A 72,089-nucleotide genomic window follows, 5' to 3' on the forward strand; every position below is an offset into this window, starting at 1 on the left:
TGTTGCTCTCACCACTACCCACCCCAACTCTAAAAAGGTTCAAAGAGCTTGTGGAGATAAAACCAATTGCCAGGCATTTGCTCACAGCTCAAATTTCACAGCATAAATGTCTCAAAAGATCATAATTATGCTGAACAGAAACCCTAGTGACAACAATGATCCCAAGTGGCTCAGCTGTACAGCAAGACAGCAGGAAAATTGGGAAAGCAACAGCAACTGCAAATTCTGTATTTAGGAGAAGTAAAGACATTTCTGCAGCAGCCAAAAATTCAGGATGGTATGTTGGTTCACTGATACCAGGGTAAAGGACTTCTTAGCTAGAGACAAAAAAAACTGCAGATGCTAGGATCCAAGGTAGATAAACAAGAGACAAATATCACAGCAGGCCAGACAGCAACTGGAGGAAAGGAGCAGTTCATGTTTTGGGTATTCCCCTTTTTAGGACATAGAAAGGCTGCTGTACACTAAAGGCGAGGAAGAAGTGGTGGGGTGGTGAACAGGAGCGCTTAAGGTAACCACAGCTTAGACAGAAGGAAGTTTGGGATCCTGCAGACAGATTTTAAGCAGCTGGCAGTGTATTCTATGTTTATTTACAACATTACTAAAGTCTGAATGACCCCTAGTATCACATGCTAGGAAGCAGAAAAGTAGGATGACAGAGTAAATCAATACATGTTTTCAGACATCATGCAACAGGGAGGGCTTTTTGATTCTTGGGACATTACAGCCATTTCAAGGCATGGTGAAGCCAGTTCAAGACAGGGTTTAAACTAACTTAATGGGGGGGGGGGAGGGTGGTGGTGGAAACAAGGGTGTAACATTGAGCAAAGCCAGGTGTACAATGAATTGGAAGAAACAAATAGAACATAGAACATAGAACAATACAGCGCAGAACAGGCCCTTTGGCCCTCGATGTTGTAAGTCATGTTAAGATATTATAAGAAAGGGAAATGCAAAATGATCTGGATTAGATTTACAGTGCATGAATACAGAGTGCAGTGACTAAGGCTGCTGAGTTGCAACCATGGGTACTCAGCTGGGAATATGTTGTGGCAATAATGCAATCCTGGTTCAAAAAAAAGACTGAAGACTATCAAATATACCCAAACAAAATGTTCAACAAAGATTGGGTGACAGAGCTATAACAGTTGTTTCTGAAGAGCTGATTCAGGTACAGTTGAGTTACATTCCCAAGAGGGAGAAAGATAGGACAAACAAAGCCAGAGGTCCCCATATGACAAGTGGGAGAGATAGTAAAGCAACACAGAAAAGAAAGGTTGCATTCAACAGACACCAAGTCAATAGGGTTCTAGACAGTGAATAGGGAGAAACTGCTCCCACTAGCAGGTGGCTGAAGGATACCAATTTGAGGTAAATGGCAAAAGAATTAAAGACTACACAAGGGGAAAAAATTTTACACACCAAACGATCAAAATCTGCCATTAACATGGAGGAACCAGTTTCAAATGGTAGCCTTCAAACAAAATGGGAATATTTCCACACTTTTGGTGAAAAGGCAGGGGAATGGGATTTGCTCTGAGAGCCAGTACATCTACTAAATGACCCCCTCTGTGCACATAACCATTCCTATGAATCTATAGGGAACATGGCAGTCACAATTTTCAAAAATATTCTTTTTCATTAACTTTCACAGTTAACACTATTATTTCTATACCATCGCAGGTACAACTTTCAGTTTATATTGCAACATAGTTCATGTTTTGCAAACAAACTAATCCACCTTCTGTTTCAAAACATTTACAACTGGACATCAGGTCTACAAATCCTAACAAATCTAGCAGAGCACATTTGCACATGGATCTTGGAAAAAGAACATAAAACTTATCACAAAAGACATGCAACTTACATGCATGCCAACACCACAAGTTTAGAATTGATATTTACATGTAATACTCATTCATGCCATGCTCATTTTATGTAAGCTATTCAGTTAACAAACATATACTTGAGATAACACAGCGTACAGCTGGATGAACACAGCAGGTCAAGCAGCATCAGAGCAGCAGCAGGGGTGTCTTTTCCATGTTCCTCTGATGCTGCCTGGCCTACTGTGTTCATCCAGCTCTACACCGTGTTATCTCAGATTCTCCTGGATTGGCAGTTCCTGCTATCTCTGCAACATATTATATATACACACTTGGGACGTCCATTTCTCAGTTTAATCGTTATCTTTATTCAAAGTCTTCAAGCCACCATACCATCACAATCTCTCTTCTACCCACCTACTTGTTTTTGATTTGAATTTCAGCAGGGGTCAAAGAGTGAAACAATGTCTGACTGCCAACAGCTTCAGCAATAACCAGGAAAGAAAACAACAATTCAGGGTATAACAACTTTGGCTTATGGAAATGATAATGGTATAAAGACCTGGATGATTCTTTTTGCTCACCCTGCGCCGGGAGCATGACGACCAACTACACCAGTTACCTCCAGAGAAGTTAAACAACAAAAGGCTTAATTGGGAAACTTCCATGATTAAAAACATGTTTGAAAAACAAAGTGATTGCTAAAACTTGAAAAAAAACCGTTTCGAGTTTTAGGTGTAGACCCATCGCCCAAAATCTTAACATCTGAGACGCTGAGGGAAACTTATCCTTTTGATAATGGACATAATCTCAATGGACTAGCCAGGCCATGTTGTAAACCAGCATTTTCTGTTTGGAACTAATCTGCATTTTCTGGTTTTGCCCCAGATTCCCGTTTAACATAGCACCTCCTGTGGAGAGGACAGCAAGAAGGGAGGGAGACACCCATCAGCAACCCCCCCACTTTGTCCGTTAAATAAGACGCTGATGATTAAAGCCATAATGAGGGGTGTACAAATTAAAAGCACCCCCCACCCCAGGCCCCCACAGTTACTGACACTGACTCGGAGTGACCCTGTCTGGGCCTGACCCTCCGCCGCCCCAACACCAACCGGGTGCACACAACTCGAAAGGCCGCTCTCGGCCGTTACTCACCGGCAAGGGGGCCAGCTGACCACTCACTCCGGTAGCAAACTACTCACTCGGCCAAAGGATAAAGATTTTGGGGGATAACTGGTAGGCGGGAATTTGAAGTCGGGGAAGGAATAGCTTCACTGAAGCGCAAAAGAAAATAAATGGGGGAAGCAGAGAGAGGAAAAAAAAACTCAAACACAACCTAACCTGGTGAAAGACACGCGCCCTATTGCCTTTTCCTACTGGTTGTTCCAAGTGATTGACCGACAGCGAGATCTGCCGATTGGATAAGCGCCACGTCAATCCATCCCAGAGTAACCGCCCTCAGCGGAGGTGCTTCCGCTTATCAGGCTTGGTTGCAAAGCGCAGAGCCTACGTGAGAAAAGCGGTCCCAGCGCAGCTGACATACCATTCCGCGCTGCGAAAGTAGCACCGCAATTTTGCCCTCAAGGTGTGCTCAAACGCCTGCAAAAACCTCGAGCGAGGAACCCTTGTTTTAACTAGGGAATTTCCATAGTTTCCTTGTTTGTGTTCCTGGAAAATGCGTCCTCGTTGTCACATTTGGCAAAGGAGCAGCCCTTGCACTGTGGCAAAATATTATTTCGCCAAGATGAGTAAAGCCCCTCACCCCAGCTGCTGCCATTGGTGGAGGAGAGGCATTGGCAACATTGGGGATGGTTGTTGTTGGCAAGGGAAAGGTAATTGAAACTTTTTTGCAGCCACCATGCAAATCTAGCGCCACATCTTCTGGTGTTGACAGGTTCAAGGAGTGGTGGGAGGCAGCTTGTAGGACGACACACATACAGCTCCCATCATTAATGATGTGCTAGAAGTATCGCCTTCTATTCCATATGCTTAACATTCCATGTGCGTTAAATGTGCCTCATCATCTCTTGCTAAAGGGTTAATAGCATACCTATGCAAAAAGTTCCATCTGCAGGGATAACTGGATAAAGAAAACATTCCAAATGAAAATTATCCTAAACTTACAATTGTTTTGCATTCAGGCTTATGAGAGGCTATTGAAGTTTCCTGAACAAATAATAGCACAGACAGTATGGAAAGGATCAAGAATCTAACTTCAGGCACTAACAATAAGGGTGCAACTATCAGAACAAGAGATGATCACTGCTGAACTGAGGGTGTATTTAAATAACATTAGCGTCACAGCTGTGATAGCAAAGATCAGGGCCCAAAACCAAATATCCAAGGCTACATGAGAAATGAATTTAAATCAATAGTAAGAAGCGATATTGGGTAGAATGCATAGAAGTGGCGTGGGGAGAGTTGAGGTCCAAGCAAAGGGGGAAAAAACACAAAACTATGTATAAACTGCTGAAAAAGCTCAGCAGGTCTGGCAGCATCTGTGGAGAGAAATCAGAGTTAATATTTTGGGTCTAGTGAGCCTCAGAATACTGAGATTCTGAGTGCTGTTTTTGTTTCTGATTTACAGTTCCTACAGTTCTTATGGTTTTTAAAGGGAAAATCCCTGTTGGGAGTTATATCCAAGCCTCTGAGCAGTCATCAGGATTTGCAGCAGAAAATAAATCAGGATATACAAAAAGCATGTAAGAAAGACACTAGGACAATAATTAAAGGGGGACTTTAATATGCAGACTGACTAAAAAAATCAAGTTGGTAGTGGATCCCAAGAAAACAAATTTGTGGAATATCAACGAAATGGTTTTTTGGTAGAGGTCATTGAGGAACAGGCAATTCTGGATTTGGTACAAGGACCTGAAGGTAAAGAAACCCCTAGGGCACAGTGAGCATAGAATTCACCCTTCTGTAAGAGTGAATTGAATAAAGGCAACCACAAAGGCACGAGGGAGGAACTGGCCAGAGTTGATTTGAAGGGGAGCCTAGCAGAGAAGACAGTGGAGCAGCAATGGCAGGAATTTCTGGAGTCAATTCAGCAGCAACAGTAGAAATTCATCCCAAGGAAGAAGAAACAAAGAGGAAGACAAAGCATAGCTGACAAAGGATGTCAGGGACAATATTAAAGCAAAAGGAAAAGCAAATAATGTGGTGAAGATGAGCAGGAAGCCAGAAGATTGAGAAGCCTTTAAAAACCAGCAGAGGACTAAAAAAAAATTCAGAGAAGATGAAGTATGAGATTAAGCTAGCAAGTTTTTTTTAAAAAAGATCTATAAAAGTTGAGAGGTGCTAGAGTGAACATTGGACCACTGGAAAATGAGGCTAAAAATTAAATTTTAAAAAAGGTGGTGGAACTGAGTGGGGGCTTTGCATCTGTCTTCACTGTGGAAGACATCAGTAACATACCAGAACTTCAAGAGAGTCAAGGATCAGTGAGGAGTTTAGTGGCCATAATTAAGGAGAAGCAGCTGGGGAAGCTGAAAAGTCTATAGGACCAGATGGACTGTACCTTATCTTCTGAAGGAAATGGCTGAGGAGATTGTGGAGGCAATAGTGGTGATCCTTCAGGAATTGCTGGAGTCAGGGAGATTCCCAGAGGACTGAAAAATGGCTAATATACACCCCTTTTAAGGAAGGAGGGAGGCAGGAGATGGGAAATTATAGGACTGTTGGCCTTGCCTCAGACATTGTGTAAGTATTTTCACTGTTAAATTCTTACCAAAAGATTGCAGAGTACTTGAAATAGAGCTGAGTCAGCATAGCTTTGTCAAGGAGGAGTCTTGCCTGATAAACCTGCTTGTATTCTTTAAATAGGTAATGAAAAAGTTAGACAAGGGAGACTCAATGGATGTGATCCATTTGAACTTCCAGAAAGTCATGACAAGATCTCACACAGTAGGCTGCTGAATAGATTAAGAGCTCATGGTGTTAGGGGTAAAGTACCAGCATGAACAGAGAAGTGGCTGATTGGCAAAAGTCAGACAGTGGGGATAAAGGGATCTATTTTTTGGGATATCAGCCAGTAATTTGTGGAGTTCCACAGTGGTCAGTATTGGGACCACATCTATTCACATAGTATTATAACAATCTGGTCGAAGAAATTGCAGGCATTGAGGCTAAGTTTGCCAATGACACAAAGATCGATGGAGGGACAGGTAGTTGGGACAGGCTGGGAGAGGGGGCAAAGAAGTGGCAGGTAGAATACAATATCAGAAAGTGTAAGTTATGCACTTCGGAAGGAAGAGTAGAAGCATTGACGATTTTCTAAATAGGGAAAAGCTTCAGAAATCTGAAGCACAAAGGGTCTTGGGTATCCTAGTTCAGGATTCTCTTAAGATTAACACACATATTGTCAGCAGTTAAAAAGTCAAATGCAATGTTAACATTCATTTTGAGGGGGCTAGTTTACAAGAGCAGGGATATACAGCTGAAGTTGTATAAAGCTTTAGTCAGACTACATTTGGAATATTGTGAGCAGTTTTAGGTCCCATATCAAAGGAATAATGTGCTGGCCTTGAAGGGGGTCCAAAGAAAGTTCACAAGAATAATGCGAGCTTGTCATATGAGGAGCGATTGAGGACTTTGAGCTGAGTCAGTACTTATTGAATTTAGGATTCTGAGAAGAGTGAGAGGACTGGATAGAGTGAATGTAGGGGAAGATATTTCCACTAGTACAGCAAGGCTGAATTAGACTGAAGGCTGTTTCTATGCAGTATGACTCTGTGACTCTAGTAGGAGAGACTAGAACCGGAGGGCACAGCCTCCGAGTGAAGAATGACCTTATACAACTGAGATAGGGAGGAATTTCTGCAGCCAGAGGGTGATGAATCTGTAAAACCCATTGCCGCAGAGGACTTGGAGGCCAAGATACGCTCTTGATTAATCTTGATCAGGGATTACAGGGAGAAGGCAGGAGAATGTTGCTGAAAAACACACCAGTCATGATCCAATGGCAGAATATACTCTTATGAGCCAAATCAACTAATTCTGCTCCTATACCTTATGGTCTTATTCTGAGCAACAAATAGGAATATAACAGGAACAGAGATATGCCATTCTGCCTGAGTCTGCTCCATCTATCACCATAATCCTTTGTAGATCAAAAGCCTACCTAATTCATGTTTTCAATGTATTTAATGACCAGCCTCCACCAATGTGAGTTTGAGAATCCTACAGATTGAGATCATTAGTGTAGGACTTCTGTATCAATCTTATGTGGAGGATCCTTGCGATGTGCAGTAGCAAGACTCTCCTAGTTTATATTCCATCCTCTTGAAATAAAAGCCAACGTTCAATTTATCTTCCTATATTCTCACAGAGCCTGCATGCTAACATTGATGAATCTACAATGATACCTTGGTTCATTTCTACAACATTCTGTAACAGCTTTCCTTATAAATAATCTGTTCTTCCATGAAAATGGGGGATTTCAATATGCATGTGGACTGGGAAAATCATGTTGGTAGTGGATTGCAAGCAAAGGAGTTTGTAGAATGTCTATGAGATGGCTTTTTGGAGCAACTCATGGTGGAGCCCACAAACTTAATAAGGGACCTTAAGGTGAAGGAACCCTGAGGAGGCAGTAATGGCCGACTAAGGAAGTCAGGATAGCATAAAAGAGAATCCAAATAATGTGGCAAAGGGCAGTGGGAAACCAGAGGATTGGGAAGCTTACAAAGACCAACAAAAAAAAGGAAGAAGATTAAATAAGGGTAAGCTAACCAGTAATATAAATGAAGGCTGTAAGAGTTTCTTTAGTTAGATATATAGAGCAAAAGTGGGCATTGGACCTCTGGAAAATGACGGTGGAGAGATAGTAGTGGGGAACAAGGAAATAGCTGAGGAACTGAATAATTACTTCACGTCAGTCTTCACGGTGGAAGACATGAGGTAATATCCTAAAACTTCGAGAGAGTCGGGGGCAGAGCTGAGTGTCGTAGCCATCACCAAGGAAAAGGTCCTAGTAAAACTGATTGGCCTTAAGGTGGACAAATTACCTGGACCACATGGACTACTCCCAGAGTTCTAATGGAGACAGCTAAAAAGATGGTGGAAGCGTTAGTGGTGATCTTTCAGGAATCGCTAGAGTCACAAAGGGTCCCAGAGGACTGGAAATTCATTAACATGACACCCCTGTTCAAAAAGGGAGTAAGGCAAAAGACGGAAAATTACTAGCTGATTAGCCTAAACTCAGTTGTGGGTAAGATTTTGTAGTCCATTGTAAAGGATGAGATTTCTGAATATTTGCAAGTTTATGGTATAATAGGGCAAAGTAATCAAAGGAAGGTCATGCCTGACAAATCTACTTCCTTAAAGAATTCTAGCAATGAGCAGGATAGACCAAGGACAGCCAATGGATGTTATCTGCCTGGACTTCAAGAAGGCATTTGATAAGGTGCCGCACAGGAGGCTGCTAAGATAAGGGCCCATGGCATTAGCAGCAAGGTACAAGTGTGGATAGAAGATTGGCTGTCTGGCAGAAAGCAAAGAATGGGGATAAAAGAGTCTTTCGCAGGATGACAGCCAGTGACAAGTAGCGTTCTGCAAGGGTTAGTGTTGGGACCACAACTTTTGACTACATTAATGATCTAGATGAAGGAACTGCGGGCAGTTTGCAGATGATACAATGATAGGTGGAGGGACAGGTAGTATTGAGGTGGTGGGGAGGCTGCAGGAGGACTTGGACAGGTTAGGAGAGTGGGTAAAGAAGTGTCAGGTGGAGTACAACGTGGGTAAGTGTGAGGTCGTGCAGTTTGATAAGAATAAAAGCATGGACTATTTTCTAAATGGAGAAAATTCAGAAGTCGGAAGTGCAAAGATACATGGGAGTTCTAGTCCAGGATTCTCTGAAGGTAAACTTGCAGGTTGAGTCAATAGTCAGGAAAGCAAATGCAGTGTTGGCATTTTTTTTGAGAGGACTTGAATGTAAAAGCAGGGATGTACTACTGAGGCTTTATAAGGCCCTAGTCAGGCCACATTTGGAGTACTGTGTGCAGTTTTGGGCCCCATATCTCAGGAGAATGGACTGGCCTTGGAGCAGGTTCAGAGGAGGTTCATGAGAATGTCCCAGGAATGAAAAGCTTAACACGTGAGGACCGTTTGAGGACTCTGGGACTAGATGAGGGGGGAATCTAATCGAAACTTACAGAATACTGAATGGCCTGGACAGAGTGGACGTTAGGAAGATGCTCCATTGGTTGGAGAGACGAGGACCCAAGGGCACAGCCTTAGAGTAACGGGAAGACCTTTGGAGAACAGAGATAAGGGAAAAACTTCTTTAGCCAGAGGGTGGTGAATCTATGGAATTCACTGCCACAGAAGGCTGTGGAGGCCAGGTCATAGAATACATTTAAGACTGATATAGATAGGTTCTTCATTACCAAGGCGATCAACAGTTTCAGGGAGAAAGTGGGAGAATGGTATTGAGGAACTTTTCAGCCATGATTGAGAGGCAGAGCAAATTCGAGCAGAATGGCCTAATTTCTGCTCCTGATTTATGGTCTTAACATATCCAACGTGGGTTTCCAAACATTAGAATTAAGGTTAGAAACATGTGAACTCTGCTGGAATCATACTTTCCTAAACAGCTTTGAGGGAAATTATGTCTCACAAACAGAGTTTTTGAGGAAGCAGCCAAATAGATTGAGGACAGAGCAGTAGACATTGTCTACATAGACTTTAGTAAAGCTTTTGACAAGATTCCATATAGTAAAGTTAGATCACATGGAATTCCAGATCTTGCCAATTGGATACAAAATTGGCTTAACATCAGGAGATACAGGGGTGTGGAGGAGTATTATTTGGATTGGAAGCCTGTGACCAGTGGTCCACTTTTGTCTGTCACCTATATAAATGATTTAATGAGAATTTAGAATGGGAGAGGAAGTAAACGGACAAGTGTTATACCTTCAGAGATAATGGGAACTGCAGATGCTGGAGAATTCCAAGATAACAAAATGTGAGGCTGGATGAACACAGCAGGCCAAGCAGCATCTCAGGAGCACAAAAGCTGACGTTCTGGGCCTACGGTTGCAGGGGAAGTGATGGAGGAGTGGACCAGCGTGTCCTAGAGGATACGGTCTCTGCAGAATGCTGACAAGAGGGGGGAGGGGAATATGCATGTGCTGATTGCATTGTGCTGGAGGTAGTGGAAATGGTAGCTAATGATCCTCTGGATGTGGATGCTGATGGGCTGGTAGGTAAAGACAAGAAGGGACACCATCACCGTTGCAGGAGGGAAGAGAGGAGGTGAGGGCCAAATTGCGGCAGATGTGCTGGAACAGCCTGAGGGCCCTGTCAACAAAGGTGCTGGAGAATCCTCAGTTAAAGAAGCGGGTGGACATTTGGAGGCTCCGTTGTCAAAGTTGGCCTCATCTCAACATATGTGATGGTAACAGCAGGGTGGAAATTGATAGCAAAATCGATAACTTTTTCAATTTAAGGTGAGAAGAAAGTAGCACCGATGGTATTATCAATATACCAGAGAAATAATGGGTGGGGGCCAGAATAGGACTGAAACAAGAAATGTTCCATATACCCTGCAGACATTGAAGCATGACTGGGACCCCTGTGGATACCTATGGAGACCACCCTCACCTGAAGAAAATGAGAAGAGTTGAAAGAAACGTTGTTCAGGGTGAAGACAAGCTTGGCCAGGTTGAGGCTGGTGGTGGATGGGGACGATTCAGGCCCTTGTTCCAGTAAGAAGCAGAGCCCTGAGATCATCCTGACATGGGATGGATGTATGAAGTGATTGCTCATCCGTGGTAAAGAGGAAGTGGCCAGAGTCCACAAACTGGAAATTCTGAAACTGGTGTAAAGCATCAGAGAAATGACAACGTAAGTGGGTAGGGACTGGGGAGAAAAGACGAGTCAAGGTAGGAAGAGATGAATTTGTGCAGCAGAAGCAGTTTGAAACAATGGGTCTGCTTGGGCATTCTTGTTTCTGGATTTTAGCAAGGAGGTAGAAGCGAGCTATGCGTGGTTGGGGGACTATCAACTTGGAGGCAGGAGGATGGAGTGTCACCAAATGACATGAGGGCACTGACTAATTGACACAATAGTCTGATGTTCCATAGTGGAGATCATGGTCCAGGAGGAGCTAGGAGGTATCTGAGAGCTCATGCTCAGCCTCTGCAATGTACAGATCAGTGTACCCGACTACAACAGTAGCACCCTTATCAGCAGGCTTAATTACAAAGTCAGGATTGATCTAACAGCATGGAGTGGAGTTAGTTTCCAGGAGGATCAGTTGGAATGGATATGGGAGCAGAGAAATTGAGACAACCTATGTCACATCAAGAGTTCTCAAAGAACAGATTGAGGTCAGGTAAAAGGCCAGAGGGAGGGGGTCCAGGTGGGAAGGGATTGGGGAGGAGCGTTAGAGGTGGGCAAAGGGGTCTTGGGGACAGAGAGAGGACTCTTGTCCAAAGAAATGAAACAGTGGTGAAGGAAGAAAAATTCAATGTCACATTGTGCCCAAAATCTATTGAAGTGGGGACACAGCGGGATGAAAGAGACCTTTGCCAAGTACAAAACATTCAGCTTCAGAGAGCAGAACGTCAGGAGGAGTAGTGAACCTCACAGGAGGTGGGGGTGGGGGAAGGGATAGAATCAGAGGGAAGGCGAGGGGAAGAAGTTTCCAGCGGGCCATGGGGCATCTAAGTTGTTGCATCTTGTGTGTCTTGGTGCCTGAAGGGAAATAAAAAGTTCCTTATTAGCTCGTCAAATGTGCTACAGAATGAGGTGGAACTGGAGAATGGTGCAGCCCTGAGCCAGCATGATGCAATGCTGTTGAATAGAGAGGTCAAGAATGTGTATATGACAATGCATGGCACAGCACGGAGTGTGGATCTCAGAATGCAGCAACAGCAGTTGTCTGTGGAATGTTGAACATCGCAACAATACCTATGATCCTGGGTGGATGCAAAGCACAAAGGATGAAACTTGGGTTGAAATCCTGGTAGGGTAAGCCTAAGCTGGAGGTAGTCACTGAAGAAAGTGTTGGGGCTGTGGAAATGAGTTTTAGCAAATACATCAAACACTAGGAGCAACAGGGAAATTAATGATGGTGGACAAGAAAAGAAGTTTGGAATGGAAATCCTGTCCAAGAGAACAGCAGAATGTCTTCAAGGTGGGCATGCCAGAAGAGAAGTGGCAGTGAGTTAAATACTAAAAAACCAAAAGAACTGCAGAGCTGTAAATCAGAAACAAAAACAGAAACTGCTGGCAAAGCTGAGCATGTCTGGCAGCACCTGTGGAGGGAAATCAAAGTTAACATTTCGGGTTGAGTGATACTGCCTCAAAACTCTAACAATAATAACCCATTTAATGCTAACATAAGTTACCACCACCCTGCTTTTGAGAAGACAACTTATCAGACTATGTGCATTAAAGGTCAGTCTAATGAAGTGTATGCATTGGTATGGCGCTCTGTCTATATTTCATCACAAGAGATCATTTGTAGAGGTGAAAATACTGAAGATGTGTCCCTAAAGTTTAGTACAAGGCTGGCTAGGAAAAAAAATCATGACTGCAGACTACAGACAAAATGACAGGTTCAAGTACTATCGAGAAACTATTGATGCATCAATTTAACAGTTACTAGAGTAAAAGCCCACCAATGTCAGTGTACTTAACATCTAAAAATGAATTCTGCTATATATTGCCAAAGTACAAATTTGCAATTTGGTTATGTTGATCATTGCATTATCCTCGCATGAAATCAGAAAAGGCTGATTTGTGGTCTCTTCAATGATGATGAATCCAGCAGAAATTGGTACAGTAATTACATTCACACTAAACTCCAAGAGATCTTTAGGCACAGTTCTCGTGCAACTTTAGGAATCACAACAAGCTCAAGCCTATCCCCTTAATGCTCCAAATGAAATGGGCTCACCAGGACCTGATGAAATGGCAAATTTGAAGATTCAAACCTCAAAACAAAAAATCAAATATGAAATATTCACCATCTGTACATGCAAAAAACTGTTTGATCCAAAGTAGAACTCTTAACCTATTTGGTGCTTCTCAGATGATGAAAGCAGCTGTTTGATCGTACTGTACATTTTGTTTTCCCAAACTTATCAGTTGATGTGACAGTTCAGCAGGAGGTAATTTTTTAACAATCCAGTCTATAGTACTTTCCAACAAATGCAGAAAAGATCGTACGTGCTTAACAATGGATCAGTGAGTTCGCTCTGCCTTGGTGAGGAAACCACCTGCCATATTCTGATACCAAACCTTACACAGCCCAATATCATTAGTCTCAAGCCAGTATCAACTGGGCACAAGTTAGATTCTGAACAATGAAGGAATGGTGCAGAAAATGGTGGAACGTTTGCTGCCTCACAGTCAGCAATGAAGCTAACATCAGATTAGGTACCTTTCAAAGTCAAGTATATTCACAACTGACATGTAGTCTCAATTTAAGCTCAAAAAATGTAATTTTGCTATCAGGTAACAGGAGGCTGGAAGTAGTGAAAAAGGCAGTTGGAAGCAAGTTACTGCCGAGCTGAAACAAGTACTACCATATTTCCTTTCAAACTTTTAAAGAAAGAAATGGAAATGGAGGACTGCTTGATATCTTATAAGAAACAGTGCACATTGGCACTAAACTTATATACTGTGGGACAAAGCAAGAACTACACGCCAGCATGTTCCAGCTCTGATGCAGTGAGAAATAGATGATAGGTACTACAATTGCAGTGCAGCACATATTATCCTGGCAGGATTTGTGCATTACCCAATGATAACTCAAAAGACAACATGTTCTCCTGGGTGGCCTCAAAGCAAAGGCCGTTTTTATACCATATAAATTCTTCATCCAGAATCAGAAAAGGATATTTAAGCTTAAATATCCAAAATTAACTATAACAATCAGGGGGAAAAAAAAGGTCAAGATCACAAAATTCATCCGATTTTCAAGGCAGACTAGCATATTTAATATCACTACCCACAAAGCTGACACTTCAGAGATTCAGACAAATAAAACCATAAGTGAAAAGCAAGAAACTTTATTTTAAGGCAGCATATAGACACAGTATATACCAAGTGAAAAAAATTCTTTTGGAGTTCACAAGGTTCCACAGCCTTTTAGTATTGATTTAGCACCCTTAAACAACATTTTATAAAAAGAATTAACAAATTAGATTATGTATGGTCTAACTCCATAAAAGCCTAAATCATGTATGCAATGATGTCTATGCAATGTTGAGGTACCATACTGCATCCTTTGGTATTGCCATTGGAGAAAGAGGGTGCCTGTATGAAAAATAAATTTACAAGTACAAACATATACGTTGCAGGTCCTCTTTTGCCCAGGTTACATCCCCCTTTCACAAATTTCAATTAATAAAGGATTGCTTTTCACAGTTAACCAGGGTGGAAAAAAGACCATTAACAGTTCAATAAGTCAATAAATGATGAAGACCACAAATAAGAGGTTACTGTTCTATATAAAAAAAACAGCAAAAAACCTGTATATTCCCTGTTAAAATAATTTTGACCTGCACAACTAAGTTTGTCAACAAATGTGCTATTTGCAGTTTAAAACAAAATCAGTGCTAGGAAGTCAATCACAGCCCAGCCTTCAAGAAGACTAAGGCACTTAAGTGATGGCTTAACTTATTAAGCAAAGAGAATCAAGGCTGACTAGATAGGCAGTGTTCAGCTGAACCTACACTGGCCAAAGAAAATCCCAGAAAATTATCACCACTTTGAGGTAGCAATTTTTAAAAGTTTTTTTTTGTTACACCAATAATATTGGTCTGCACATCTAGACAAGCTCCTAGACTAAAAACAAAAAAAAAGCACAAAGATTTTGAAGTTCATATGTGCTATACAGAAAGATTGCAGAATAGAAAGCCAGTTACCCTGGATTCATTCGTCAATCTTTCCTCCAGTCAAAATACACAGGCCAGAATAGCCATGTTCTTTTAAAAAAAAATCAAAATCGGCACCAAAAAGGCAAGAAATAATCTGAAGACAAAGGCATCACCGTCCATTACCATATCCTGGAAATAGTTGGGTAAGAAGAGTCTGCAGGCATTTGTTCACTGCCAAGTTGCAATTTTTGCCAATGTCATAGCGGCAAGCAGGACAGGTGTACACATCGGCCTTGAAGGAACGTTGTAAGCAGCTCTAGGGAAAAGTAATAATTCATAAACAAACTTGCATTTCATTGTCAACCAGATCACCAATGCACTCGAACAGGAAATCCTTTCACAGCACATAATGTTCATATTTCATACACTTTTAAGATTCCAGAGGATTACTTAAAATGTTAGGAGGACTGGATGCAAGACAACTGCAATCCTAAAAATACAACACAAGAGTTAATTGTGATGCTAATCTGGGAAGCTATGTTTTTAGATTCCAGACAGCGCAAAAAACGTATGCTCAGCCGCTACGAGGTGCTGAAGGATTGATCAGACAACCAAAAAAGTCGGAGGTTGAGAGGTTGCTGAATTTGAACTGGACAGCACAAGCAACCCTGTCATCAGCAGTTTCTTGTCCCACTTTTATTCTGTTACCCCGTGATTCTATCTTGATTTCAAAACTCTATTAACCTGTGAATCAAACTTGGGCCTTCCTTGCACTGTATTACTCAACTGTACTCTTTTACCATAGTTATTCGTACATTTACATTCTAATACTCCTATTTGCACAAATTGATTTTTTAGAGGTATCATGCTTGAGTCAATGTTCCCATACTGTTCCCAGCCCCTCAGTTTTAGAAAATAGGTTTCACAAAAAGCAATCCATAACCCGAATGTCACCTGTGACAAGGCAATATATGGATACATGCAAGTTTCAGGTCTCCAGAACACAAATTTATTACACGCAAGCTTTTGGTTATCTAGATTGCTTCCATCAGTCTGTTGATAAATTTATTTGCTGGGTAATTCTTGATGTACATAAAAGCACTTGGGGAATGAGGAGGACAGGAGCAAGTGATGCATGTATTGCTGTCAATAGTTGCCAGAACAATCGCTGCCACCTAGACTTTTAATCCAGAAACCTAGGTAATGTCCTGACAGCCTGGGTTCACATTGCACCATGGCAAATGGAATTAAGGGTCTGATGATGACCATTAAACCGTCTGGATTGTCATTAAAAAAAAAATCTGGTTCACTTCCTTTGGGGAAAGAAATGCCATCTGGCTGATTTACCTGATCTAGTTTACATTTGATCCAGGCTCATAGCAATGTTGACTCTTACTTGCACTCTAAGCAATTGAGGACTAACCAATGACACCCATACTCAATGAGCGATTGTTTAAAAAATTTCACGAAGCAAAAAAAGCACTTCAAGACTATTGGGAAAAGACGGAGTTTTGAACTAGATGGAAGCAGAAGACCTAGCTGAAATCTATCTAGGTACTACAGCTCCTTTCACCCTATCTTCTCCTTTATCCATCTTCTATCCACCTCCCCCATCTCCTATTTCAGAATCCCTTCCCCTCCCCCATTTCTGAAGAAGGGTCCCGACCCAAAACATCAAACTTTCCTGCTCCTCTGATGCTGTTAATCCAGCTTCACACTGTGTTACCTCTGAAATCTATCCCTTCCATGATTCTATGAAAATTTATCATTGGGAAATCATTTAGATGCTAAAATTATAAATCAGCAGTTTTAGATGCTAAAATGAAAGAAAATAAATACTTATTCTTCAAATAATACTAACGCATTCAATGGCAAAATCTGTCATTTCAATTCAACGGAAAACTGTATCTAATTAAACTTTCATATAGTCACAAGACCAAATACTTAATTAAACTTACATTTAATTGTTGGGTTTGATATTTTACTTGAGACAGCTTAATGTAGCTTTCACCAGTGTGAGTAGTTATTGATTTTATTAAGGTCTTTTGTGAATGAATAACTATAAATTTTGAATTGAAAATAGCACTGCTGCAATAAAAGATACCAATGTGATCACAAATGTTTTGCAGGTCTCTGCTAGTTAAAATACAATTCAGTAGTCAAAATGATCTAAAATTAGTTTTGCTAAGCAATCTTCATTTAATGGTTACAGTACTTACTTTACAGACATTGTGTTGACAGTCTGTTGTAATTGGCTGGAATACCACTTCCTGGCAGCAAATGCACAAGAATGCTTCCTCCAATTTTGATAGGAATTTCTAGAAAAAACACATTTCAAATGATCAACATTCACTGAATATTTACAGATTGTATCCACACCATCTCACAAAAACATGTTTATCAAGTCAATAGTTCAGTATTTTCACTTACAGTGTAAAATGTATGTGACCCCTGGTGCAATTTAAAAATGCTAAATTCAATTATACTTGCTTAGGACTATTTCATTGAGAAAATTTTCGAAAGCACCTTTAATATGAGAATTCAATAATCAAAAGACCCCACCAGGTCAAGGGAAAATTTGCATTATAATTCCAATCTTATAATACAAAATTTGAAGCAGAAAGAAATTCTTACTGGACCATCCTTAAGGGACAGAAGTGCTTCATCCCATACTTTCTTGTTAACTTGATCATCTTTTATGAGTTTTTTCTGTTCTGCTGTCAACTTGAATGCTTCCACCTTCAGCTTTTTGGGTGTGCCTTTTGGTGATGGGGTTGATGAACACCTGTCCACACCTGAAAAGCATTAACATTTACCAAAATAGGCATCAAAATACAAGAACTGGACCATAAGACATCAGATTTTGATAATAAAAATGTCACCAAATATATCATGTTTCCAGAAAGCATTTGGTGGCATGAGCACTCACAAACAGGGGTGTGACAGATGTTGGAGTTCCTATTCTTTGTTAAATGTTGGGTTTCATCAGCTTGAGTAACTTGCATTTTTCACCTAAATATCCAATGCTAACATGGAAGTTAATTCTCAATCCAGAAGTTCTATAAAACTCACCAAACTCTTAGATCAATCATTATTCCATCCTGTATAAATATTGTTTGTAGACATCAATTTGCAACTGCTAAAACGTTTCTCAAAATTCATATTACTTATTCTTGTGGCACTCTTACTGATTTATCAATCTGCATGTGTAATTTATTAACTAAGAAAATTGTTTTCAACTGACTTGCTATCATGCTGAAATTAGAGAGGGGTTGTGAAATAAACCCAGTCTATTTGAGACGGAGAATGATAACAGCAACAAGGCACATTACAATTTCAACATTCCACAAGCAAAAAATATAAATCAAATTCACAATCATGATTATTCACATTCAACTGCTGTCTCATCAATCACATTGATATGGTTTGGTAATATTGTTAAGGCTAAGAGAAACAGGGTGGATAGTAATTAACTTTCAGCATAAATAAATAGGGAACAACAATGATACTGGGGATGTTATGAGAGTTGCAATACAGAGGAGATCAATAACATTCTCCGCAAAGAAAGTCTGTGTGCTTTTATTTCCATAATCACCATCTAGCTTGGATTCTATTAATGCAAAATTCCCATCTTAGTGAGTTTGTTTCTGAAGTTTAAACAAAATCAGATCTTGGAGTGACTACCTGCATGCTGTTAAATTTTACTTCATTGGCATACTTGTCCAATTAATAAGGTGGTGAGATGTCTGGTATATTTTTAATTACCAAATACTGTTATATAGCTTCAATAAAGACACGTGACCTTCAGGAGTGAAGTGAAGGCATAGATACATATGCATATTTTGGCTCCACCACATCTAACTTAGCTAAAGAAAAAAAATCTAAATACTGACTGGTCTATGGGACCTTTATTCAAGGAGCACACGTCAACGATAGAAGTTCATAGTTTAACAGTTAGAGGGCCCTCTTGTAGCTCAATTGTAGTGTCCCTACCCCTGAACTAAAAGGCCCACCTTTAAGTCCCACCTGATCCAGAGGAGCATAATAACATCTCTGAACAGTTGATTAGAAAAATAAGTTAAAATTTTAAAAAGCAGTTAGAAGGCCACTTGTGGCACAATTGATATGTCCCGAGCACTGGACCGGAAAACTCAGGTTCAATTCCCACCTGTTCCAGGTGTGTAATAACATATCTGAACAGGTTGATTAGAAAAAATACATTAAATTTTAAAAATTTAGCAGTTGGGAGGGTGGGGCTTTGTGGCTTTATGGTAGCATCTCTACTTCTGAGTCAGAGGCCTGAGTTTAAGTTCCACCTGTCCTAGCAGTGTGCGACAACATCTCTGAGCATGATTAGGAAAATACTGAGCAATTAGAAGGGATGGACTGTTGTAGCACAGCAATAACATCCCTACCTCTAAGCCAAGAGGCCTTAGTTCAAGTCCCACCTGCTCCAGAGGTGTGTGATAACATCTGAACATATTAATTAGAAAATATCTAGTAGTTACAGCAGATGCTGATGTAGCAAATCTGATTGACTATAAGAATGACATTGGGACTAGTTTTGGGGAAGCAGATGTATTTAGGATCTCCTGTTAGAGGAGATACAAATTAGGATCAGATTGTTTACGGAAGACAGAGTACTCTTCCAATAGGTGAATATAAATATTGGACTAAAAGTCTTGTTAAGTTGACATGGGTACACAAATTGCACTAAATATTTTAAAGCTACCTGCTTTGTCTCATGACACTTGCTGAGATGGATTTATCCATAGAATTAGGAGATCTTAACACTTGCTAGGAAGTTAGCACTTGCATAGTAGCATAATGACAGTCAGTTGTCTTGCATTGAGGAGTTGCAGTAAGAAGCCAACACAAGATGCAATTAGAGATCAGTCAATCCAGTACAGACCTGGCAGAAAAGGGGAGAGAGGAACACCAGAATTGCAATCTTAAAACTGCAAGTGAATTTGTATGTAGGTTATAGTTAATGAGTTGAGGTGGCTAAATTAAATTCCAAGGATGTGGTGAATTGAGATTGTTCAAGGAACCTAGATAATAAAGAGTTTGTAAGTTCTAGAATCTATGGGAAAGATAGTTTAACAGATATAACCTGCCATACCTTGACTAGTGAAATGTTTAAATATCAATCTTTATCTTGCAATAAAATCTTGTTAATTTTCATTCTAAATTCACAATTTTATTGCTCTGGGGGTTCGTATGGATTTGAAATCCCTGTACTATTCAGAATGTCACTAGGAAACAAATTTCACAATTGTGTATGCAACATGCTCATCCAGAATATTACGGATGGAGGTATATAAAAGTATTAACTTTGGAATATTTTTCTGCACAATCAACCATTTAAGCTAAACGTGCATACTCATGAAAAAACTAGGTGGTCACAGTTGCCACGCATACTGCCAGAATGATTAGTTTAGGCATCTGGATTAGAAACTCAGTACAGTACTGTAAGCTTTCATTTACTATCCCTTAAATGGAAAATAAATCTTGAAAATGCAAAGGGGGCACTGCATAATAAATACCAATTCCTCATTTTCCCTCTCAGCCTGAAGTCACAAATCTTCTGGAGCCAGCAAGGCAATCTCAGTGAAATCAGTAACTGAGAATTGCCTTTTTATAAAGTGTGAACTTAAAACTGAGTGACATTTGAAGTGCCAAGACAAGGTGGACAATTTCAAGTGTCATTCTATTAATGCATAAAAAAAATACAAAACTGAATTGTGAAGATGTCCCCCACTTCTACTTGAAAAAATGGTTTCATCAATGCAGTACTCCCATTCTAGTAAGATTTATGAAATGAATATGAACAACAGCTATTTAAATATGCACAGCCATTCCTAACTACACATGGTCTATGGGAGGTCAAGAAGACCTTAATTAAAATCAGAATCTATGCAAAACAAAATTTGTGTCAGTATTTTGTGGACACGTACTGACAGAAGTGCTCCACCAGGCTGAACGGTAGGACATTTGCCAAGTGAAAACGCAGCAACACAGCTTGGAGTTCTCCAACTTTAAAAATCAAAGCGACAAACCTGCATCAGATTTTCTTTTCCTTTTGCTCGGTGTTGGCTCAGGATCATCATCTCTCTTTTTATTCTCTTTCTCTTTATTGGCAACTGAATCAAGGTAACCTTCGGGGTACTGTCAGGTAAGATTTATTAATGCAACACATTCCACAACTAAAACAACTCAGTCAGAATTTGCTGTCTAAGTGAAAAATTTTGGATAACCTGCATAGTTAAACCTAGCTTTTTCATCCTCTCCTTGCCATCTTTGGTCCATGGAGCTGGTTCATCATCATCTCTTTTCAATAGGTATCTCCATACCAAAAATCCAGATTTTCCCTTCTCAGGCCAGTATTTCACCACCTAATTCAGAAATATAAAGATAAGCATGCTGGAAAGAAAAAGAATTATAGCACTTTATGATCTCCACTAAACAAAAATGCTAAGCCACTTCACATGGTATTCCTTTATTTAACTTCTATCACCATTAAGACTATGGGCCAATGCCACAGTCAGTGACTAAGCACTCCAAGAAAAGACACAAGAATGCTGCAAATTTTATTTGTTCACAGAACACGGAGATTGACTATGCCAGCATTTATTTCCAAAGCCTAATTGTACATGAGGAGATGATAGCAAGCTTTCTGCTTAAACAACTGCAGTTTATGAGGCTGGGTATGCCCACAGTGCTGTTCTAGCATTTTGACCCCCAGTGACAAAGGAATGGCAAATGTTTCCAGATCGCATTAATGTGCCACTTAGACAGAAACTTATTCCCATATGTCTACTGCTCTTGCCCTCCTAAACATTCGAAGTTGTGGGTTGAAAAGACTTGTCCAAGGAACCGTGGTGAGGTCCCAGAGTGATCTGTCAAATAGTATACAATGCTACCACTTTGCATCTGTGGTGAAGAAAGTTACTGTTGAGGGTGATACATTATTGACAATTGAAAGGACTGCTTAGTTGGCATCAGGATTCCAGGTAATGGATTTAGGCTCCAGTCTCCTAAAAGATCCCCTTGTGATTCAGCAGTAGTGTCCATATCCCTGGACCGGAAGACCCAAGTTCAAGTCCAACCTATTCCAAAAGTGTGTAATAACGTCTCTGTACAGGCTGATTAGAAAAACAGGGGGAAAAAGTGTTCCAGAGTGGTGGTGCAGCTGCATTCACCCAGACAAGAGGACAACATCACATCACATGGCTGACTTGTGCCTCCCAGATGATGGAGCAGCTTTGGGGAGTCAGGAGTTGAATTAATTGATTCAGAATTCCTAAGTCTTTTTTCCTGCTATGCCCTTGCAGCTACAAAATTTATATGGTTAGGTCAGTTGGACTTCTGGTCAATGGTAACGCCCACTGTTTAATAATGGAGAATGATGTAATGTTAAAGCTATTAACTGTCATCGGGAAATGGTTAGATTTTCTCTCCATAAAGACGGTTATTGCCTAGCACTTGTCAGCTCGAATGTTACTAGTTAATTATAAAGAAAGTCAGTTCTGAAGCACCCTGAATAAAACTGGTGACACATGAGCAAAGCTTATACTTCAAAAGAAATTTGAGAGATCTATCCTTTTTGTATCAGCTATTTAGTGCAATTTATATTTACCACAATATTGCTCGTTAGTGAATGTTCAATTTCACTTTATTTTGAAGATTATCAAGTGATGAAATGTTATCTGTTGGCTTTTCTTTGACGTCATTCAGTAAATTTGATTCCTTTGATTGACCGATCTTCATTGTAACATAACATAAACCAGTTATAGCTTACGACTTCCACCCAGAAATTATTTAGACGTAACAGACAAGAAATCAGTTATTTGTGTTAATAGATTACTACAGTCATACCTAGGGATGAATGAATTTCAAAAAGCAAAATTCAAAATTAAAATGCAAGTGACAAACATCTGTTTGACTTGGTGCTAATGACTAGAGGAACTAAGCTCGTTGATCCAAGAAAACTTTTTCCATGACTACCATTCTCAACAAAAATGAAAGCAAAATTACAAGCATCACCGTTATTAAAATTCCACGTTCTGAAAGCAAAAGGAAATGCACAAATTGAAATCTTCTCAGTTAACTGGTACACACCTTATAAATACCATCATAACGGTTGCCTTCTTCTGGTGCATACTTGCTGTGTTTACGGCCTTTGGCACTTCTCACAACCCTGACTGATTTTCCAGCTCTCCAATCCTTAGCATCGGCTCCCACTTTATCATTAATGGGAGCGTTACAGTTAAGAGCTAGAGCCCTTCAAAAGAAAAGGTTTGTCTCAATTATTTATTGAAGCAAATGGTACATTCACACACGAGAGTGTTTAATCATAATGTGTTATTTCAAGATATATGTCTAGTAGTATTCTGGAATGTACAAAACATTTGGAAAAAAGCTAACTGTGTTTTTGATGGGGAAATTCAATATTGTGCACATTCTCATAAGTAAATCTGCAACTCATGAGAAGTTGGGTGGGAAGTGGATATCAAGGCATGAACTAAATTGTATTGTAAGAAAGAGTAAAATATGAGGCTTGAATATCAAAAACTCACATATTTTTATCATTTAAAACGAAAGCAAACCATGTTCTCCAGTAATAGGCATTTATCTCTGAATAAATTCCTACGTATAGATGATGATGTAAATCAAATTGTTAGTCTGACCCATATACCAGAATGAGACTAAAATCTGGGCTTTTTGTTTTAATAATCAACTATCAGCAAACCAGCACCATAAGAGCACAAATACATAACAAAATATTTTCTTTATTAAATAATAGCAAAATTAAAACTCATTAGAGAGATATTATAAAAAAAGGGGCAACCTGTTCATATTGGTCAGTTTCTGATCACACGATTGTTCTGCTGTACGTTTGTTTCCAGAAAGGTCACGTCCACCACTTCCGGTATAGGTGAAGTCACTGCCATGATCCTGTGAACGAAAAGGTTCAACAGTCATCTCTGCCCTTTCAGCAAAGTACTGAGTTTGCTAAATGTATTTGTTTATTAAATGTTATTTGCCAGTTTCTACAGGTTAATCAGCTCCCATACAGGGCCTGCATACCCACTACTGTCAAATCACAATCAGTTGAGTTGTGGGAGAATTTACAAGAATTTCCCTGCCAGCCTCCCCCAGGTAAGCAGAAAGAGCTCAGTCATCTGATTAGTTGGTGTCAGCCTGCTTGTCCTAGTTGTTACTGTCTGCAAGAAAGACAATGCCTTGCCTCATCTTGATAGGTAGGTCCAGGAATCCTTCGCAAGAAAATTCATCGTGGCCCATTTTTTCCCCCTGCAGCAACAGCCCTTTCCTGTAGGATTGGACTAGGGATGGGAATATTCACTGGCTGAGTTACAGCAAACCACTTTAGGAGAGCTTGTTAAATGGCAGAATAGGTAATCATTCTCAGCATCTTTCTTGCTAGAGAGAAGGCCAATTTGTCAAACGTTCTAAAATGTTTGCATTGTTCTTCAGAGTAGTTGACAAGACTCTAAGATGGAATCTTCCATTTCTTTGTGATTTCCATGTTATACTTTTGCATACCATTTTCCATTTGTCGTAAGACCTTCTCTGTGTAATTAACAGCATTTTTTACTTCCTCACTGGAGTACGCCATCTTGCAATTTCACTCTAACTTGGCTCACTTTTGTTGAGAGTAGCTGGTGCTGACAAATCACAAATGCATGTGTTTGGCTAACCTACAGTTGCCATCCGCAACTCTGACGTAGCACTGATTACCTTCTATTGAATTACCTACTCTCCAGACAGGAAAAGTTTAAAAACTTTGCTACAATCAGTTTTTGGCTATCTGAATTTGACTTATCAGACTGGCTGTACCTTCAATTGAAATCCAATATCCATCTCTTAAACCACCCCCAACTCTCAATGCAAAGCTGGTCTGCTGAGATTTATGCCAAAATTACATTTTTGCTATTGAGTAACTATTATCTCTTAAAGTAATATTTGAAGACTCCAAAGCTGAGGAAATATTTCAAAATTGATCAAAAAAGAAATACTGCTACATACAGAAAGTTAATGGCTAGTGACAGCAATAGCAGTTAGACACTTTATAAAAGTTTTCACAATGTTCTGCCCATAACGCATTGCAGTTTGATAACCATTATGTTTAGATGATGCAATTGTTTATGTACAACATACAAAACAATAGTTTGGTCTGACTTTGGGTAAAACCAACTAATGTATATTTTGCAGACAAGCTAAGACAATACTGGATTCAATTTCCAGAAATCATTATAGCAGAATCAAGTCTCAAACAATTATGCAGTTAGCTGAATTAAGAAATTGCCAATATGCATTGACAGGGAGTTGAAACAGGTCCCAAAGTTTACAACGGAAGGGTTTTCTCTCAAAATAATGCTTACTCTATTATCTTTCTTTATTTTACCACTAACTGTCTGGCTTGGTTTCCTATACACATCAACTCTAGGTGACTCAAAGCATACAGAAAACTGCATCACCTTTAAGTGACAGAAGCAACTGCCTGTTCAAAGATAGCACTGCAGAGATGTGAAACAAAGCAGATGCATCAAAGTCAATGGAATTACCATCACTGAATTATCATCACCATCATCATGAACAGGGTGGGGGTCACCAGTGACCAGAAACATAACTGGACCAGCCATATAACTGTCATGATTACAATCGATGATCAGAGGCTGGGAAATCTCCAGCAGATATTGTGGGTGGCACAGTGGCTTAGCACTGCTGCCTCACAGCGCCAAGGACCCAGGTTTAGTTACAGCCTTCGGCAACTATCTGTGAGGAGTTTGCACTTTCTCTCTATCTCTGCGCAGATTTCCTCTGCAAGCTCTGGTTTCCTCCCACAGTCTGAAGATGTGCAGGCCAATGTGTGGATTGTCCATGCTAAGAGTTGCCCTGTAGTGTCAAGTGATGTGTGGGTTAGCCATGGTAAAAACCATGGGCTGAAGGGGTTGGGTCTAGGTCGGATACTCTTCAGAGGATTGGTGCAGATTAAAATGGGCCAAATGGCCTCTTTCTGCACTGTAGGAAATCTATAACTTCTTTTAATTCCTTAAAGCTTGTGCATCATTTTACAAAGCACAAGTAAGAGAGTGGTGGAATATTCCCTCCTTGCCCAAATATGAGCAGCTCCAACAGCCGTCAAAATAAAAGATACTTAAACATCCCCCAAACAAAGCAGCCTACATAATCATCAGTCCAAAACTGTAAACTTTTATTTCCTATAATATTACTGCACCACAGTGGCAGATATGTGTACTGTACCATCTACAAAAGCGCCCTACAACAACTTGCCACCACTTTCTATCCCGGTAGGTCAATTTATTACTTCCTGTTAACTAAATCTCTATTCTTTGATTTACCATCTACCTTACTAAATTTCACTCCTTGAACGCACTATTCAGTTTCAAGCCTACTACTTTTAGTTATGTGGCTTGCCAACACACTCACCCGAGCACAGTTGAGGTGTAGTCCATCCCAACAGTACTGATCTACTTTTCATTGCACCAGTGGCAGTGGCTGACAACTGAAAGTGACATCTACCACATCAGTCTTTGAGACACATACTAATGTTTTCTAATCTGGTTCGGTCTATGCTAATTTGTAGATGGTATGGTTTTAGTTTTTGCTGCCTAGCTACTCATGCTTGCTATATACTATATCTTTCCTGGTACTGCCTATATCAATGGTACCACATGGACTATGATGACTCGATCCTACCTCTCCAACTGTAAGGTCCTCTCCAACCCTGAGCGGACAGCTAAACTCTGGCAGACAGGCAACACTGACTTCTGAACTCTTGCTCTTTTGGTATAAAAAAGTGTCAATCACCCTCACTATACCATCCCCTTTCACCACTACGTTCTTTTTAAATGAAATAATGACATTACCCACACCCCACTAAATGGTTACTTGCACAATGGTGTCATAGCTAGTCAGTTCACTCACTCTGCAGTACTCACTCTTGCAAAACAAGCTGAAAGAACCCCAAATCAGTTGGACAAATGCGAATGCTCAGGCTTCCAACTGCTGGGAACACCAAGGAGTCAGTGAACGCACATCTGACCAAATGGCCATTTCCCATTCCCAAGATTCCTGGTGCACGTTTTGTTAGAAGAGTATATGCACAATTTAGAAAAAAAAAATTCAGATCTCTAGCCTAAACATTAATTCATTTCACTCACCACATCATCTTCATAGCCACCGGCAAGCACAAGGGAATATGCTCCATCATTACTTCGGCCATGAATTCCTGCCACATGCGGCCTGTGAACCCCAGATTCACTCACCTTCAAAATTGAGAAAACAAGTAGAAACATCATAACAAGATACCTTATAGTGCAAGCAATAAAACAAATCAAGCTTATCCAATTTCCTTCCCCACAATTACACAATATAAAACATAGCAAGTCTGCCAAAAGGGCAGGTGGGCCAGCAATCCGCAACTGGGCTTTATTAAAACCATTCTGAAGCACAGGGGGGCCAGTCTCTGCTGAGAAGTCCTGTTAAAATTGTATTCTTTACATACTGCATAACCCTAAATTAAATTCTTATATCAGTTCATACAACACATTAGCTAAACCAACTAAATGAAGCATTCTCTCGCGTTGACTAGACATTAGATCACGGCTGATATGTTTCTCAACCCCATTCTCATGCCTTCACCCCATAATCTTTGATCCCTTACTAATCAAGGACCTATCAATTTATCTTTACCTTAAATACTTTAAACAATTTGGCCTCCACAGCCTCCTATAGAAATTAATATCACATTAACCACACTCTAGCTGAAGAGTTTTCTCCTCATCTCAGTTCAAAAGGGTTGCCCCTTCACGCTGAGCTCTGCCCTTCGGTCTTAGTCTCTCCTACTAATGGATTCATCTCCTCCTCATCCACTCTATCCAGGCCTTGCAGTATTCTCTAAGTTTCAACCAGATCCCTTGTCTTCCTTCTAAATTCTATCAAGTCCAGACCCAGAGTTCTGAAATACTTCTCATATGACAAGCCCTTCACCTCCAGAAACATTCTTGTATACCTCCCTCGGACTCCATTCAAGGCCAATACATCCGTTCGTGGGTATAGGGCACAAAATTGGTCACAATATTATAAATGTGCTCTGACTAGACCTGTATGAGACCTTAAGACCATAAGACATAGGAGCAAAAATTAGGCCATTTGGCCCATTGAGTCTGCTCCACAATTCAATCATGGCTGATAAGTTTCTCAACACTATTCGCCTGCTTTCTACCCCTAGGTTCTTGATTATCAAGAACCTATCTATCTACCTCAATCTTAAATGTACTCAATGTCCTGACCTCCACAGCCCTCTGTGGCAGTGAATTCCATAGATTCACCACCCTCTGGCTGAAGACGTTTCTCCTTATCTCTGTTCTCAAAGGTCTTCCCGTTACTCTAAGGCTCTGCCCTCAGGTCCTAGACTCTTCTATTAATGGAAGCAGCTTCCCAACATCCACTTTGTCCAGGCCCTTCAGTGTTTTGAAAGTTTCAATTAAATCCCCCCTTCATCCTTGTAAACTCTGATGTGTATAGTCCCAGAGTCCTCAAACGTTCCTCACATGTTGAGCTTTTCTTTCCTAGGACCATTCTCGTGAACCTTCTCTGAACCTACTCCAGGGCCAGTCCTTCCTTCCTGAGATATGGGGCCCAAAACTGCACACAATACTCCAAACGTAGCCTGACTAGGGCCTTATAAAGCCTCAGTAGTACATCCCTGCTTTTACATTCAAGTCCTCTCAAAAAAAAATACCAACACTGTAATTGCCTACCTGACTGAGTCAACCTGCAAGTTTACCTTCAGAGAATCCTGGACTAGAACTCCCAAGTCTCTTAGTACTTCGGACTTCTGAAATCTCTCCCCATTTAGAAAATAGTCCATGCTTTTATTCTTACCAAACTGCATGACCTCACACTTTCTCACGTTGTACTCCACCTGCCACTTCTTTACCCACTCTCCTAACTTGTCCAAGTCCTTCTGCAGCCTCCCTACCTCCTCAATACTACCTGTCCCTCCACCTATCTTTGTACCATCTGCAAACTGCTCACAGTTCCTTCATCTAGATCATTAATGTATGATGTGAAAAGTTGTGGTCCCAACACTGACCCTTGCAGAACACTACTTGTCACCGGCTGTCATCCTGCAAAAGACTCTTTTATCCCCACAGTTTGGTCTATCCTGCTCATTACTTCCTTGAAGAATTCTAGCAGATTTGTCAGGCATGACCTCCCTTTGATGAAACCAGGCTGACTTTGCCCTGTTTTACCATACACTTCCAAATATTCAGAAATCTCATCCTTTACAATGGACTACAAAATCTTACCCATGACCGAGGTTAGGCTAATCGGCTTGTAATTTTCCATCTTTTGCCTTACTCCCTTTTTAAACAGGGCTTTCACGTTAGCGATTTTCCAGTCCTCTGGGACCCTTCATGACTCTAGCAATTCCTGAAAGATCACCACTAAACGCTTCGACTATCTTTTTAGCTGTATCCTTTAGAACAATGGGGTGTAGTCCATGTGGTCTGGGTGATTTGTCCACCTTCAGGACAATCAGTTTTACTTGCACCTTTTCCTTGGTGATGGCCACCATACTCAGCTCTGTCCCCTCACTTTCTTTGAATTTTTGGGACATTACTCGTGGTTTCCACCATTTCCTTGTTTCTCCCTATCATCTCTCCACTGTCATTTTCCATTGGTCCAATGTCCTCTTTTGCCCTAAAGAACCTCTTATAGTCTTCATTTGTATTATTGGCTACCTTACCCTCATGTAATCTCCTCCCTCCTTACTTCGTTTTTTTGTTGGTCTTTGTAAGCTTCCCAATTCACTGGTTTCTCACTGCCCTTCGCCACATTATACGCTTTCTCGTTTGCTTTTATGCTATCCCTGACTTCCTTAGTCAGCCATGGTTGCTTCACTGTAAATCTCTGCTCTTGAAATGAATGCTAAAATTGCATTTGCCTTCCTAACTGCCAATTTTTTTAAAAATTGACTCTCATGAGGTGAATGTCTCTGGCTAGGCCAGCATTTATTGCCCAGAGGACAGTTAAGGGTCTGCCATATTGCCATGGGTCTGGAGTCACATGTACACCAGACGAGGTAAGCCTAACATATTTCTTTCCCTACATGGCATTAATAAACCAGATGGGTTTTTAAAAATAAACACAAAAACAACAATGGCTTCACGGTCATCATTAGACTCTTGCCTCGAATTCTTTATTGGGTTCAAATTCTACCATCAGCCATGGTGGGATTTGAACCCAGATGCTCAAAACATTAGCTGAGTTTCTGGATTAATAGTCTAGTGATAACACCACTACGTCCTTGCCTTCCCCAAGAGGGTATTGAACTAGGACTCCTATCCTAAACATCTTTTTAATTTGTATTATCAAAGTCTTCTCCCATTTAGAAATAGTCTGCACCTCTATTCTTCCAGCCAAAGTGCATAACATCACACTTGTCGCCGTTGTTTTCCATCTGCCGTTTCTTTGCCCACTCATTATGGAAAATGAACTCATATTTTAAGGCTTGGACATTTTCCTTACCATTTGGCTTTCTTCTTTTGTTGTTTTATTTTGATTTCTGCTGTTGTAACCAATGTGGCGCCAGAGAATAGTGACCTTGTACTATTTGCACTGTATTAATGTACTCCTATATTTCAGTACACATGGCAATAAAATCTAATTCTACTTTCATGTCATTCATGTGGGTTTGGATTGTGAAACAGATTCGGGTATCAAGAGAAAATTTAGAACAAAAGGAAATAATCTAGTCCTTCACGTGTGCAGTGGTGTAGTCCAAGCAGAACAGAAATCATTTCAGGTATCACTGTTTGTACACCCACCTTGAAATCACTGCACAAAGGTATGTGCTGATCACAGTCTGTCATGGTATGCTTTTTGACTGCTGGAAAGAGGTAGTGGGGCTAAGAACGGAGCTCCAATCCTATTCCAGTGCAGTATCTACATTCAAAGACGTCCGGAGAGATTTCTGAATAGGAATGTAGATATAAAATCCCAAGTAATCTCCCTCTCTTCTCAGGTTGACTTTAGTTAACCCATTTCAGATCTTTAGAGATCAAGTGCATACCGATGTATCAGAGCTGATGGCCTAGTTACATTATTGCTAGGTTATTAATCAGAAAGCCAATGACATTATAGGAACACAGGTTCAAATTCCACCATGGAAGATGATTGAATTTGAATTCAATTAAAAAATACATGAGTTAAGCATCAAATGATGACAATGAGACCATTTTCTGGGTAAAAAAAAAAATCTGGTTCACTGATGTCCTTTAGGGAAGGAAGCTGCTGCCCTTCCATGTGACATCTGGCCAACATATGACTCCAGATCCACAGCAATGTGGTTGGCTCTCAAATGCCCTCTGGGTTAGGAAAGACCAATAAATAGCCAGCGATACTCACATCCCATGAACGATTTTTTTAAAAGGCATATTTCACAGAATTTATCACCCCTCACTTAATGCAAATTTGAAATTGAATAACAAGATTGTCAATGATCTCTCCACAAGAGTATAAACAACTGCCGCTCACTGTAATTATTCACACATAACTTTTATCTTTTGATTTACATAAAATAGAGCTGTAGAAATAAATTAACTGAAGCCAAATTGATTGACTAAAATATGCTTCAATGCAAAATTTCCAGCTTACTTCAACTATCCAAAACCTCAGCCAGAAAGCAAGCATACCTGGACTCTGAATTTCCATTGAGTGCCGACTGGAACACCAGGAATAGGCCCATAGTGGTTAGAAGGAACAATTGTACATTCTTTAGTGCGGCCTACACAGGCCATTCCCTGAAATAAACCATATTAATTAGTTACATTAAAAGGCTATAAACACACAGCAAGGCACTGGTTGCATATTTAGTGTTGGGTGTACATGAAGGTGAAACACAACTGAAAATCAAGGTAATAATCATAACTATGTGTATCACTATTATAGGTATTAATGCTGCTCATACTTTTAAGTTTTACTATAGAGGCTAAACTGAAGCATTGTCGACTTCAGGTATTTTAAGGTTAAGTGATCACTTAAAATCATTCGATCCTGCAGAAATTCACAGTTTCAGAAATGAAAAATGATTATGTGTTATTCAAAGTAAATTCTTTCCTTTTCCTTCATTCCTGCCTTCATTAAAACTTCAACCTCCGTTTGAAATATAGTTGCTTCAAACTTTGGCACTATCGCACTTCACTTTAAATTTTACTCACCTTGCCCCAGTCTCTCTGGCAGGCAGTGTTAGCAGAAGCCATCTTAGCCTTCTTTTTGCTCTCTTTCAACTTCTCACCAGCTAACACAACTTCATTAGCATCATTCTTGCATAGAGGGCAATACCTGTGATCAGACGTACATCATGAATTGCCAACAAGGTTAGTTACTATCTGCTCCACAAACGTGGCAAAAAAGACAATTAGCTTTCAACAGGTTAAAATCCTCAACATCAGTAGGAAGTGTGTATATGCATTCGTTGAACGCAATCATTTTTTTTTTGATTGACATGTTCCATTGCCTGGGGAATTTCCATAGATCAGTAGGCTATATCAAAGGAAAAGAAACAGCCAAAGATGTGGGTTTTAAGAGGGTTTCTTTTAAAATTCACATGATGAGCACATCACTGACTAGGCCAGCATTGATTGCCCATCCAAGAGGGTAGTTAAGAGACAACCACACAACAGTGGGTCTAGAGTCACACATAGACCAGGCAAGGGTGGCAGTTTCCTTCTCTAAAGGACATTAGTGAACCAGACGGGTTTTTCAGACAGTTGACAATAGATCCATAGTCATCATTAGACACTTAACTCCAGATTTTTCATTAAATTCAAATTCCACCATCTGACATGGGATTTGAGCCTGGATCCCCAGATCATTATCCAAGTCTCTGGATTAACAGTCCAGCAATAATACCGCTAGGCCAATGTCAAAGGAAGAAAGATGTTGAGAGATGTTCCTAGAACATTGGGTTGAGGTAGCTTAAGATACAGGCACTAATATTGTAGCAATAAAAATTGGGAGCAGCTAGAATTAAGACAAGCACAGATATTTAAGGACTGGGATGGCTGGACGGCATTACAAAGATGGGGTGGTAAGGTTAAGGTCATGAAGAGAATTAAAAACAAGGAAGAGAACTTTAAAGTTGATACGGTGCTTGATATGGAGCAGAAGGGTGATAGCTTGAACAAAACCTAAGTAGTGAGTAGCAGAGTTTAAAAGTAAGATTGAACATGGGGACCAAACAGCATTGTAGCGCAATAATCAAGTGTGGAGGTGAGAAGAGAGTTGGTCTCAACAGTAAAGGAGCAAGAATGGCAGATTTAAATGAGTGATCAAAAACACCTGAAGGGAGAGAACCACTAATAATATCTGGACCTGGAAGGGGAGTTGGTGGTTAGCAGTGGTGAGTTTGATGGTGTAGGTGATGGGTCTCTTAGGCAAGGTAGGCACGCGATTTTATGAGAACAGATAGAAAGTAAACTAGAGAAAGCTGTGGTTTCTAAGCTGGGACAAGGAAGCCTTAAGGAAAGTTTGGCCAGAACAGCATATGGGAGGGTAGGACAAGACATGGAAGGGGTGACTGATCAACGGTCTTGATCATGGTGACACAAGCTCCTAATGCTGACAATGAGAAAAATGTCTACAAGTGTGTACTCTCAGGAGAACTGATAATGGAACTTTTGTAATGTATAAATTGGCATCAAATTTGTTTACATAACTGTGACTACACCCTACGAAGCATTTTAGCTCTAGTCTAAAATCTTATGTGGTTGAGCATAGATAAATGCAGCTCTTCAGTTATAGCAGAAATATTATTTAAGGAGTTCGGTCAAAGCTGCTTCTCAATTGCCATTCCCACAGGTAGGAAACTGTTCTCAAAGACAAGATAGTTTGATAATCATGTTCAGACATAAATCAGGCACACATCTCCAACTGCAAGCAAAAGATCCAGGCTAATAAAAAAATTATCAGCATGCCCCCTCCCCCACATATTTTCACTCAGTTGTGAGCTACCTGAGGAACTAACAATGCAAGGAGCATTAAAGCTTATTCAACACACTAGAAAAGGTTCAGACTTTACTCATGTTCTTTTCTTTCCTCAACCAAAGCAAAACTAATGCAAGAGCTGAGGCAGACATACCAGTCTTCAACTTCTGGAATACTAGCGAGAGGAGGATTGAGGCAGTAGGTATGATAGGCCATATCACACTCATCACACAACAGTTGCTTCTCTGGGTCACTCTTCCCACCACATATGTGACAGGCACATTGCTTGCAGTCCTTGTTAGGGTTATCTTTGCAATGCTTACACTCAGGTCCATTTTGCCCTACAGGGAAAAAAAGTACAAAAACACAAAAGAAGTGTAATCTAACATGCAGTAATGGGATTCTGTACACCTCTAAGTTACTTAGGAAGGAAAGTCGGCAAAGTACAATAGGCATCCATTAAACGTTCCATCTGCTTGACCTTCCGGAGTGTCCTCAACTATAAAATAATAATAATAATAATAGAGTTCAAGAGCTAACTGCACTCCGTTAAGAGGTATAAAAGCCGACCTACACTTGGTACTGTACAGGGATAGGCAATTCACTATGCACAATAGTACACATTGACCAGTATCCTACTAAAAGAATTCAGAATCATCGAATTCCAACAGTTACAGATAGATGTCATTCAGCCCATCGGCTCTGCACCAACTTTCTGAAGACTGTTCCACTGAGAACCACCCCACCAATCATCATAACTCCATATTTAGTATGGTCAATCCACATGGCGTGCACATTCTTAGACTATGGGAAGAAACCAGAGCACCCAGTGGAAACGCACATTGTATGTTTTCCTCATGCCCAACTCCATAAAGGCAGTCAGCTCAGTTCAGAAAGCTCATTTATTACATGGCCACTTGGAGTAACAAGGAAAGGTGGTCTCAGTACAGAAAGCAAGCCTAATATTCACTAAAAAAAAGTAAATTGAACAAAATAAGTTATAGTTTCAATCAAAGGACCCACTTACATGCTGAAGATTTAATACATCCCATCAGCTATATCAATTAGAGGCGGGGCAATCCTCATAGAGATGTACATCATGGAAGCAGACTCTTCAGCCCAACTCATCCATGCTGACCAGATATCCTAATTTAATCTATTCCCATTTGCCAGCATTTCGTCCATATCCCTCTAAACCCTTCCTATACCTGTACCCATCCAGATGCGTTCAGGACAGGAAATGCAGAACTCAAATTCAAATCCCACCATGGTAAAATGTGAAAAGGAATTTTTAAAAGTAGCAATTTAGGTCAGAACCACACACACCACACAAAAATAAATTTAGGTTTTCACAGAAATCGAGCTGTTTCACGTTCATGAACTTGTCATCCCTATTCAATCTGGAATTTGCAGTTTGACTGTATTAACTGTCAACTACTATTAACTGAGAGTAATTTCAATAGCATGAGAGTAAATTTTCAAACAGAAAATGCAGACGTATAGATACTATACATTAAAAAGATGATTTCTCCAAACAGGAAATGTGAAACTTTTGTCCTTTTTTTAAAAAAGTGACATTGATCTCCAACAGCTCAACATGATTCATTTGTGCTTTTTCTTAGATCCAAGTTTTTACTTAATAAAAAAAATCAACAAACCTTCTCCTATATAAACTATGATACCAAATCCAAATTAAGATATGTGAGAAGAATACCCATCCTTCTACTCAGTCCAAGAACAAGTATATGACGTATCAACAATCCCAGCAAACTTACTTTTCACAGGACTTTCAGATCCATTGATTCCATTACTTCCTGGTTCCTCAATCTTGTAGACTTCATCCACCAGTGAGATCCTACAATCATTCAAAGAATCACCAGCATCCCTATGTCAAAAATCAAAAATGGTTACGTACATGAAACAGCAAAAGACAATACCAACAACTTTTATTCCTGATTTACAGCTTTCGCAGTTCTTTCGGTTTTTATATTGCAAAAGACAATACGTCTGGCTACTACATGCTAACAGCTGGATTCCAGCATACATCCATTGGATACATCAATGGGAGAAATAAAAGTCTGACATTACAACGGAACTGTTTTTCTGCAAACATTGTAGCAAATTGTAAGTATTCTAGTCAACATTTATAAATGTTTAATGATGCTCCTCATGGCACATGAGAATGGTCAGTGGTTTATAAAAAAGGGTATGCTGTGTCTGTTGTGGTATACACAAAATGGGTTACAGATTTACAAGTATGTACCACGTAACGGAACATATTGCAGGATTTAACGCTCAAACAAAACAGCCCAACATAGATGGCAATCCCAATTCGTCTTTCATGAAGACCATCCAATAATTCACTGACTACCCTAGGAACTGTTATTTTGTCTGCTTTGTGAAACCGATGAACATGAGTTTTAAAATATTTTCACAATAGACTATTCCAAAAGAGAAAGTGTTGAATGAACATGAGCAAAGGCATGGAGTTTGAAAAGTAAAGGCAAAAGTTTTGAACTTCACAATATTTGTGTGTAATATATTTGTTAAAGCCTCCAACACTTTTAAATACACACCAGGAAATTGTTCAGATCAGACTAAGTCAGACAATCCACCCCATTTTAAAAAGCCAAATAATTGATAATTCATCAGCAGCTTAATACAAATACTGCTGAAACAAAGGTCCAAAATTTACAATAAAATATTCAGATCCTTACCCCAGAAGAATTTTTGCATAGATCTCTTTTGTAGTCCTGGTTTCCCTCTTCCGCAGAATTTCTGCATCATACCAGTATCCTCGCTCTTTAGGTTCATCTGGGTTGTAGTTCACCATCACCACATGTCCAACATGAAGCTGGTGCCACTGCAAGACCACCCTCGCTCGCGGTCGAATATCTTTCGATCGCAACTGCACAATTCCATTTTCTGGATAACTTCACAGATTCAAACAAATAAGTTTAGCTTCTCAATTTTTATTTTATATTGTTATATATAACTACATAGAGTATAGCAAAAATATTAATGACATTTGGTTCAACCTTAACTCTTGAAGATAATGCTCAACGTTTAAGACAAAAATAAGATTGGTATTATCATAGACGAACAAACGAGGTCTCATTTAATGCAGTCAGTGGGGATTTCACCTGTTAGCTGGGGAGCAGAAAGAGCCTTGCGCCAGTTCCTTCAGAGAAGGCCCAACATCAGTAATTGCACCCAGGCTTTCAGTGGTCAGCAGTGAGCTTTCTGAAGATTAAGGGTGATATGGGAGTGAAAAATCTATCCCCTAAAACTGCCAGCCAAAGGGCAGTAGCTCTCTGTTGCAGGGAGCACCACTAGGAGAAGTCGCATCTGCCATCAATAAACGCAACTACAGGCAAGCAATGGCAGGACTTTTTAAATTTGTATTTTTCAGGGGTAGTCAGAAAGAAAAGTGTCAGATAACTGTCACCAGTCTAGTTCTGCCACTTGCCAAGCCATTCCAATTAAGCACAGATGCTGCTAGTGGCAGTGGCACAAGGGCAGCACCGTGGTTAGCAGTGCTGCCTCAGTATGAGGGATCCAGATTAGATTCCAGCCTCTGGTGACGATCCATGTGGAGTTTGCATATTGTCACCGTGTCTGTCTGGGTTTCCTTCCACAGTCAAAAGGTGTGCAGATTAGGCGGATAACGTAGTAAACGTGGGGTTACGGGCTAAGGGAAGGGAAGCAGGTCTTTGGGGGGGGGGGGGGGTTGCTCTTCAGAGGGTTGGTGCAGGCTAAATAGAGTGAATGGTCTCTGTCTGTATTGTAGGAATTCTATGAACGAGGGACACAGATCCGTTTCCAGCAGCCATCAAACAGCTCTGACAGTTTGCTTTTCAAGCTTTCCAAATGACAATTAACCTGTCTGCTATTGGCTTAAAGCCAACTGTGGAGATATTAATTGCCTGATTAAGGTCCTCAAGCATCAGCAGGGAGCAAAGTGTGTCCAGGAGCCATCTTGTCACAGATTAATGTAGAGCAGAAACTGAAACGTACTGGCATCCCTACCCAACATCCATTGCCCAATTAATTATCTCCTACCTCCAAACCCACCTCAGCCCCAAAGTCCAACCATGCTACTATGTCCATTATTTTTAATAGCTCACGTCAAATCTAATTTATAAATTCACCAGATAGGAAATACAAATCAGTCAGAAAAGTAGGTGGAGAAATTGGAGAGTGCTGTCCTACTTCCAGCACTTACGAAAAAAGGCAATAGCGGAAATGAAAATAGTGTTCCCTTTATTTAGTCATTTTAACGTACTCTTCATATTTAATGTGATAAATCACATCTTCAGCAGCAATCTTTGATTCTGTAGCTTTGCTTGAATGTGCAGACTCTTCATTACTGGTTTTAGTTGCACTCTCATCCTGTGTCACATTAACGACAACAGCTTCAAACCAAGCACCCATATGCATGTCTCGAGCATCAATCAATTCATTTATCTAAAAAAAAACACAAATTCAAACTCTCAAATTGCTCTGCAGTCACATATTACTAGGCTTCCCTGTAAGAAGAAATTACTTAGCCCACTTGAAAACACAGACCTTTCAAGGCAATAATATAAAGCAAAATGACACATTTGCCGTTACTAAAATCACCCAACATAGTTACACTGCCAAATCTTCCATTTAAACCATGCAGTCTCCATATTTAATACAAGAACAGGCAATTTCCAAATTAGTGCTGTCTGGTGTTATATAGGCTTCTGCATTATCACCAATTCTGCCTGCTACTAAGCATTTCCATAAACCAATCAGAAAAATGTTCTACAGCATTATATTTCTGCAGGAGATGTCACAATCTGTGAATCGCAACTTTTCCAACCCAGTAATATTCAAAGTACAGGCATGCTTCAGAGCTGAAGGCTAGAAGAATAACTTAAATATATGATACCACAACACAGTTGCTGTACAGTCATATTTATGACTAATGTGGAACTCTGAGTCTAAACAGCAAACTGCCCTACATTCTGGATCGCACCTTCACCACTCAGTAGAACTAAAAACTCGCTAAATCAATGTTTTCCTGGCATTCATCAATGCTTTTTCCTCCAGCATCTACATGCTAACATCTCCAAGTGTGTGAAGAAGTTATCGAATTCTGTTCAGTTGATTATGGTAAGACCCACATTATTGAGTTCTGTCAGAACCATGTAACTCCAGATCTTATTGCATTGGTCTAAAAGTAAACAAAAGACTTGAATATCAGACGTGAGGTTTGGGCAGGTTGAGGCAAAATTTGACCAAAGTGGCACTATGATATCCAGACACAGGTGGGCGAGAGGTATGTGGTTTCCCTCTTTATATTTCTTTAAAGTGTGCAATCAGAAAATGGAAATATTCAACAATCTGGCAACATTTGTAGTGAGAAAAACGGTATTATTATTATCGCTCTGGGATTTTTCACGAGGGTAGAGGAAGCTGTTATCCGAGGGCCAATCATCTCAGACAGTTTCTGAAGGCAGTGTGCTGCTCGGATCAGTATCTTTCACGATGACTTTCCTCCAATATAAAACTAGAACTGTTCTCTGATTGCAGTGTTTAGTTGAATTCACAAACAACTTGTTCCTGAATATGTAATAAGTCAAAACCCAGGCAAACATTGGTGAGCATATTATAAATGCCATTTGATAGCATCAATGACATCATCACAACTACGATAATGAGGGAGTAAATCTGATGGAGCTGTAACTGACCAGATTTGATTTGCACTGGTTATATTTAAAGAGGTTTCCACTGTCAGGCAGATGTCACTGTTGCAGTTGAACAGAACAGCTTGACTACAGGTGAGGCTAATTCTGAAAACAGTTCTTCAGCACATTCACTGGCATTTTAATGTATCTCTGTATTGATCTCTAAAATATTAAAGACAATACTCTTGTATATTAAAGAATCGACATGGCAAGTTCAAGATTCCCATGCAAACTGGTAATGTTATTTCTGCAATTATGATAGTTTGAGATGCATCTTAAAATTGAAAACTCTGATTATTTAATGACACACAGTTACTTAGAACTGTACGTTGATAAGACAGACTCTTTGCTTACCTTATATAAGCCAAACCCTGGGTCAATGAGATCCGACTGAGTGGACGTTCCTGCCTGACCATCCAAGTCCATAGCAGCTTCACCACTATTAGAGTTTTTATCTGATTCACTTTGGGCAGAACCACATCCAGAGTCTGTGTCAGAGAGCTCTGCATCTTTTTCCTTTCTCATGTTGCCTTTCGATACAACTTGATCAACCTGACGAATTAGCAGCTGGATGATGTCATTAAGTCCCACGTTATAGTCAAAAAGTGAATGGGCATCCTCCATCTAAACAGGCAAAAGAAACAAAGTTCAACATCTGCTAAGAAATTTTCCGAATTAAGGCTCTCCAATCTTTTTTCATATGTAAAAGCTACATCACGTGGAAATTTTCTAAGTTCAAACGCATTAAAAACAGAAGCAGTAAAGAGAAAAGATTTAATTTTCTTAATTATCAAAAGAAGTATTACAGTATTTTAGTAGAAAAGGCATTTACCACATGAAAATAACTTGCATTTAGGAAAGCTCTCAGACAACAGACTGCAAAAGAATTTACAGAATAATTGTCATTGCATAATCTCTGGGCCGTTAACAATAATTGCCTTTAAGATCCTAGGCTAGGGAGAAAAATATTTACTATAGCTGTGACGCGCAATCTGGCCTCATGGAACCATGAACCTACAGGGAGCTGACAGTTTACCAAGGCAAGATAGTTGGGGGAAACAAACTGGAAAATAAGCCTCCTGTCCCAATGAAATCAAGAAATTAAATCCAAACTAGCAAGTTTAATAGCTGGTGCAAAGAACAGTAAGAGAGTTAATGCAACACTTGGCCTTGCCAACCAAGTTTCCCCAAAGTAAACTAGCCCCTTTGCCTGCATTTGGCCCATATCCTCCTCAACCTTTCCTATTCATGGCACTGTCCAAAGGTCTTTTAAATGTCGTAATTGTACTCGCCTCTACTATTTCCTCTGGCAGTTCATTCCATATACAAAGCACCTCTGTGCAAAAGAAGTTGCACCTCAGGTCTCTTTTAAATCTCTTCCCATGAGTCACAACCACAGACTATGCTGCTGTCACACTAACTCATCATCGATACTTCAATGATTTTGTTCATGATGTCAGTCGGGTTTCGAGTATCATTACTTTCCTGATTGAAGCCATGTTACTGGAGGACAAACTGTAACCTCACATAAACACAGGAGACGCTGGAGAAACTCAGCAGTTCTGGCAGTACCTGTGGCAATTTATGTCCATTAAGAATCTTCTTCAGAACTGGACCATAACCCCACAACTGGATTTTAATGAGGTTTTTTTTCCTCATCATGGTGAAAGAACAACCTGAAATTACAACTCTCATTTCTTCACATATGTTATCTGACCTGCTGGGTACTTCCTGCATTTTCTTTTTATTTCAGACTTTCAACTTCTTTGGCACTTTGCTTTTGTTTTATTTAGGTGTTTATTCTTGCATTTAAATACATTTCCAAGATATGAAAGGAAACACAGTTTCTTTGGGAACAATGAAAAGAGTACAGAAAACAGCATGGTGGGACAGTGTTAGAGTGGTAATATTACTAGATAAGATAACAGCTAATGACTCTGGAGGCACAGGATAACATTTCACTATGTTAATTAATAAACCTGATGCGGAGATGCCAGTGCTGGACTGGGATGGACAAAATCAAAAATCACACAACACCAGGTTATAGTCCAACTGGTTCATTTGAAAACAAACCTTTCAAAGCTCAACCCCTTCCTCAGACACTACACCGATAATGCACACAGATAAATTATGTTGATCAATACGAGTCTTTTAAGAGGGCAGCTTAGACGCAATGGGCTAAAAGGTCAACTTTGGTGTTGTATGGTTCTATAATCTAGTCTTTACTTTAAACATTAATGTTTTTAATGACGGAGTGTGTATATACTTAAAAGTTGTTTATCCCTCCCGTTTTCTGTTTCTGATAAAAGATCAGCCTGAAGCACTAACTGAGATCCTCTTTCCAGGCACGGTACCTGCTCTGCAGAGTATTGCCTGTACTTTCTGTTTTACCACCAGATTTCCAACATCTGCTGCATTTTGATTTTGTACCTTTTAAAATTGCAGAGGAATACAGCACACCAGACCATTTAGCCCATCACGAGCTCTCATTACTGAATCACAAGGTTCTGGGATTGGATCCCATTCCAGGGCTCAAGGACAAAACAAGACTGACTTGACAGTGCAGCATTCTCAGAAGTGCCGTACTTCAGATGAAGTGAAGTCTCCGCTGCCCTTTCAGTGGACATAAAAGACCTTATGCCACTATTTTGATGAACAGTGGTATGCATCTGGCATAATGGCCAATATTTATCTTTCAATCAACATTAAAAAACAGATTATGTGGGTATTATTACGATTTGTGGGATCTTGCTATGTGTATATATGATGCTGCATCTCCTTAAATTGACATAGTGACTACATCTCAAAAAATTGTGTGTTGCTGGCTGCAAAGTAGTTTAAGATGTCCAATGGGCATGAAAAGCATTATATAAATGCAATCTTCCTTTTCTATTTGTTCAATTCTCTTTTGAAAATTGTTTTATATCTGGTTTTGCTACCGTTTCAGGCAACTGATGCCAGCTCACAACTCAATATCCACTGTGCTTAAACTAAAAGGTTTCCTCCTGTTGTCTCGTTTAGACAATCATCCTAAATACACATTCTCTGCTTATCTATTTTTCTGCCATTCAAAACAGTTTTATCTTTATTAATTCAAAGCCATGATTTTGAACACTGTAAAATCTCCTTGGCTGTATGGAGAAAAAATTCCTGCCTCTTTACTGAACTCATACTTCCATTCTCTGCAGCATATTGAGCAATATTTCATGCATACCATTTGATACTGTCATCCAAAGTATTTTAGCTCTTGCCTAGTTACTCACCTGGCATTCCAACAACACCTTTGCAATCTGTTCAGCTCTGTAGTGGAGGTTTTATAGTTGAAGGACCTCCTGGTTGCTAATGACTGCTCCACATCCTCTATAAGTGGCCATAGTTTTAGGGTAAGAGGTAGCAGAGTTAAGATAAAGACATGGGCAAGTTATTTCTCTCAGAGGTGAGTGAATCTCTGGCAGTCATTACCCCAGAGTACAATGGATGCTGGGACATCGAGTGAATTTGAGATGGGTATAATTTTTTAATTAGTAACAGGCTGAAGCATTACAGAAAGTGGGCAGGAATGTGGAGTTGAAGCAGAGATGAGATCAGCCATGATCATGCCAAATGGCAGAGCAGGCTTAAGAGTCTGAATTGCCTATTCCTGTTTCTAGTTCTTCTCTTCTTAAATGATGCTTTCAGTCTCCTTCTGCACCACATATAATCTTGGGCTGTCCCAAAGGAGGACACAGGACATCTGAACTACAGTCACTGCTGCAATGGAGGGCACAAGGCAGCCAATTTTTGCACAGCAAGATCTTACAAACTGCAGTGTGATGGTGGCCAGACATTCTAGTCAGCTAATTTAAAAATCTAATCTTTAAAATCATGTGCAGGATACTACATATTCAAAAGAGACAGGACTATCATGCTCTGATATGGCTTACCAATCAGAGTCTTCGGAATAATTGAGAAAGAAAAGCATATCTCCATACCTGATCATTACAGCCAAAAGAAAATGAATATATATACGTATGTTATTTAAATATACTAACTATCCTACGACTGCAGTCATTATTGATTAAAAAGCAAATTCCACTATTGTAGGAATGAAGTTTAATTTTGTGACAGCATCATCCTGTGGCAAGGATCTAACTTTTCACCATTATGGTTTCTCTTCGCTCTGGAATATGAAACATTAAACGAATTGGTGGCACAGGCGCAATTATTTAATTCTTCTTAATATCTATATTCTGCCAACGAAAGAAACTTTTTCTTTTTCGGAATGGCAACCGGTGACGAGCGGTGTCCCGCAGGGTTCAGTGTTGGGGCCACAGCTGTTCACCTTATATATTAATGATCTGGATGAAGGGACTGGGGGCATTCTGGCGAAGTTTGCCGATGATACGAAGATAGGTGGACAGGCAGGTAGTACTGAGGAGGTGGGAAAGCTGCAGAAAGATTTAGACAGTTTAGGAGAGTGGTCCAGGAAATGGCTGATGAAATTCAATGTGAGTAAATGTGAAGTTTTGCACTTTGGAAAAAAGAATACAGGCATGGACTATTTTCCAAACAGTAAGAAAATTCGCAAATCAGAAGTGCAAAGGGATCTAGGAGTGTTGGTCCAGGATTCTCTAAAGGTTAACTTGCAGGTAGAGTCCTTAATTAAGAAAGCGAATGTAATGTAGTCGTTTATCTCAAGAGGGTTGGAACATAAAAGCAGCGATGTGCTTCTGAGGCTTTATAAGGCTCTAGTTAGGCCCCATTTAGAGGGGAGATCTAATAGAAACTTACAAGATAATGTATGATTTAGAAGGGGTGGACACTAGGACGTTAGGCGGGGAGACTAGGACCCGTGGGCACTGCCTTAAAATTAGAGAGGGTAAATTTAAAACTGAAATGAGATGACATTTCTGCAGCCAGAGTGTGGTGGGCTTGTGGAATTCATTGCCGCAGAGTGCAGTGGAGGCTGGGACGTTGGATGCCTTCAAGGCAGAGATCGACAAATTCTTGATCTCAAAAGGATTCAAGGGCTGTGGGGAGAGTGCAGGGAAGTGGTGTTGAAATGCCCATCAGCCATGATTTAAATGGCGGAGTGGACTTGTTGGGCCGAATGGCCTTACTTCCACTCCTATGTCTTATGGTCTTATTCAAGAGACATGGTAGCTAAACCATTCCCAAATTTTCACCAATTCCTGTGAATTACAAATAGAAGCTGCAAGCGAGCACAGATCATCTATTCACCACACTTCTGTTCTCTCATGGGAGATAAAAGCACAAATGCTGCACTAAAGCAGTACCCAAGAATTCGTGACACTCTTAATCCAATATTTTGATACATGACTCTTCAAGTATGATTGGAAGTAATGCCGCCAAGCTGCTGTTCAAGTTTTCTTTACATACCTTATCATAATTAGGTTGCTTTAATATGCCCAATTGAACTATCACTTGCTAGACAATGTTGAACAGAAATTGGAGAAGCAATAGCCATTTAAAGATTTTGAGAAGATTTGTGGCTAAGGTCATGGATGAGGTTGCAGACTAGCTCGCCGAGCCTGTGTGACTGATTGCAGATTTTTCGTTACCCTAATAGGTAGCATTGTCAGTGCGTCTCCAGTGAAGCGTTGGTGTTCTGTCCTTCTTGTTATTTATATGCCTCGGTTTGCTGGGGTGGTTGGTATTACTTCCGGTTCTGGTTTTCAGTGGTTTGTATATCGGGTCCAGTTCAATTGTGTTTGTTGATGGAGTTCCAGCTGGAAAGACAGGCCTCCAGGAATTCCCTGGAATGTCTCTTTTTGGCTTGTGTTTTTATGGATGTGTTGTCCTAGTTAAAAGGAGGACACAAATTCAACTGGGACAACACGTCCATAACAGCATAAGCCAAAAAAAGAGACATGCTAGGGAATTACTGGAGGCTTGGCACTCCATTGGAACTCTGTCAACAAACACAAATGAACTGGACCCGATATACAAACCACTGAAAAACAAAGAAAAGGTGGACGCTGGGACATTGTTTCCATTAGGCAGAGAGACTAGGACCCGTTGGCACAGCTGTAGAATTAGAGGGGATAAATTTAAAGTGGAAATGAGGAGACATTTCTTCAGCCAGAGTGGTGGGCCTGTGGAACTCATTCCCACAGAGTGCAGAGGAGGCCGGAACGTTGAATGTCTTCAAGGCAGAGATCAATAAATTCTTGATCTCACAAGGAATCAAGGGCTACGGGGAGAATGCAGTGAAGTGGAGTTGAAATGCCCAACAGCCATGATTTAAATGGCAGAGTGGTCTTGATGGGCCAAATGGCCTTACTTCCACTCCTATGTCTTATGGCAAGTCACTACTTACCAGTTTGTTGAAACGGATACTGAACTTTGAAATTGGTCTTAAAACCGGAAGTAATGCCAACCAACCCAGTAAACTGAGGCATCTAAAGTAACAAGCAGGGCAGATCATCAACGCTTCACCAGAAGCGCACTGACGATGTTACCTATCAAGGTGACAAAACAACTGCAATCAAACACATCAGCTTGGCGAGCAAGTCTGCAACCACAAGCAATAGCAGTATGGGTAGCTGAATTGTTTTCATGAGTGGGAAAAGTCAAAAACACATGCAAACACCCTGCGATCTTTCACTACAACTTCAAATAGTTTAAAAAGATGCAAAATTAAAACTTAAATCTTGAAACTATGTCAAATTAAATATCTACCAGTTTTCGAATACTATCTACAATCTACAAATGAATTAGCAAGTCACTACTTACCAGTTTGTTGAAACGGATACTGAACTTTGAAATTGTCACAACACATTGATGTAAGTAAAACGGAGAGCAAGGATTTAGGTGCTATGTCAAGTCAACATGAGATTGTAGTAGCAAATCATGCACAAGAATGCATTAGCAACAACTACTCATGTCAATTTAGCTGTTCTAAATATCTACCCATTTTAAATTTTAAAATTTTAAAGTTAAATTTGGAACACTGGTTCATACATATCTATGAGGACTAAAACAATAGCAATGATTCGAGCTGGAGAATGCTCTTAGAATTAGGTTTATCATTGTTAGAAAACACAACAATCAAAATGTTCAGTCACGTGAGCAGACGTAGCCCATTCTACTGCAGCTGAGCACATAGACCTGGCCAACAATAAATATGGCAAGCCTTGGCCTACTTTCAGATTGAAAGGTTCATCTCTTTCATTTCTCATAAAGCTGCAAGAACTACCGTTCCCATTACTTGAAACCATCCACACTCGACGAGTATAAACTTAAAAAGATGAAAATATCTCACTGAAGTCCATTTAAGGGAATATTATTAGCTTTATCAGTTGTAAATATCTCGGTCAATTACCAATGTCTACAAGATAATAAAATGTGAGGCTGGATGAACACAGCAGGCCCAGCAGCATCTCAGGAGCACAAAAGCTGACGTTTCGGGCCTAGACCCTTCATCAGAGAGGGGGAATGGGGTGAGGGTTCTGGAATAAATAGGGAGAGAGGGGGAAGCGGACCGAAGATGGAGAGAAAAGAAGATAGGTGGGGAGGAAAGTATAGGTGGGGAGGTAGGGAGGGGATAGGTCAGTCCAGGGAAGACGGACAGGTCAAGGAGGTGGAATGAGGTTAGTAGGTAGGAGATGAAGGTGCGGCTTGTGGTGGGAGGAAGGGATGGATGAGAGGAAGAACAGGTTAGGGAGGCAGAGACTGGTTGGACTGGTTTTGGGATGCAGTGGGTGGAGGGGAAGAGCTGGGCTGGTTGTGTGGTGCAGTGGGGGGAGGGGACGAACTGGGCTGGTTTAGGGATGCGGTGGGGGAAGGGGAGATTTTGAAGCTGGTGAAGTCCACATTGATAACATTGGGCTGCAGGGTTCCCAAGCGGAATATGAGTTGCCGTTCCTGCAACCTTCGGGTGGCATCATTGTGGCACTGCAGAAGGCCCATGATGGACATGTCATCTAAAGAATGGGAGGGGGAGTGGAAATGGTTTGCAACTGGGAGGTGCAGTTGTTTATTGCAAACCGAGCGGAGGTGTTCTGCAAAGCGGTCTAGGCCCGAAACGTCAGCTTTTGTGCTCCTGAGATGCTGCTGGGCCTGCTGTGTTCATCCAGCCTCACATTTTATTATCTTGGATTCTCCAGCATCTGCAGTTCCCATTATTACCAATGTCTACAAGTTGTTTTCAGTGGCTTGGCTGAATTTGGTGCCATTGGATAATCTCTACGGCTGACATGAGAAATCAAAAACATCAATTGTGTAATGGGTTTTTTTTCATGCTGTAAACAAGACTAAAGGAATTGTTTCATTGTGTAGCTGATTGTGCTACACTTGAAAGAAAATCTGGCAAACATACCAGGTTGTTCCAAAGAGTTTTAAAACTAGATTTAAGTGTAGTCATTATTGTAAAGTAGTAAATGTGGCAATCAACTTGTATGAAGCAAAATCTTAAAGGGATGAAATTTATTTCTCAATTCTAACATACCTCGCTTGATGAATACTTTAAAAAAAGCCGTTTGGAAGCATCCGGCTAGGATCAAAGGAGCAAGTTGTATGTGCATTTATTAAATGTAGAAATACACAGGCAATAATCTGCGATCCACTATCACGAAAAAACAACCGTTCATGAAGGCGAACGTGAGATATTGAACTAGGTGGCGCACAAAGATTCTTTCTACAGTTAAAAGCTTGGAGCAGTAAAATAAACTGTCACTAGTTTGCCCTACTGCAATATATATTAACGGCTCATTTTCTTCGTGGGTTCATCAATTGCGGTAATGGTGAGAATGTTGTCTGTAGCAGAATTATTCTGAAGAATTAGCCTCTAGTTCAATATGATCCTGTACCTAACTAAGAAGTTGCCAAAGACTGGCGCCAACTAACACTTTAAATTTTCCTCAGAGATAATGGGAACTGCAGATGCTGGAGAATCCGAGATAACAAAGTGTGAAGCTGGATGAACACAGGTCAAGCAGCATCTTGGAAGCACAAAAGCTGACGTTTCGGGTCTAGACCCTTCATCAGAAAAGCCTTTAATTTTCCTGGTACCCGAGTATTTGAATGAAAATTGTTGATGACTATTTCAAACATGATAAAAATATGAAGATGAAAACTTCAGCAAAATGTACAATTGTTCAGAAGAGTACACATTCCTTCCTTCCTTCCCTCCACCCACCCCACTCCTGAATACGTTGTAGTGAAATGTTATTCCGGTGGATTATTGAGAATAAATCGACAAACGGGTCGACGGACATTTAGCGCCTTTTTAAGTACCCAACACCTCCCCGCGCAACTAAACGCGAGGGGGAGGAGGGATAGGCTAGACAAACTGTGACGGATCGGTGAACTAGCCAATCGGATACAGGGGAGCAAGAGACAAGCCCAATAGTAATGCCACCGTCAGCAAGCTGGGTTGTGGTGTAAACAGCCCGCCTCTGGATGCAGTTGGAAAGCCATGAAGTGTTTAAACCATTTAAAAGTAGATTTAACACAGAATTATAATGTCAAGGAGCGGATAGTCAGCACACAAAGGGTAGCCCTCTTTTAGATCTATTCGGGGACGGACGTCGTTTTGACAGAGTGCTAGCCCCAGAGAAGCCCCGCTCAGTCAATTATTGCTTAACGGAGGCGAATCCTCTTCTCCCGCGCGTAGGGGTAGATATTTTAACCCTCCAGTGCCAGTTGCCGAATAGTAGTTTATGTGGACGGCCGTTTATTCCCTATTGGGTTGTCCCATTCAAACTGGGCGCCCTCCTGTTAACTTTCTACTTACAACCCTCTGGTGTAGAATACCTGCTTTCCCCGATAGAACAGCCGTTGCCGATCCGCCTCCACACCAAATGCTTCCCGGATCTTTTCCCTCAGCTCCTGCACTGGGGTTAGTTTGGAGAGTCCGTCAATGTGCCGCGTCTCCCTGCCGTCCATAGTTCGCACCTGGATCCACATCTTCAATCTCAATGACTTTAACAAAAGCGAATAATGATAATCACTTCGGACGTGCTAATGTTTGTTTTTCCCCCAATCTCCTTCTTAGTGACGGGGGGGTGGGAAGCTTTCCCGCGAATTTAATTTTTTTTAATCTTTCCCCCCTCCTTGAATCCAACGGATCTGCTCCGCGCGCGCAGCGTCCGATTCAAACCAACGTTCTCCCGCCTATTGCAGCGCGCGCACTGCAGCCCCGCTCCGATTGGACGACGACCTCTAGCGTCCCCTCCGTACACACCAAAGATGTCTCCGCGCCCGGCCGATGACTTCACTGCGTTGGACGGCCGTCGCTCTTGCCCCGCCCTCTGAGGGGCAACTCGGCGGCGCGAAGCAAATCACGCGAGGTCATGAGGACCGCCAAGGGTTGACTACCTGAGGAGAAGTGCTCAGCTGCCTTAGAGAGCGAGATTTAACTGATCGATCTAGGCCGAAAGATAATGAAGGAAGGGCAAAAACCTTCACAAAACAATGCCACGTGTGAGACATGTCTGAGACAAAAAGTAGATGTCACCCATTCTCTATCAGCACACGCTTTGGCGCCAAAATCTCAGGTGGTTTTTGTTGGCTTGGCGGGAAATGCCTGATCCCAGTGAGTCAGATATGGAGCCGCTCCTCTCACATAAACCGCAAATATTCTATTGCGGAACATGGTACAGTATGTGTCATTGAGAAAAGCACAGCAAGGACCCTCATCGTTAACTTTGGCTACACGCCTCTGGCAAGTGTTCCGTAATTCTGCTCCATTGAATCAACAATTTAGTTACATATCCTTTTCAAACCTTCTTTCTGATTTTCTCGCTCCTCTGCTAGTGGTTTTGTATCCGATCTTGTGCTCGAGATTATCAGTTTACAGTGGTGCACATATTCGTCTGAAATAGATTATGAGATGTGTGTACTATTTGAAGTTCCAATAAAAAGAAAATGCCATTTTGACACAAATGAATTTTATACCGCACCCTCAGAGGAATGAAAAAACTAGAAGCTCCGTTAAACACAGATCAAAGCATATTTTAAGATGTACCTTTCTAAACAGTAGAACCGTAACTTAAAATGCTGATTTTTGTTGGTTATGGTTAATTGTACGAAAAATCTTTGACAGGGTGAAATTATGCAATACGGCATATTGGAATAGCAGTAAACTGTTCACACCAACAAAACAGAGACAAAGGACATTCATGCAAACACGAACAGGCAATTACTCGGGTGTAGTAAGTGAACCAGCACATAAGCCTTGGAAGTGATGCAAGGCCAAAATTGGGCTACTTTTCATTATCCTTTACTTGTTAGCTGATCCTTCAGACTTGTGAGATTCAATGAGTGATATTCAGAATATTCCAATGTGTTTGATGGTTACAATAGTCACATTGAACTTTAAAAGTCATAGAGATATACTGCACAAACAGACCCTTCAGTCCAACTTTAGCTTGTATAGCTAGCATGTATTGTCCATTTCTATATTTGCACTTGAGAGGGTGATTGTGTTGTCGGCACATCCTCAGTGCTGTTACACAGGGAGTTCCAGGATTTTGACCAACAGCAGCAAAGAATTGGCAGTATATTCCAAATCAGTGTTCTGTGTGACATGGGAGCTGGAGGTCTGGACAGCTTATAATTATTAGTGTTTCCAAGCATCTGGATTTATTTGGACTGAATGTTGAGTTACTCTGGCTAAGTCTGTTTTTTGGAGGAATTTGCGCCACAAGGCCCAAAACGTTCTCTTATCATAACTTACCAACTTGCTTCATTAATCACCTACCACACCTCCATGGTGTCTGTCATGTCCAGGTACTGCCTCAGTTACCAATTATCATTCCAGAGACAACTTGCCAGAACGGATACCCCAGAATTCACTGGCATCCCTGCACTTACGCCATCTTTAAAAGCGTGTTGTGCATCATCAATCTGAAATTGCCCTGCACCATTGCTGAAATTTGGCCTGGACATAATAGACGGGGAATATGACATCTATTTTCACAATAGGAACCTAGGGTGGTTTCAGTATGAGACTTCCTCTTCCTCTAGGACTGACACTGAAGTTGATACAAACATAGTCTGAGGTTGCCAGTCTGGTCAAAGCACTCCAAGCTGTCTGGAGGAATGCCCAACACTGTAGGAAGAAGGTCAATGAATGTCTTTCTCGACTCCCCCTGGGTGTTTCCCACTATCTTCTCTGCAATACCTCATACTCACTCGATCTTTGCTGTTATGTCTATTCCCAAGCTCCTCTCCCACTCTTGTTACTACCTTCAAGATCTTCCCCACACATTCTCACCCACCCCAACCTTCATAATACCACTAACCCTGCACACTATCTGTGCTCTTTACTCACACGTGCAGGAGACCTAACCCACGGTAACAGCTGTACCACCCAGTTTTATCTCCCATAATATCCGCCTTTCTGATTCCACAAGAAAATCAGCCTGCAATGTGTCAGAAAGCATCAAGACAGGTATTGGCTTGTCTGCCATATGGCCCTTCATCCCATGTGAGGAGAGAATCTTGATTAGCCACCTGAAGCATGGCCTGGATTGGTATTAGAGGCTGCTCATCACTTAGAGCGCAGGAAACCCCTGACCAAAGGCATGCCCTTGACATGCCCGAGGCTTGTTGACAGCTGTAACAAATGGCCTGGCTTTGCATTCATTAAATGGCACAGAATGACAGCAGTAATATGAGCCTCATCACTCTGATTGAGGTGCCAAATTGCAAAAAGACAAGGCAGAGATGGTGCGAACATCTAGGTAGGGTCAGAGTGAGTGAGAGCCTTAAGAATAAGAAGAGAAACTTCAGGTATGGCTTGATCCAATTCATGAGCTGAGAACATGCTCCTGAGCACACAGCGTTCTTGCCACAGTGTTAACAATAGTTATCCTCGCAGCCAAAGGTGCAGCATTGAAGCGAAGAAGCATCCTGTATGTGCCATGAAGGTTGTTAGAGGCTGCCAATGTAGATGTCAGTGGAGGTGGGTTGCATGTGGCTGGTGCCCCCAAAGCATTCCCTCAGATGTATGAATTCATGTATATTCGGAGCAAAAAGTGAGATGAGTCTGCCAAGTGCTTGTTGTTGCTTCCTTGTCAAGTTTTCTGGACTAGTTTGACAAGTATAGTAAGGTGGGAGAGGAAAAAATTATGTGCTGTTAATACAATTTAATTTAATTTAACAAGTAAACATCTCTATCAGTTGACAACTTTCCACTGTCATATGGGAATGTTGCCATACCGCTTGTGAAAAGTGGAAAAGATGGAGCAACTTGCTCCCAGGATTGCTACACTGGTCGCTCAATTCACCTCATGAACTGGATCAAGCCGTACCTCAAGTTTCTCTGATAATGGGAACTGTAGATGCTGGAGAATCCAAGAAACAAAGTGTGAAGCTGGATGAACACAGCAGGCCAAGCAGCATCTTGTGCTCCTGAGATGCTGCTTGGCCTGCTGTGTTCATCTAGCTTCACACTTTGTTACCTCAAGTTTCTCTGCTTATTCTTGTGGCTGTCACTCACTCTGAGCCTACCTAGATATTCGCACCATCTCTGCCTTGTCTTCCTGCAATTCAGCCAAACATCACAATATAGCCCATGTCACTCAGATCTTACAGGTTTCTGCCCATTAAATCAATAAAAAAATTAGACAATGAACCAAAAGAAAAGCGATTTAACTGATTTGGAAAATAGATGAAAGAAACACAGCTTTAACAAAATGTACAATGTTTTGATAAAATGTAAATATAATCAATGACAAGTCTATTTATTTATGTATTAAATTAGTTTGCAATAATCAATTTATTTACATTACATTGTTATGTGTGAAAAGTCTGTTTCCATGTTGTATGACTCTATGACATCATATTACTTTAGATCCAAATTATATAGTTGTGCAGCAGAGAGACACGCCCTTCAGGCCAACCCAACCTGATTTCCTAAACTGATCTAGTCCTATTTGGCCCATATCTCTTCCTATTCATCCTCCAGGTCCCCTTTAAACGTAATTGTACCTACCTCCACCTCCTCTGGCAGTTTGTTTGACACATGTACTACCCTCTGCAAGAAAAGTTGCCCCTCAGATCCCCTTTAAGCCTTTCTCCCATCACCTTAAGCCTATGCTATCTAGTTTTGGACTCCCCAACTCTGGAGTAAAAGCCCTTGGCTATTCAACTTATCCATGTGCCTTATGATTCTATAAATCTCTATAAAGTCACGCCTTAGCCTAAACACTCCAGGGGAAATAGTCCCAGCCTATTCAACCTTTGCCTGTACCTCAAACCTAATTCCAGCAACCAAACTGGGTGAAATAGTTAATGAGTGCTTTACATTCATATTCAACTAAGAGAGAAATGTGAGGGATGTTCAGGTTAAGGAAAGTTGTGTGAACACTCTCAGGCAGGTCAGCATAATGAAGCTGGGAGTGTTGAATGCTTTGAAATACATTAAGATACGCAAAACCCTGTGCCAGAATGGATCTATCCCAGGATATGATAGTAGGCAAGAGAAGAAATAGCTAGGGCCTTAGTGGATATCTTTGCATCCTCTTTGGCCTAAGGTGAGGCTCTAGAGGACTGGAAAATGGCCAACGTTGTTTGTTTAAGAAGAGAAACATATATTCAAGGTAATTACAATCCGGTGAGCCTGGCCCTCACTCAGACCCTACCGGTTTCTGCCCATTAAATCAATCATTGAGTCGTAGAGATGTACAGCACAGAAACAGATCCTTCGGTCTATCTTGTTTATGTTGACTAGAAATCCTAAATTAATCCAGTCCCATTTGCCAGCATTTGGCCCGTATCCTTCTAAACCTTACCTATTCACGTACCCATCCAAATGTCTTTTAAATATTGTAATTGTATCAGCTTGCACCCCCTTCCTCTGGCAGTTCATCCCATACATGCACCTCCCTCTGCGTGAAGAGGTGTTCCCTTAGGCCTCTTTTAAATTTTTCCCTCTCGCTTTAAACTGATACTCAGTGGTGGCAAAACGGTTGGAGAAGATGCTGAGAGACAGGATATGTTTACATTTGAAAGCAATTAGACTTGTTAGTGATAGGCTGCATGAGTTTGTGCAAGGAAGGTCATGTCTCATCAACTTGATTGAGTTTTTTGAGGAGACGACAATGATTGATGAGGGAAGGGTAATGGATTGCACACGTAAGGCATTTGATAAGGTTCCTCACGCAGGCTGGTAGAGAAGGTAGAGTATCGTGGGATCCGGGGTAACCTGGCTGGATGGAAACAAAACTACCTTGGCCGTAGAAGACAGAGAGTGGTGGGGAAGGACCCTTTTCAGAATGGAGATCAGTAATTAGTGTTGTTCTGCAGGGATCAGTGTTGGGTCTTTTGTTGTATACATATATATGATCTGGAGGAAAATGTAGGTGGTCTGATCAGTAAGTTTGTGGATGACACCAAAATTGGTAAAGTTGCAGAGTGAGGAGGATTCTGTGGTTGTTCACTCACCAAGCTGGTTCATTAGTTTGCAGAGACATTTCATTATCCTGCTGGGTAACAGCATCAGTGCAGCCTTCAATAAAGCGGACAAACTCCCTATCACTAACAAGAGATAATGGGAACTGCAGATGCTGGAGAATCCAAGATAACAAAGTGTGAAGCTGGATGAGCACAGCAGGCCAAACAGCATCTCAGGAGCACAGAAGCTGACGTCTCAAGCCTCGGCCCTTCATCAGAGAGAATGAAGGACTCTGTGATGAAGGGTCTAGGCTCGAAACGTCAGCTTCTGTGCTCCTGAGATGCTGCTTGGCCTGCTGTGTTCATCCAGCTTCACACTTTGTTATCCCTATCACTAACAAGTCCACTTGCTTTCAGATGTGAACAAATCCTGTCTCTCGGCATCTTCTCCAACAGTTCTGTCACCACTGAGTATACTATACTGCCCTCATCTACTTTCTTGAGCACCACTTCACACAAAACAGGGATGGACCATAGAGGACAGATGCACAACACAATCATAATGGGCATATGTGAGAGCACAGGTATTGTAGATTGATGACAACATAACAGTTTGAAATGTGATAACATTGGACAATAAATTTAAATGTTGTAAATTGCATGACAATTATCGCATTACAAATGGATAATGTCACAACAGGGGTAAAATTTGTTCCATCAATTTTCAATGTCTAGCTCTAATTTTAATGTTACCTTTGTTTGAGATGGCCACAGAGGTCTCATGAATCGATTGAGTTAACTTCATGACACCCATAGGAGATAAACAAAGACAATCTAGCCAAAATTAAGATTTTGGCAAAAGGCACGAAAGTGCAGTCAGGTGTAAAGAAATCCTTGGTTCCTATTTTTGATTTACATCTTTCTGAATATTTCATATGCTGGTGGCCTGTAGATTACCTAGTTTGGGGAAAAAATCAATAGAAACATAGAAGATGGGGCATAAGGAGGCCATTCGGCCCTTCAAGCCTGCTCCACCATTCTTCCCAATAATGATTGATCATCCGATTCAATACCTTAATCCCGCTTTTGCCCCAAGTGCTATATGCACCTCTTGAATACATTCAATGTTTTGGCATCAACTACTTCCCATGGTAATGAATTCAATAGACTGACCAGTCTTTGAGTAAAGAAATGTCTCCTCATTTCCATCTTTCATCATCTACTCCGAATCCTAACACTGTGACCCCTGGTTCTAAACTCGCCCACCATCAGAAACATCGTCCCTACTTTTACTCTGTCTAGTCCTGTTAGAATTTCATAAGTGTCTGTGAGATTCCCCCTTAGTTCATCTGAACTCTACCAAAAACAATCCCAACCTTGTCAATCGCTCCTGATACGTCAGAGTCAGACATGGGAATACACAAGTGAACTATGTATTTCAGAAAAACAGCCATAGGCAGGTGGGAGAATGAACAAAGATTGGTGATAACAATCACCAAAAAAATTCTCTTTCTCATTATTTTCTTCTCAACATCTTGAAAGTCTGCACCAATGACAGAACAAATCAGAGAAATATTAATTTACCAAGAACCTAAGGATTCTAAACATTTCAGGATGCAAGACATTATACTCAGACTCAAACATAAAAACACAAAGAATTTTTCAGAATTCTTAAACTGCATATTCTTTGGGTTCCTGTTGTAATATACACTCACCTGTTTTAAAACTTTGTACCTGTATTAGTGTATCTGTATTTGGAGTCATATTTCATTATTTTTCTTAGAGTTAATAATTAAAGTGTCAGTCAAGAAAATGTTGAATTAACTGCTTAATTTTGACCAGAACAATGTACTAATTGCAGTATGAAACAAGCAACATGCTAAAAAAATTTAAAATATTTATTGCAACCATCTGCTGAAGTTAAAAAGAGGGGAGTTGATTTCTCCCCTCCTCACCCGGTCATAACTGTATTAATTCAATATGAGTGGGGTTACCATATATTAAGATCAGAATGCTAGACATTTAAATTGCATATTGTAAGCATAGATTTGTTAAAGTCTAGCATCTGATACGTGTGGTCAAATGTACTTAGAAATTGCCTCAGCAACAATGGCATTTTAATACTGATTATAGCTTTGTACATTATTCCACTGATATATTAAATTGCAAATGCGTAGTAGCATGTACAGTATAATTTATCACTGGAAGTGTAAACAAAATGCCTTTGAGGGCATTTATTATTGACATAATGAAGATTGGTACTTTTTTATGAAGTAATCATTTGCAGTATTCCTTGAGGAATATTGCAAATAAATGACTGGAATCATATCCTGTTGCAAACTTGGCAGAGGTGCATTCATTTTTTGAATTATGGAATGTCTTTTTGGGAGCTGGCTTCTCAAAAGGCACTCTGGATTAATATTTAAATTTTAAGCCATTTAAACCCCTCAAGTCTATGTTCAATTAGCTGAGAATAGCTACACAATGTTTGAAGCACAATGAGAGTATCCCTTAGCTTTGAAGGCAAAAAAAATCAAGCTTCAATTTTTGAAAACCTTTCACTGTCGCCTAAAACATGGAGTCTCCACAAGTATACATACCCTGCAGTGGCTATAAGTTTAATTAACAGGATCTCCGAAAAGCGAATGCATGAGTTTACATCTATGATTCCTCACAAGCTGGATTTGGAATTGCGGTTGGAAGACATCAGACAGAACTCTGCATTGGGAAGGCACAGAAAGGAAAAAAAACAGGCTAATTGTACTTCCAGTTGTACATTTTCTTGTGGCCATTTTTCAGTAGGGTGGCACTTGTGATCACTGCAAGTTAGCCCAAATGGTGTCTCAGACCAGATGATATATAGCACTGGCAGAAAATTGAAGGGGAAAAGTGTGTGAAGGGTCATTTAAAAAAACAGGAAGTTTTGAGGCCTTTTTTCTGTGCCTCTGTTTTATGTATGTAGCCCATGACAAATGAGTGGATTAAATTTCCTTTTGAAGATATACTTGGGCTTCAGACTTCCCGTTACCAGTTTACAGTCATCTAATTTCTTTTATTTGTGCCTTTTATATCTTTGTTTGAAACAGAACTTTATTGTTGAAAACAAGCAATTTTATCTGAGTCATAGCACAAAGCTAACATGACTTATTTACAACTCGTGTTTGACTCAGTTACTTGAGAAAAAATGGCATGTTTTCTCACTTTTACAGATTCATTCTTCATAAAGATATCCAGTATCAGCTTCCAAGTGACTCACTGCCAGTATGATTACAACCCTTTTCTGTAAAGCACTACTGATCTGTACCAATAAGCAATGTAATAGATATCAGATTGTGTGATAATATTTTTTAGGAACTTAGCTTCACACAGGATTAGAACTGAATACTAAGTGCAGAAAAACAAGAGGGTTTCTGTAGTGGAAGAACATTTAATTTATCCATGGAGGTGCTCATGTTTCAAACTAAGAATGTTTAGCATGATCTTCATTCCCTTTAACTGTTTCATATCAGTAACACATTAAGGCTTTGTTCCACTGTCTGTTAACTGTTTCACAACCCAGGCGAACTCCATGACTCCCTTGTTCGCTCCAACCCCACCACACCCGGCACCTTCCCCTGCAACCGCAGGAAATGCTACACTTGCCCCCACACCTCCTCCCTCACCCCTATCCCAGGCCCCAAGATGACATTCCACAATAAGCAGAGGTTCACCTGCACATCGGCCAATGTGGTATACTGCATCCACTGTACCCGGTGTGGCTTCCTCTACATTGAGGAAACCAAGCGGAGGCTTGGGGACCGCTTTGCAGAACACCTCCGCTCGGTTCGCCACAAACAACTGCACCTCCCAGTCGCAAACCATTTCCACTTCCCCTCCCATTCTTTAGATGACATGTCCATCATGGGCCTCCTGCAATGCCACAATGATGCCACCCGAAGGTTGCAGGAACAGCAACTCATATTCCGCTTGGGAACCCTGCAGCCTAATGGTATCAATGTGGACTTCACCAGCTTCAAAATCTCCCCTTCCCCCACCGCATCCCTAAACCAGCCCAGTTCGTCCCCTCCCCCCACTGCACCACACAACCAGCCCAGCTCTTCCCCTCCACCCAATGCATTGCAAAACCAGTCCAACCTGTCTCTGCCTCCCTAACCTGTTCTTCCACTCACCCATCCCTTCCTCCCACCCCAAGCCGCACCCCCATCTCCTTCCTACTAACCTCATCCCACCTCCTTGACCTGTCCGTCTTCCCTGGATTGACCTATCCCCTCCCTACCTCCCCACCTATACTCTCTCCACCTATTTTCTTTTCTCTCCATCTTCGACCCGCCTCCCCCTCTCTCCCTATTTATTCCAGAACTCTCACCCCATCCCCCTCTCTGATGAAGGGTCTAGGCCCGAAACGTCAGCTTTTGTGCTCCTGAGATGCTGCTTGGCCTGCTGTGTTCATCCAGCCTCACATTTGATTATCTTGGAATTCTCCAGCATCTGCAGTTCCCATTATCTCTGCTGCTTGGCCTGCTGTGTTCATCCAGCCTCACATTTTATTATCTCGAACATATGTACAGTTGCTATCATGGGTCACTTCCATACATACGCCAGTGGTATCTAGCACTATGGCTCCATCACATCAGGATTTCTCAATTAACTACTTGTCATACGTCCAGCCTTGAGTGATTGAGTAATGCCCCTCCAGTTCAGCATTGGCAAGATAAAATTGTCTTCATTTCATTCTGACCAGAAGCTGCAATCTGTTGTCACTAATTCCATCCCCTCAGGTTTATTGATTCTGAGCTAAGTTTTAAACTCCACTTCAGATCATAAGCCACTAATTCAATTGCCTCTAAAGGGATGACATCACCAAACATATATTGCCCTCTCTCCCCTTGTCAGTACTCCACAGGGGCCATTCTATCAGGGACACCCTGGTCCACTCCTCCTCCACCCTATGCAATTTTCCATGCAATTGTCGAAGATGCAACACTTGTATGTTTACCCTCTCACTATCCAAGGCCCCAGACACACTTTCGAGGTGAAGCAGCAATTTACCCAAACTTCATCAATCTAGTCTACTGTATTTACTGGTCACAATGTGATCTCAGCACTGGGAAGACAAAACGCAGAGTGGATGACCGCTTTGCAGAACAGTTATATTCTGAACATAAAAAATGATTTCGAGCTCCAGTTGGCTGCCACTTCAACCACCATGTTCCCAGTCAAATATTTCTGTCTCACTGATGCAATGCTCCAGAAGCTCAACACCAGCTGGAAGAACAACACCTGAACTTCTACAACCTTCAAGGGTTAGTGTTGAGTTTAACAACTTTAGAGCATGACCATGTCTTCCCATGTCTATTATCCACCCCCGCACCCCAGGTTCTGTCATAAAATAGGTTGCTTTCAGTACAGCCATACAATTTTCACTTACTCATAGCTCCCATTGTCACCAATCTAGCTTATCTTCTTCTCTGGCTTACAATCAAAAGTCCTTTTGTCTGCCTATCTTTCTGCCCTCTGTCTCTCTGGGCTCCATCTCTAGCTATCCCCTCACTCCTCCCATGATCTCCCTCCCCACTGTCAAGATAAATATCACTTCTTCCAAGATGCAAACAGTTCTGAAAAAAGTCAGTGGACTCAAAATATTAACACTGTTTTCACTGCACAAATGCTGCCAGACCTCCTGAATTTCCCCAGCAATTTCTGTTTTTCTTTATTGTAGGTGCCGCTTTCCTACTACAGAATGTCTCTGGTCCTAACTACATCAGTCTGCAGCTAAAACTGTTTTATATGGCTTTGCTATCTCTGAGCTCAACCAATCCAACACCTTCCCTACTAATCACTCATCTTTCTGCCATTCTTAAATTTCAAATAACTGCTGCATATATTAGATCCCTTTACCAAATTTTCCCAGCTCCCATTTTCTTGCTGTCTTAACTCTGATTAATTCAATTTTAAAACACCACCATTGCTTCAGCTCCTGTCTAACTTCCGGAAAGAAATGCAGACTTCTAGTTAACAATTGAAAAGATGGCACCACAAGACATTTACCATAACAAAAGACTAGAACACTGAAAGTTCAAGATAGTAAGAACTGCAGATACTGGAGTCAGAGATAACACCACGTGGAGCTGGAGGAACGCAGCAGGCCAGGCAGCACCAGAGGAACAGGAAAGTTGATGATCCGCCTTTATGAACTTCAAGATGTCCAGCGCCATCTCCTCTGTAATATGACACTTTTTATGATATCAACATGCTGTTTTTATATTTTGTGTTCATTTGCATCTGTTTTTGTTTCCTCCTTATCATTTTTTTTTGCTAAGTCTTTGCTGGATTGTAAATTATACAATCCTCAACCTTGCTCTTCTTTTTGACAACAATTTAAGCCATTTTTTAAAATTCACTGCCATCCGACCCGAAACGTCAACTTTCCTGCTCCTCTGATTCTGCCTGGCTTGCTGTGTACCTCCAGCTCCACATTGTTATCTAAAAACTGAAACTTGATTTGCTGGCAATTTCTATTTTAGACCACAGAACATTGTACTCCTTTCTGATTCTTAACACAGCTAAAACCACTTTTTGCAAGTATATGTTATTGGCCTATAAATTATAATCAATTCTCCCAAAATCAATTAGTAATTTTTAGCTTTTGAGGGTTAACGTCTTTTGTTTTCCTTTATCAACCTGATAACTTCTTAACCTAGAATTGTCCTTATGGTGAGAGTATTTTCTGAAGATCTTGCCCTAGTTTAAGCCAGACAAATCTTCCAGCATCATTTAATCCTCATTAAAGTTTTCTTTTCAATTACAATATATCATTATGCTGTGGTGAACCATTTAGCCTCTAGCTGCTGTCTCTCCCAGACTCTGGCATTCTGAACTGTCTGGGATATTCAGCGTTAGTTTAGGAAAGCCTGTAACCCAATATCACAAATCTCTCTGTAGTCTTCCCATTTCAAAGGCCATCACCATGACAATGTGAATCAAATGAGCCTTGTATCTAGGTAGTAATGCTAATTGGCCATGCTTGAAACTTCAGCTTTCTTTCATTTCAGAACTAAACAGAAGGATAATTGTTTTCAACCCAACATACTCAACATTTTTTTTAATGTTGGGGACATAGTCAATCTATTTTTAAGACACGAGCTGCGTGCTGTTTGCAACTATTGGACTTCCTTCCCAGAAAAATAATCTGGATGGACCCCCTTTAATTTCTAAAAATCAATTTGAAATCATTTTAAATTTAAAGTCCGAAAACATAACAATCATCCAAATCTCATAATTGTGACAAGTATTCCACTTGGAATCCGATTACTGGAGAATCAGAGATAGTAGGAACTGCAGATGCTGGAAAATCTGAGATAACAAGGTGTAGAGCTAGATGAACATTTTCTGAAGAAGGGTCTAGGCCCGAAACTTCTGTTTTCCTGCTCCTAAGATGCTGCTTGGCCTGCTGTGTTCATCCAGCTCCACACTTTGTTATCTTGGATTCTCCAGCATCTGCAGTTCCCATTATCTATAATCACACTTTAGTATGATGTTGATAGTGTTTAAAATGTTGAAACCTACAAACCAACACTTTTTAACACTGATAGTAGGAACTGCCGATGCTGGAGAATCTGAGATAACAAGGTGTGGAGCCGGATGAACTCAGCAGGCCAAGCAGCATCAGAGGAGCAGGAAAGCTGACGTTTCGGGTCGAGACCCTTCTTCAGAAATCTGAAAGTTGAAATTGTTCATGACTGGGAGTGCAGTTGTTTGTTGCAAACCATTTCAACTTCCCCTCCCACTCCTTAAGACGACATGTCCATCCCGGGCCTCCTACAGTGCCGTAACAATGCCACCTGAAGGTTGCAGGAACAGCACCTCATATTTCACTTGGAAATCCTGCAGCCCAATAGTGTCAATATGAACTTCACAAGCTTCAAAATCTCCCCTCCCCCAAACGCATCCCAAAACCAGCTCAGCTTGTCGCTGCCTCCCTAACAATCCTTCCTCCCACCTACACTCCCCCACCGCAAGCCGCACCCCCATCCCTACCTGCTAACCTCATCCCACCCCCTTGACCTATCCGTCATCTCTGGACTGACCAATCTCCTCCCTAACTCCCCACCGACACTCCGCCACCTCTGACCTGTCTGTCTCCTCTCCACCTATCCCCTCCTCTATCCATCTTCTATCTGCATCCGCCTCGCTCCCTATTTATTTCATAATCCCCTTCCCCTCCCCCACTTCTGAAGAAGGGTCTAGGCCGGAAACGTCAGCTTTCCTACTCCTCTAACACTGCTTGGCCTGCTGTTCATCCAGCTCCACACCTTGTTATCTCAGATTCTCCAGCATCTGCAGTTCCTACTATCTCTAATGTGAAACTTATTCTTGTTTCATGCCTCATTCAGTAAGCAGATGCCTGAGTTATTTTTATCCTGATTCCCTTTGCTTCCCAGGTGTCTTAGCTCAACATGTTAAAGGAACAACAACCCTGTGGTGAATTTGAATAATAGTGGGATTTGAATGCTGCCTTTCTTTATCATTTTCCTAATTTATTTCCAGCACCAATCCTAGCAATAAATTATTTTTCCTCTGTTATTGTTAAGGAACAAGAGTAAGCCATTCAGTCTCTCAGTCCTTTGAGTTATTCAGTTAGATCACATGTAATGTATACCTCAGTTCCATTTACCCATGCAGCCTTACTCAACATGAAAAAAGTCCAATTTCATAACTCCTTACTGTGTCTTCCAGTTGTTGCATAATTGTCACATAGATAAGCTGCAGAGCTGGGCTGAGAGATGGCAAATGGAGTTTAATGCAGACAAGTGTGAGGTGATGCACTTTGTAGGAGTAACCAGGATGCAAAGTACTGGGTTAGTGCTAAGATTCTTGGTAGTGTAGATGAGCAGAGAGATCTCGGTGTCCAAGTACACAGACCCTTGAAAGTTGCCACCCAGGTTGACAGGGCTGTTAAGAAGGCATACAGTGTTTTAGCTTTTATTAATAGAGGGATCGAGTTCCAGAACCAAGAGGTTATGCTGCAGCTGTACAAAACTCTGGTGCAGCCGCACTTGGAGTATTGCGTACAGTTCTGTTCACCGCATTATAAGAAGGATGTGGAAGCTTTGGAAAGGGCGCAGAGGAGATTTACTAGGATGTTGCCTGGTATGGAGGGAAGGTCTTACGAGAAAAGGCTGAGGGACTTGAGGCTGTTTTCGTTAGAGAGAAGAAGGCTGAGAGGTCACTTAATTGAGACATATAAAATAATCAGAGGCTTAGATAGGGTGGATAGGGAGACCCTTTTTCCTAGGATGATGACGGCGAGCACGAGGGGGCATAGCTTTAAATTGAGGGGTGAAAGATATAGGACAGATGTCAGAGGTGGTTTCTTTACTCAGAGAGTAGTAAGGGAATGGAACGCTTTGCCTACAACGGTAGTAGATTCGCCAACTTTAGGTACATTTAAGTCATCATTGGATAAGCAAATGGACGTACATGGAATAGTGTAGGTTAGATGGGCTTCAGATCGGTATGACAGATTGGCACAACGTCGAGGGCCAAAGGGCCTGTACTGTGCTGTAATGTTCTATGCATTTTAATTGCTGCGTTACAGCTGTTAAGCAAATGATTAAAACAAAATAAATGATATTTAAAATAAGGATAGTAGGAACTGCCGATGCTGGAGAATCTGAAATAACAAGGTATAGAGCTGGATGAACACAGCATGCCAAACAGCATCAGAGGAGTAGGAAAGCTGATTTTTCAGAAAAAGAGTCTAGACCTGAAATGTCAGCTTTCCTGCTCCTCTGATGCCGTTTGGCCTGGTGTGTTTATCCAGCTCTCCACCTTTTTATCTGATATTTAAAATAACGTTTTCTCAAAAATGAAGCTTCCAATTTTATATGCTTCGCCTGTAAAATCAATTTTAAAAATTGTTTCATCAATTATAAAACTATCTTTTCTGTCTTGCAATGCTTTCCCATATCAGGACTTATTCTGTCAATTTTTAAATGATCAACGTTCTACGGGAGAACACAGAAATGCTGTGTTCATCCAGCTCCACACTTTGTTATCTTGGATTCTCCAGCATCTGCAGTTCCCATTATCTCCAGTATTTTCCACTGCCCCTTATTATTTCTTGTCTCCATACAGAATCTATTTCCTGATTTTCTGAGCCAAAATCTCTCCTCATAACTGACCATTCTCATCCTTTAGTGTCATGCCTACCAACTAACCCACTCCCTACCAACACCATCTTTCATATTTTCAGTTGTTTCAAACAGTGTTCATCATGTGCAAACAGATTAAAGTTTATCGTCGTACAGAAAGCCGTGATCTGGTGGTGCCAGTATTGGACTGGGTGAACCAAGTCAGAAGTAACATGACACCAGGTTATAGCTCAACAGGTTTATTTGAAATGACAAGCTTTAGCAACACTGCTCCTTCGTCAGGTGAAGTGGTCTTGTGACCTTATGTCATGTGACTTCTGACCTTGTACAGAAAGGTAAAGGACTTTTAATTCCCAAAGAGACAAGGGTATGCATGTAAAATGCAGCTTTATTTTCTCACATCAAGTTTTACATTTAGAATGATAGGAATTTTTTAAAACAGCTTTTAAGTTTGATTAGTACCAATCCATTTTTCTCGACTGTCAATTTCTATTCATTCTAACTGAATGAAGTGAATTTGATTCCCATCTGATGATAGTCTCTGAATGGGAATTACAAAGCACAACAGTATAAATTAAAAACACAAGAAGTTTAATTAACATGAGGAACTTCCAACAAGCACTTTGAAATTATTGTTAAAAAAATCATTGTCGTCGTGACTGTCCCTCAATTTGTTGATGACAGTTACTCAAGGTCACATGACTCTGTCATCACGCATCATAGAATCATACAGTGCAGAAGAGGCCCTTTGGCCCACCATGTGACTGAACAGTGGCAAATTCTGACCCACATTGCTTAGGACATGTAGCAAGGTAAGGGATCCAGTGTGAAAGATATGATTCAGTTTCTTTCCTTCTCTACTGCTGGTCTGCTCATCATTGAAATTTCTGAGCTCAAGCATTGTACAGCATGATGTACAAGTTATCGCCATTATGATTGTTTGGTATTAAGGTCCTGCTAGTCATTAATATTAATATTACTCAGGCTACATTTCAAAGTGTCTTTGAAGCATTTCTGTGTTCTCCCGTAGAATGTTGATCATTTAAAAATTGACAGAATAAGTCCTGATATGGGAAGATTATTTTCAGCCAATGAGTGCCCAGTCTGTCAAATTTGCATGAGTTTTGTCTGGAGGCTTGAGAGTTGACTTCAAGAAAGATACTAATGTTTGTTCAATGTCCTCATATTGAACCTTGAGAATATAGCAAAGGTATTGCTGATGGAACAGGGCATCAATATATTTCAATAATTATTTTCGCCATAATTTCAAAACAATTGTTAAAGGTTTGCTTTAAATTAATGACAAATTAGTTAAACCAGAATACAGATGAATATTAACTGATATGCTAGCATGTTTATTATCAACACCAGAGAATAATTGCAGTGTGAAAATTCCTTACACTTTCAGGTTCATGTTAAATCATTCACGATGTGCTCCCATTTTATGGAAGTCCTAGTCTAAGCATCTCAAACATAGAAACTAAACTCTCACAATTAAGTCTGTTTTTTTATTATTAGATAAATAATTCTCTTCTTAAATATTCCAACCTTTATCATCTGTTTCTTATTGTTATGGTTTCAACATTCCTTGGTAATTTATTTGAGCCAGCTGCACTGCAAAAAATGATAGCTAAATCCTGTAACTACTTTGTAAAGCCTGATGTGCCAGGTCTCTCCTTAGCTGGGAGTGAAAAATGTTGAATAGCACACGTTTATGATGATTTTCTCCAAAATACTGGATTCTTATTCAAATCTGATGTTTCACGGTAAACGGGAACCTGGTCAGGTATTCCACATCAAGCATCTGATCTTAAAGTTACTGTACTTGATGATAGTCTTTTTGATGAATTTCACATGCCTCACCCAGTCAGAATTAAGTTTTGAATTTTAACAGTACATCCTTATTTCCCTACAGCTGTATATTCCCCAAGGCTGTCTAACCTTGCATGAGGAGAGTGAAATGTGAAAGCAGTGGTTATGCTCCATTTGCAAAGTAACAATGAACTGCTAAAGGTATAATCCCCTTTCTTTCCCTGTCCCCAACTCTTGCTGGATGTGCTGAATAACACTGGGGTACATTTTTGTGGCTATCAGGAGGTTCTCGCTCAAGCAGCTGTCTTCCACGTGTAAAGGTACTACAACAGTCAACTTCCTGTGTCACTGCCTCAGTCAAGGGCTGTTCTTCATGTGATCTGCTCAGCATTCCCAGAATATTGTGGAGTTGGAGGAACCGAGCAGGTTATACAGCATCGGAGGAGCGGAAAAGTTACCCTGATTAACGGTGTAAACAAAACGTCAACTTTCCTACTCCTCTGATGCTGCCTGACCTGTTGTGATCCTCCAGCTCGACACTGTATTGATTCTGACGCCAGCATCTGCAGTTCTTGCTATCTCTGATCAATAAGTTTTATTTTTGGCTTCCAGCATCCACAGAATTGTTATTTTATACTAAGATAACTATAAGGCTGTCTTTTTCTCACAAGGATTCATACTGGCAAGTAGTTTGCACAGGGCAAAGCGGCAAATTCTTATATACAAATAAGTAAACGTGAATTCTGTGGATGCCAGAAATCCAAAATAAAAACAAAAAAAGCTGGATGTACTTCGCAGGTCAGGCAACAACTTTCAGGAGAGAAACAGTTAACATTTAATGTTGATGACCTTCCATTAGACTGGAGGAAGCTAAACATTTAGTAGTTTATCAGCAAGTACAAAAGACTGGAGAGGTGTCAAAATGACAAAGGGTGTAAAGAAAAGGTCTGTGAGGGTGGAGCACAGAAATAGTTAAAATACGAAAGGGATTAAAGTGCACAGCAAATGGAACAATACAAAATCCAATCGAACAATGCAAAACAAAATAAATGGATCTAGAGGAGGTGTAAATAGCAACATCAAGACCGGTGCCAGGATCTGAAAAAAGGGATAAAACAAATTACACTGAATTGAGATAACTAGGTAACGAGGTGCAGAGCTGGATGAACACAGCATCAGAGGAGCAGGATGACTGACGTTTTGGGCCTAGACCCTTCTTCAGAAGTGGGGGTGGGGAAGGGGACACTGAACTAAATAGAGAGAGGGGGAGGCAATGATGGAAGGTGGATAAAGGAACAGATAGGTGGAAAGAAGACAGACAGGTCAAGGATAACAAAGTGAAGCTGGATGAACACAGCAGGCCAAGCAGCATCTTAGGAGCACAAAAGCTGACGTTTCGGGCTTTGACCCTTCATCAGAGAGGGCAGGTCAAGGTGACGGGGATGGGTCAGTAAGGGTGAGTGTAGGTAGGGAGTTGGAAGGGGGGATTGCTCAGTTGGGAGAGAGGGGTGGGTAAGTGGGAAGGAAGATGACAGGTCAAGGAGGCGGGGATGAGGCTAATAGGTAGGAAGTGGGGGTGGATGTTAGTCAGTGAAGTGGGAGGAGCAGATAGGTGGGAGAAAAGATGGACAGGTCAAGGAGGCGGCGACGAGCTGGGCTGGTCTTGGGATGCAGTCGGGGTTGGGAAGATTTTGAAGCTTGTGAAGTCCACATTGAGACCGTTGGGCTGCAGGGTTGCCAAGTAAAATATGAGGTGTTGTTCCTCCAGCCTTCGGGTGGCATCGTTGTGGCACTGGAGGAAGCCTGGGATGGACATGTCGTCCAAGGAGTGGGAGGGTAGTTAAAGTGGTTCGTGACTGGGAGTTGTAGTCATTTGTCACGAACCTACGTTCACACCTACGCTCGGTTCTACAGCAGCACCAGTTCCTACTGTCTCTTACACTGAATTGATAGCCAGGAATGTTGATATATGCATAAGGAGCTTTTCTTTCCAATTCCAGTTAATAGAACAGATTATATGATTAGAAAGCTTCATTCCACCACCATGTGCATCTTGATTAAAATTTATTTGATCACGAAGGAAAAATGTTTGAGCACCAAAGTGAAAGGTGCCTTTTAAACTAAGAATATCTTGAATCTTAAATTCATTCTCATTGGGCTGCGGTTTAATCATAGAATTGTAGAATCCCTACAGTGTGGAAACAGGCCCTTCAGCCCAACAAGTCCACACCAACCCTTGGAGTATCCCACCCAGATTCATTCCCCTCTCACTCAGCTAAGCTACATATCCCTGAGCACTACGGGCAATTTACCATGGCGAATCCACCTAACCTGTACATCTTTGGACTGTGGGAGAAAACTGTAGCACCCAGAGGAAACCCACGCAGACACAGGGAGAATGTGCAAACTCCACATAGAAGTCACTGTTGTAAAATTCCTGCCAATCAGCTAAGTGTCAGTGTTATGAGCTTAACTGAGGGTTACTGTCCATGAGCCCTAGTGAACTTTCTTGTGTTATTCTCCACACTTGCCTGTTTAGGTATACACATGTCCCCATGACACCCCACTCACCCTATGTTTCTCCTGCCAAAGATGGAAATACTTGTTACTGCTGGAAACATCTAGTATTTCCGGTGCTGGATCCATTTTTAAAGCCCAGCCATGTATCAAGTCAAGCATTGTCAGACAGTAGTTGCCCTTCATGGAGAGTGAGAAAGTAACCAAAAAGATCGGCTTATCAAGGCACATAGGTGACATGGCTAACACTTCATTGCAAATACAAGTGCACATTTGTCAATATACTCTGATTTAACAGCCAAGCTTTAAAGGGTAGTATCATCCCTTCTTACAACCCTGTCTAAGGGAGTGCTACTCTTTTTTTTAATGCCAGTGTAGCGTAATATCTTCTCATCGTTCAATGTGACAGCATCACAAACAGGAAAGCTTTCAAATGTTTCAAATGTTCACTTTTACTCTGCCACAGCAAAACCAAAAAATATAGAAACAAACTAAAGGTATATTCTGGGAATAGGACAGACTTCCTTTTTGAGCGGCAATAAATTTACAGTCTATGATTATTGTGCCAAGCTCACAGCAATTTGAACCCGATGTCAATTGACTCCTGTCAGGCTTGTTGCATTCGACACTGCATTGTTCTAGCATGCTGCAGATGAATTCTTCATCTTCTTCCTCAGAAGATTGTTGCTGCTCTCCCAGCTCTTCAGCTTCCAACACACGTTGTCTGCTCCAGTTATGCAGAGCACAGCATGCTTGGAATATGCAGCACATTGTCTCTGGACTGTACTGACAGTCCCCGATCTCATTAATCCAAACAGTGGAACCTCATCTTCAGGAGGTCTATCATCTACTCAGTGTACTTGTTGGAAGAATGGGTTGCAATTCTATCTATGCTCGGCCTCAGTCACAGGTTGTGTAACAGAATCATCAGCCATGGTTGCAGAATGTAGCCTTTGTCCCTACGTAACCATTCTTGTTTGTCTTTTGGCCCTTGAAATGAAGCAGGAACATGGGAGTTCTCAGAGGTGGCAAGAACTACAGATTCTGGAGTCAAAACGCACACAGTGAAAAGTTGGAGGAACTCAGCAGTCAGGCAGCATTAGAAGAGCAGGAAAGTCAATGTTTCGGGTCAGGACACTTCATCTTTCCCGTCGACTTTCCTATTCCTCTGATGCTACCTGACCTGCTTTATTCCTCCAGCTCCACAACATGGAAGTTCTCAATAATATTGGCATTCTATCAGCTCCCATTTCTGATGTATTGATGATTACAGATGGCTTGCACGTTGATAGTGATGAAATCACTCATGATATGGCACTCTCAACATGACTTGTGCCCAGTCCTTGGAACCTTGCAGTTGGGGGTTGCCAGTATTGCTAGCAAAGCCTGCCACCCAGGCTGCAGCACTGACCTTGTCAAGGGGAAATGAAGCGAAGTGGTGTGATCTGGCACAAATGCTTCAGGAACAGCCTTGATACATTTGTGGGTCAACAGTTGAGAAGACGAATGCTGCACAACACAAATTAGAGATGGCACAGTTGCAAACTCAGCCTAATAATCATGGGCTCTTCTTCAAACTTCCAGGTTCTCATCTTCCTTGCCCTCCCTGAAAAGTCCCTTCTACACATTCCCACACACTCTTTGAATTACAATTTCATCTGTCAATGTCAGCCCTGAATTTCATCCCTACAACTTAGTCATGCCAATCATCACACTGCACTGTCCAATGGAGGCTAAGGTAGTTGTGATCATCATTATCACTTCCCCTTCCTATCATAACTTATGTCCTCCCCTTATGTGCAGTTACCTTCCTTCACAATTATTAACTTGTATACATCCCAGCATGTTTCCTCCAATTCCCAGAAATGAATTTCCCAAATTAACTACCACAGCAGTACTCTCTAATAACCACCCTAGACTTTCACTGGGCTCCCAGACTGACCGTGGTCCAATCTTGTCTGAAGAGTGACTAGACTCTTATCTGGTTAGTGTGCAGCTCTCTGACTGACTTACTGTGACCCTCTGAACTGGTTGCACTGGACCTGCAGGACTTACTGTGACCCACTCTCTGAATTGTAATATGGACCCCCCAAACCCTAACCATCCTAAGTGTCTTATTTACTGTGTCCAAGGCCCTGGACTGGTATCAGATGATGGCCTTGAATTACTGTACCAGGATCCCCTGATTGAGTCCTATGGTATGACTGAGGACTGTACCCTTTAGACTTTGAAAAATGGTCACTTGGTAGAAATACATGCAGTGTAAACAAAGAGGGATCAAAGCTCAAAAAGGGCAAGTCAAGGCAGAGAAGTTATAAGTATCCAAGCAGGCACAAAGTGAGTGAGCACTATGACAGCTAAGCAAAGGGCCCTGATTGAATCCATGAATAGGTGCAAAGTGATCTGGCAGAAATATTATAATAAATGGTGTCGGAGAGCTCCAAATTGCAGCATGAAAGGGCAGAACAGCATTATAGGTGGGTTAGAAATGTGGCATGAGGGTGCAATGAGGTTGACGTATCTGAAGCCAATGTTCATGGACTGGGCATGGGTAGTCACTGCCCATGGAGCATTCCCTGAGATGTTGAGCACTGCTGATCAAGATGGATGCCCAGAGGAACATGCAGCATGCAGGAGTTCCCAGGTACCCTGTATAAATTTCATGTTGAGAAATGTCTTCATTTATTCACTAGGTAGGAGAACAGGAAGGATGCATTTTAATGAGGCAAAATTAATTAATGATAGCATTAAAGATATGCCAATAAGCCTCAAGATTCTCATCTCACCATTCAAACATTGGTTGGAAAACCAACACCTTTTTTCTTGACGTTGAGAATCTAA

The 72,089-nt window shown here is 40.9% G+C and overlaps 2 protein-coding genes across 3 annotated transcripts in view; both read right to left on the reverse strand.

The window, feature by feature from the left end:
- The window catches only part of kdm4b (lysine (K)-specific demethylase 4B), a 453,216-nt gene extending 450,041 nt beyond the window's left edge, over nucleotides 1–3,175 (reverse strand). For both annotated transcript variants that reach the window (XM_048559767.2, XM_059638448.1), the window contains exon 1: nucleotides 2,982–3,175. The gene's annotated coding sequence lies outside the window, so the exon portion shown is untranslated. The remainder of the gene's footprint in view (nucleotides 1–2,981) is intronic.
- Nucleotides 3,176–13,836: 10,661 nt separating this feature from the next.
- uhrf1 (ubiquitin-like with PHD and ring finger domains 1) lies at nucleotides 13,837–49,530 on the reverse strand. The gene is made up of 16 exons (XM_048559825.2): nucleotides 49,180–49,530; nucleotides 39,778–40,047; nucleotides 37,992–38,173; nucleotides 36,424–36,639; nucleotides 35,482–35,591; nucleotides 33,861–34,047; nucleotides 31,939–32,062; nucleotides 31,414–31,521; nucleotides 26,872–26,976; nucleotides 23,514–23,620; nucleotides 22,784–22,946; nucleotides 20,920–21,057; nucleotides 20,722–20,830; nucleotides 17,297–17,457; nucleotides 16,882–16,980; nucleotides 13,837–14,978 (listed from the first exon to the last, which is right to left on the reverse strand). The coding sequence occupies exons 1-16, from the start codon at nucleotides 49,330–49,332 to the stop codon at nucleotides 14,832–14,834; spliced, it is 2,379 nt and encodes a 792-aa protein (XP_048415782.1). The 5' UTR covers nucleotides 49,333–49,530; the 3' UTR covers nucleotides 13,837–14,831.
- Nucleotides 49,531–72,089: the final 22,559 nt, after the last annotated feature.

This window comes from Stegostoma tigrinum, chromosome 30, assembly GCF_030684315.1.
Source record: "Stegostoma tigrinum isolate sSteTig4 chromosome 30, sSteTig4.hap1, whole genome shotgun sequence".
NCBI lineage: Eukaryota > Metazoa > Chordata > Chondrichthyes > Orectolobiformes > Stegostomatidae > Stegostoma > Stegostoma tigrinum.

Excerpts from the sequence above, each read along its gene's own strand:
- uhrf1 (XM_048559825.2), bottom strand. The coding sequence starts at position 49,332 with ATGTGGATCCAGGTGCGAACTATGGACGGCAGGGAGACGCGGCACATT. Across the intron at positions 31,522-31,938 it reads GCCAGAGAGACTGGGGCAAG|GGAATGGCCTGTGTAGGCCG; the intron begins GTGAGTAAAATT and ends GGTTTATTTCAG. Across the intron at positions 17,458-20,721 it reads GAAAAGAAAATCTGATGCAG|GTGTGGACAGGTGTTCATCA; the intron begins GTTTGTCGCTTT and ends AATGCTTTTCAG.